The sequence below is a fragment of the Chiloscyllium plagiosum genome, unplaced genomic scaffold, assembly GCF_037043375.1.
Source record: "Chiloscyllium plagiosum isolate Xiang-an unplaced genomic scaffold, Cpla_swu_hap1 HiC_scaffold_31, whole genome shotgun sequence".
Lineage (NCBI taxonomy): Eukaryota > Metazoa > Chordata > Chondrichthyes > Orectolobiformes > Hemiscylliidae > Chiloscyllium > Chiloscyllium plagiosum.
Genome location: NW_028270169.1, coordinates 13,110,603 through 13,182,691, shown reverse-complemented (window position 1 = coordinate 13,182,691; position 72,089 = coordinate 13,110,603). Strand labels below are relative to the sequence as shown.

General features: G+C 46.9%; 1 protein-coding gene across 3 annotated transcripts; it reads right to left on the bottom strand.

Moving 5' to 3' along the window:
- Nucleotides 1-42,393: 42,393 nt before the first annotated feature.
- mrps23 (mitochondrial ribosomal protein S23) lies at nucleotides 42,394-71,099 on the bottom strand. 3 transcript variants are annotated; one of them, XR_015752324.1, is made up of 6 exons: nucleotides 70,927-71,099; nucleotides 66,864-66,941; nucleotides 62,647-62,770; nucleotides 61,041-61,205; nucleotides 46,675-46,821; nucleotides 42,394-42,551 (listed from the first exon to the last, which is right to left on the bottom strand). XR_015752324.1 is itself a non-coding variant. In XM_087977256.1 (5 exons), exons 1-4 carry the CDS (start codon nucleotides 71,073-71,075, stop codon nucleotides 61,044-61,046), a joined length of 513 nt encoding a protein of 170 aa, XP_087833382.1. In that variant the 5' UTR covers nucleotides 71,076-71,099; the 3' UTR covers nucleotides 42,397-42,551; nucleotides 61,041-61,043. The 3 variants fall into 3 exon arrangements, 2 of the variants coding, with proteins under 2 accessions (XP_087833382.1, XP_087833381.1); XM_087977256.1 differs by lacking the exon at nucleotides 46,675-46,821 and having other exon boundaries at nucleotides 42,397-42,551; XM_087977255.1 differs by lacking the exons at nucleotides 42,394-42,551; nucleotides 46,675-46,821 and having other exon boundaries at nucleotides 60,002-61,205.
- Nucleotides 71,100-72,089: the final 990 nt, after the last annotated feature.

Here is a 72,089-nt window from a genome sequence, read left to right as displayed (position 1 = left end):
CTTGATATACCAGGAGTTCAAGAACAGGAAGGACAGAACTTGAGGCGAAAGTGGGGACCGCAGATGCTGGAGGGAGGGCTCTGGCAATCGTTCTGCAGGACCTCCACAGCCGAGGGAGCTAGTCTTGGGTTTCAGGACAGTGCTCTGAGGCACAGCTTGGTGTAGTCAAGCATCCACTCCCTTCACCGCCGACGCTCAGTAGCAGCAGTGTGCACCATTTACAAGATGCACTGCCGAAATTCACCAAAGATCCTCAGACTCCACCTCCTAAACCCATGAGTGCTACTGTAGAATCCCTACAGAGTGGAAGCAGGCCATTCAGTCCATCCAGTCCACACCGACTCTCTGAAGAGCAGCCCATCCAGTCCTAACCCTCCTACCCTATAATCCTGCACTTCCCACGGCCAATCCATCAAACCTGGACACCTTTTGAATGTGGGAGGAAACCGGAGCACCCGGAGAAAACCCAAGCAGACATGGGGAGAATGCACAAACTCTGCACAGACAGTTGCCCGAGGGTGGAATTGAACCCAGGACCTTGGCGTGTCAACTACTAAGCCACCATGCTGCCAGCTGGAAGGACAAGGACAGCAGATACATGGGGAACACCACTACATACAAGTTCCCCTCCCAGCCACACGGCATCCTGACTTGGAAATATATCTTCATTCCATTACTGTCACTGGGTCAAAATCCTGGAATTCCCTCCCTAAGGGTATCATGGGTCACCCGACAGCACATGGACTGCAGTAGTTTAAGAAGGCAGCTCAGCCCCACCTTCTCAAGGGCAATAAGGGATGGGCAAGAAAATGCTGACCCAGCCAGTGACATCACAAGTCATAGAGTCAGAGAGTCATAGAGATGTACAGCATGGAAACAGACCCTTCAGTCCAACTCGTCCATTCTGACCAGGTATCCTAAACTAATCTAGTCCCAATTGGCCCATATTTTTCTAAACCCTTCCTATTCATATACCCATCCAGATGCCTTTTAAATGTTGAAATTGTACCAGCCTTCACCACTTCCTCTGGCAGCTCATTCCATACACGCACCACCCTCTGTGTGAAAAAGTTGCCCCTTAGGTCCCTTTTAAATCTTTCCCCTCTCACCTTAAGCCTATGCTGTCTAGTTTTGGACTCCCCTACCTTGTGGAAAAGACATGGTCTATTAACCCTATCAATACCCCTCATGATTTTATGAACCTTTATGAGGTCACTCTTCTGCTGAATTAATAAAAAACTCAAAAGCAAAAGATTTGAGAACAATATCTGGCCTAATCCTTGCAGTACTGAGGGTGTGCTGTTTCGAAGCCCTGTCAATCATGTCAGGCAGTAATGGACACTTTTGACTGCCCTCGAATGTAAATTAGAGTGGGTGTAACAGGCATCATTTCCGACATGAGCAGGGAAGGGGGTAGCTTTCTCCAATGTCCTGGTCAATACTTAAGGTAAACTGGCCATAGTCCCAAAGAACCATAGGACTGCTCTCTCATTAGAGAGACCAACTGTTGGTGAATTGAACCGTGGGGGTCATCCTGCCTCAGCCGAGGACCTTACGATAATGTCAGCCCATGCTGGAAATAAACCCGATTTTCTGGCATCAGTCTGCCTTGCAAACCAGCTGTCCGACTAACTAACCCCCTCCATCGTCCCAGTATTTACCCCTCAAGCAACAAACAAACTGAGCATTATCTGATTGATGGTTGTGGGACACGGCAGGTGGATTCAGATGTTTGAGAGTTTATTGTGAGTTTTATAAGGTTCTTGATGAACTGAAGCTCGTAGGTGCAATCAGAGTAAGTGTGTAATAAACTCAAGCAGCCGGCACAGACTAGCAAGGAAAAGCAGCTGATTGCTACAAATTATACTTCAAGAGCATCTGCCTTGAGACACAATTTGCTTCAGGGGCCTCGGGTTGGTCAATGTCAGCTTGTCTGGCTTTTTAAAATGTTTATTGTGCACCAGTCATTCTCCGATCACATCGCTCGTGGGTGATCCAAGAGTCTGGAGCACGCTCCGGTGTTTTCACTGCCAGCCTGGCTAGTCTCCTGAAGGCCACTTGCCCAACCACACTGCAGGTCATTGGAGATACTCGTGCACCAGTGAGGGGCAATCAGCAGGCAGTATGTTTCAGGCTCCCGTTCCCAAGGACCCAGTGTGAAATGATTGGTTTCCTCTTCGTTCACACCATTGTATCCCGTAACAAAATGTGAATTCAGGGTTCAAACCAGGAACAAGATTGAAAATGGATATGTTTACAGATCGATAGATAAGATTTGTGGGTGGCACGGTGGCACAGTGGTTAGCACTGCTGCCTCACAGCGCCAGAGACCTGGGTTCAATTCCCGCCTCAGGCGACTGACTGTGTGGAGTTTGCACGTTCTCCCTGTGTCAGCATGGATTTCCTCCGGGTGCTCCGGTTTCCTCCCACAGTCCAAAGATGTGCAGGTTAGGTGAATTGGCCGTGCTAAATTGTCCGTAGTGTTAGGTAAGGGGTAAATGTAGGGTTATGGGTGGGTTGCACTTCGGCGGGGCGGTGTGGACTTGTTGGGCCAAAGGGCCTGTTTCCACACTGTAAGTAATCTAATCTAAAAATTCTAATCTAATTTAGACATGGCAAGATATATGGATGCAATGACTTGGAGGTGCCAGTGTTGGACTAGGGTGGATAAAGTTAAAAATCACACAACAGCAGGTTATAGTCCATCAGGTTTACTTGGAGGCACTAGCTTTCGGAGCGCTGCTCCTTCATCACATGGTTGATGGTTGTGGGAGCAATGATAGAAAAGAGACAGATAAGCTCTAAGTGGATAAAAGATGTAAAGATAATATAGGTATGATGAGCTAGATAGAATTAGGTAAGACGTAAGTAACATAGAGATAGATTGATACAATAAAGGTAGAGTGCATTTTATTTTGGGGTGGCACAGTGGCTCAGTGGTTAGCACTGCTGCCTCACAGCACCAGGGTCCCAGGTTTGATTCCACCCTTGGGTGACTGTCTGTGTGGAGTTTGCACATTCTCCCCATGTCTGTGTGGGTTTCCTCCCACAGTCACAAAGATGTGCAGATCAGGAGAATTGGCCATGCTAAATTGCCTGTAGTGTTAGGTGTGTTAGTCAGAGAGAAATGGGACTGGGTGGGTTGCTCTTCGGAGGGTCAGTGTGAACTTGTTGGGCTGAAGGGCCTGTTTCCATACTGTAGGAAATCTAATTATATCTTTTCAAATATAGTTGGATAGATTGAAAATGTAGAGAAAGAGAGAGATGAATGATAAGATATTGATGGTGATAGGTAAGATATTGATACAAAGACAATTAGATAGATAGATACAAAGCAGAAATTGCTGGAAAAGCTCACCAGGTCTGGCAGCATCTGTGGAGAGAAATCAACGTTAATATTTGGGGTTGAGTGAACCTTCCTCAGAACTCAGACAGATAGATAGACAGATAGATAGATAGATAGATATAGAAAGAGAGAGAGACAAGGAGTGAAGATGTAGATAAATATTTAGATAAGGTAATGAGATCAGATAAACACAAGAAAATACAGCTGGTTTCCTTCAGTTTGAAATGTCAGGCTGAAAGTGCACAGACCTGGATCAGTCAGTAAATCCAGGATTCGTTTAAGGGATGGACTCTTAGATGAAGAGCATTCCAGATCGATGCCATTTTTAATTTGGGAAGAATGAGGAAGAGTGGTTAAAGTTGATCTCAGCTCTCCACTCTGTGGAAGGTAACATGAGACCCTGGCTTCCTCTTTCTAACTGCTGTTGTGAGGAGTATATCAGTGTTTTTACGCAATATCTTTCAAAGGAGAGCTAGCTGATTCCACCCAATGTCTTTGAACAATAGTCCCCCTTTAACCAACATTGATTATTTGGTCATTGTCACATTCCTGATAGCAGCAGCTTGCTGTGTGCAAACTATCTGACATTGTGATGGTGACTATAGACCCCTAGAGGGATAGGCAGCTCATCACCACTTTCTCCAGGGCTGGCAGGGACAGGCAGTGAATGCTGGACTAACTGGTGAACCTCTCATCCATTGAGTGAATAAACAAATATCTGTGCTTTGAAAGCAATAACATAGGGTGGTGTGGTGGTTAGCACTGCTGCCTCACAGCACAAGGGACCTGGGTTCAATTCTTGAGCAACTCTTGGGTGACTGTCTGTGTGGAGTTTGCACGTTCTCCCTGTGTCTGTGTGAGTTTCCTGGATTGGACAGCCTGTCTTACGAGGAAAGGTTGAGTGAGCTAGGGCTTTTCACACTGGAGAGAAGAAGGAAGAGAGGTGATTTGATAGAGATGTACAAGGTAATGAGAGGTGTGGATAGACAGAGACTCTTCACCAGGACAGAAATGCTTGTCATGAGAGGTCATAATTTTGGCGTGATTAGAGGAAGGTATGGGGAGATGGCAGAGGTAGATTCTTTACGGAGAGAGCGGTGGGTGCATTGAATGTACTGCCAGCAGTGGTAGTAAAGTCGGAGACATTAGGGGCATTTAAGTGACTGCTGAACAAACACATGGGCAGCAGTAAATTGAGGGGTGTGTAGCTAAGACTGATCTTAGTTTCAGATAAATGGTCAGCACAATGTCGTGGGCTGAAGGGCCTGTGCTGTTCTATGTTCCATGTTCTGTGTACTCCAGTTTCCTCCCACAAGCCAAAGATGTGCAGGTTAGGTGGATTGGCCACGCTGTCATGCCCAGGGACGTGCAGGCTAGGTGGATTAGACATGAGAAATATGGGATTACAGGGATGGGTTGGGTCTGGGTGGAATGCTCCTTTTCAGAGAGAGTGGATGGGCTGAATGGCCTGCTTCCACACTGTAGGGATTGTATTGGCTGTGAAATAGTTTGGGGCATCCTGAGGATGTAAAAGGCATTATATAAATGCAAGCCTTTTATTTCTCTCCCCCTTTCTTTGTCCATCACCAAAAGCTAAGCCCCAAGGTACCGGTGTCTGGTGAACGGTACTGCTACCAGTGGGCCTTGGGAGTCAAGTCAGCACCTCCTTGTTGGAAGATCAATGTTCACTGACCCGTCCTTTGTGGTAGGTCTCAGCTAGTGAGGAGTGAGCCACTCACAAAGCCTCATAACCACATTCCTAATTAGCAGGTAAACTGTATCAGCCACTTCAGAAAGGAAGGTCAGGGAGGTGCATGAAGAGACAATTAATATTTTGTGGCCCTTCAGACTGCCACAAAACACGGGCAGCTCCGAATTAATATTAATGTCAATATTTCATCATGTGCCTCCAAATCAAGAGATTTCTCTGAGGTGGTGTTTTAAATTCAAAGCTATACATTGTAAGTAGTCAAAATAATGTTTAACAAAAATAATCAGCCCTCATGCATTTAAGAGGGGAGGTGTTGTGGTGCTAATGTTATTAGGTTAGTATTCCGTAAGCAGGTTATCCTCTGGGTTTATGGGCTCAAATCCTGCTGACATGGTGAAATTTAAATTCAGTAAAGTCTGGAATATGAAGCTAGTACAGGCATGATGGGTCGAAGGGTCTTTTTCTGTGTTGAAGACCTCTAAGACTCTGGTCTATTAGTAACATTGATATCATTGCCAATTGTCGATTAAAGATCAACCTGGCTCCCTGATGTCCTTTAGGGAAGGAAATCTGCCATCCTTACCTGGCCTGGCCTACATGTGACTCCAGACCCACGGTAATGTGATAGATTTTTAACTGCCCTCTGAGAGTCTGCCATCTTTTCTGAACCCTTTCTAGTTTCACAACATCATTCCGATAGGAACAGACCAGAATTGCATACAATATTCCAAAAGTGGCCTAACCAATATCCTGTACAGCTGCAACATGACCTCTCAACTCCACTTGATTGTGGAGTAGTTGGGGATGGACAGTAAATGTTGACCTTACCAATGACAGCCACTTCGCATGACAAAGCAAAAATAAAAATCAATGCTTTAAATAGGCCTCCAACAATTGCAACGCATGTATGGACGCAATCACTTATACGACAAAAACATGTGACATCAGGAAAAATTCAACAGCATTAGGTGAGTGTAGAGTAAATGGTTAGATATAACCTTACTCAAAGAAAGGCTTTTTGTGAAAGGAACAACATCAGAGTGACACCAGACTGCATGGAACTGAACCCTGGATCAGTAAAAGGCTACAGCACTATGTCATAGAGTCGTAGGGATGTACAGCACAGAAACAGACCCTTCAGTCCAACTCGTCTATGTCAAGATTCTTAAATAAATCTAGTCCCATTTGTCAGCACTTGGCCCAAATCCCTCTAAACCCTTCCTATTTATATACCCATAAAAATACCTTTTAAATGTTGCAATTGTACCAGCCTCCACCACTTCCTCTGGCAGCTCCTTCCATACACACACCACCCTCTGTGTGAAAATGTTGCCCCTTCGGTCCCTTTTATATTTTTCCCCTCTCACCTTAAGCCTATGCCCTTTAGTTTTGGACTCTCCTACCCTGGGGAAACGATCTTGGCTGCTCATCCTAACCATGTCCCTCATGATTTGTAAACCTCTATAAGGTCACCCCTCAGCCTCCGACACTCCAGGGAAAACAGTCCCAGCCTGTTCAGCCACTCCCTATAGTCAAATCCTCCAACCCTGGCAACATCCTTGTACATCTTTTCTGAACCCGTTCTAGTTTCACAACATCCTTCTGATAGGAAGTAGACCAGAATTGCATACAATATTCCAAAAGTGGCCTACCCGATGTCCTGTACAGCTGCAACATGACCTCTCAACTCTTATACTCAATGCACTGACCTTGTTTGCAATGTCTTGTCAATCACTATCTTAATAATGATTGTTAAAGCTTACTCATAAAGATGTAGATTATACTTTTGTACAGTATTTCTACTTTTCTAATGATTGAAGAGCATAACAGAAGTTTGGGAGCTGCTGAAGATGAGGCAGAGTCTGGGTTCAGAAGGGGGACAGGTAAGCTAAGATGTGGCGGAGAAATTCAGAAGCTGTAAGGGTAAAGTAAGGGTATAAATGGGAACACCATGATCAAGGAGTGATTAGGCAAGGATGCTTACAGCACTTCAGAGTTAGAAAGAGTGTGGGATTTTCAAAAAATGGAAAGCTCATCAGAAGATAAAGGTCTGCTTTTACAAAATCACAATACCAGAATGTAGGAGTCAATGAGATTAGCAAGGGGGTGGGTGAGCAGGATATTATGCCAACCCTTTAGGATCAAGATAAGCAGGAATTTCTTCAGACGGAGGGTGGGGAATCTGTGGAACTCATTGCCGCAGAGGGCTGTGCAGGCCGAGTCATTGAGTGCCTTTAAGGCAGGAATGGATAGGTCCTTGCTCAGTAAGACGTCATGAGAAAAAGGCAAAAGAATGGGTGTGAAAGACACATCAACCAGATTGAATGGTGGAGCAGATCCGATGGGCCAAATGGCCTAATTCTGCTCTTAAACCTTATGGTCTTACTTGGGAAATGGGCAAGATGATGGTGTGGCAGTAAGTAGGGTTGCCAATTTTGATTGGACATATTCCTGGAGATTTATCACATGAGGTACAATCTCCAACCAATCTACACTGTAAACATTGCCCCAATACTTTTATAACTAATAAATAAGTGTTATTAGAAATTGAAAAGAAAGGTCAGTGTCTTTTTTAAAGGTCCTGAGACTGATCTAGGGATTTGAGTTCTCAGTAGTATCCTGGAAATGAATCCCCAGTCCAGGGGATTGCTAAAGGATTGGCAATCTTAGTGGTGAACTAATTACTTGGAGCCATTGATAACAAGGACAGATGAGGCAGAGTCTGGGTTCAGAAGGAGGAGAGGACTGTTAGGAGGCAAACATGTGGCTGAGGAGGTAACCATTGCCTCTCAACCTGCCTCGCCTCCCCAAGCCCAGGACGGTGCTCTGTATACACAAGTTCGAATCCCAACTCGGAAGATGGTGGAACTGAAATTCAATTTTAAAAAAAACTCTGGAACTGAAAGCTAATCTCAGTAATAGAGACCATGAAGCTATCATTTAAGATTCTCTGATGCCCTTAGAGATGAAAATCTGCCATCCCGGTCTGGCCTGCATCACCTCCAGAACTACTCACAAAAGTAGTTGTCTATTAACAGCCCTCTGCAATGGTCTATCAAACAAGGGCAATGTGAGGTAGACTGTGAATGGAAGCATGGCCAGTGGCACCCACATCCCATGAAAGAATATTAAAAAATGTCGGAGTGAGTTGGAGCCTAGTGAAGGTGCAGTTTACGGGCAGCAGGAACGTACTGATGACATGCAGGATGAGGGGCTCAGTCACACCAAAGGCATTTAAAGTTGCGACAATGGCAGATAGGTAGGTTCCAGAAATGAGATTTGAAATATAACCCTCAAGTTAAAAATCACACAATACCAGGTTATAGTCCAACAGCTTTGTTTGGAAGCACTAGCTTTCGGAGCGACACTCCTTGGTTGTGCACACCACCTGATGAAGGAGCGGTGCTCCGAAAGCTAGTGCTTCCAATTAAACCTGTTGGACTCTAAACTGGTGTGGTGTGTTTGTTAACTCTGTCCACCGCAGTCCAACACCGGCTCCTCCAAATCATGACAACCCTCTTAAGACTGCACTGCACAGATAGGGGAGTATATGATGACCTGTAAAGTGTCAAAGTTATTGATTGTTTGTTAGTGTGGTAGCCAAGGTTTATGGGCCTTCCCAAGGGAGAAGGGAACCCTTCCTTCCTGATGAAGGGCTTTTGCCCGAAACGCCGGTTTTCCTGCTCATCAGATGCTGCCTGACCTGCTGTGCTTTTCCAGCACCACTCTAATCTTGACTTCCCAGAGGGGGTTCTAGTTCTGTTACAGCAGATTGTTACCAGGGACTTGAAGGTCAAATTATCAAGAGCAGCTTAGAATTAGGCTTTATTGTCACATGTAGCATCTGTGTCAGGCTGACCACACCAGTACCCAGCTTGCCCAGCCAACCCACTCCACACACCCAGCCAGTCTGGTACCCTGCTCCACCCTGGGCCCACTGACCATCCCACTCTGACCCACTGACCATCCCACTCTGGGCCCACTGACCATCCCACTCTGACCCACTGACTATCCCACTCTGGGCCCACTGACCATCCCACTCTGGGTCCTCTGACCATCCCACTCTGACCCACTGACCATCCCTCTCTGGGCCCACTGACCATCCCACTCTGACCCACTGACCATCCCACTCTGGGCCCACTGACCATCCTGCTCTGACCCACTGACCATCCCACTCTGGGCCCACGACCATCCCACTCTGACCCACTGACTCTCCCACTCTGGGCCAACTGACCATCCCACTCTGACCCACTGACCATTCTGCTCTGACCCTTTGACATCCTGCTCTGGACCCTTTGACCATCCCACTCTGGACCCATTGACCATCCCACTCTGGGCCCACTGACCATCCCACTCTGACCCACTGACCATCCCGCTCTGGACCCACTGAGCATCCTGCTCTGACCCACTGACCATCCCACTCTGGGCCCACTGACCATCCCGCTCTGGACCCACTGACCATTCCACTCTGGGCCCACTGACCATCCCACTCTGACCCACTGACCATCCCACTCTGACCCTTTGACCATCCTGTTCTGGACCCTTTGACCATCCCATGCTGGACCCATTGACCATCCCACTCTGACCCACTGACCATCACGCTCTCTGGACCCACTGACCATCCCACTCTGACCCACTGACAATCCCACTCATGGCCCACTGACCATCCCGCCCTGACCCACTGATAATCCCACTCTGGGCCCACTGACCATCCCGCCCTGACCCACTGACAATCCCACTCATGGCCCACTGACCATCCCGCCCTGACCCACTGACAATCCCACTCTGGGCCCACTGACCATCCCACTCTGACCCACAAACCATCCAACTCTGGGCCTACCGACCATCCCGCTCTGACCCACTGACCATCCTGCTCTGGGCCCACTGACCATCCCACTCTGACCCTCTGACCATCCCACTCTGGGCCCACTGGTCATCGCACTCTGGGCCCACTGACCATACCACTCTGACCCACTGACTATCCCACTCTGGGCCTACTGACTATCCCACTCTGAACTCACTGACCATCCCGCTCTGACCCACTGACCATCCCACTCTGGGCCCAGTGACCATCCCACTCTGGGCCCACTGACCATCCCACTCTGACCCACTGACCATCCCACTCTGGGCCCACTGACCATCCCACTCTGACCCACTGACCATCCTGCTCTGGGCTGACTGACCATCCCTCTGTGACCCACTGATCATCACGCTCTGGGCCCACTGACCATCCCACTCTGGGCCCACTGACCATCCCACTCTGACCCACTGACCATCCCATTCCGCCCTGAGCCCATTGACCATCTCACTCTGACCCACTGACCATTCTGCTATGAGCCCACTGACCATCCCGCTCTGACCCACTAACCATCCCACTCTGGGCCCACTGACCATCCCACTCTGGGCCCACTGACCCTCCTGCTCTGACCAACTGACCAACCCACTCTGGGCCCAGTGACCATCCCACTCTGGGCCCACTGACCATCCCGCTCTGACCCACTGACCATCCCACTCAGGGCCCACTGACCATCCCACTCTGGGCCCACTGACCCTCCTGCTCTGACCAACTGACCAACCCACTCTGGGCCCACTGACCACCCCACTCTGGGCCCACTGACCATCCCGCTCTGACCCACTGATCATCCCGCTCTGACCAACTGACCAGCCCACTCTGGGCCCAGTGACCATCCCACTCTGGGCCCACTGACCATCCCGCTCTGGGCCCACTGACCCCCCTGCTCTGGCCCATTGACGACCCCGCTCTGGACCCACTGACCTCTGGCTGTCCCAGTCTGCTCTTGGCTCCCAGCTGCTGCAATGGCTCCGATGTCGTCACTGCCACTCGCTGCAGAAGGCCAATTGATAAAATATTAAATTAATTCTAAAAATGCAAAAAGCGACGAACGAGAAAAGGGAAAGAAACAGAAGTGGATGGAATGATTGAGCACTGGACTGAGTCTGGATCCATCCTACTTTGCTGCTGTCAGAACGAATCTCACTGACACTAGATTTTAAAGATTTGATGATGGTCTGATTGTATTTCTGTAAAAAGGTAAATATGTTTCAGAAGGTAGACGCAGGGAAACTACCTGAATGACAGGCAGTATTGAGAGAAAGCAGATTTTATCATAAAATGTCAGCTAAGCTGCGTAGTGAAACCAGGAAGCAATTCTTCACATAAACCAAATCTACAAATTTCTCCCACAAGAAGTTACTGAGGCTAGAAGGTAACTCAAAATTCCAACACGGAGAATGATCGACTTTTGATCTGTATCAAAATCGACAGAGATGGAGTTGAGGTATAGATCATAATAAGACCACAACAAATCGGAACAGGAGTAGGCCATTCGGCCCCTCAACCTACTCTGCCGTTCCTTAGGATTGTGTCTGATCCAACACTCCTCGTGTTCACTTCCCTGTGTTATCCCATAACCCTTGATTCTCTGACTGATCAAGAATCTGTCCAGACCATAAAGCCAGAGGAACAGAATCAGTTTGCTTTTTGTCCCAGAGCGTAGAGGCTGAAGGGATGACCTTACTGAGGTTTATAAAATCACAAGGGGTATGCATAGGGTTGATAGTCAAGGTCTTTATCCCAGAGAAGGGGAGTCCAAACCTAGAGGCCATAGGTTTAGGGTGAGAGGGGAAAGATTTAAAAGGGACCTAAGGGGCAACTTTTTCATGCAGAGGGTGGCACGTGTATGGAATGAGCTGCCAGAGGATGTGGTGGAGGCTGGTACAATTACAACAGTTATAAGATATTTGGACAGGTACATGGGTAGGAAAGGTTTCGAGGGATTTGGGCCAAATGCTGACAAACAGGACTGGTTCAGTTTGGGAAACCTGGTCAGCATGAACGAGGTGGGCTGAAGGGTCTGCTTCCGTGCTGTATGACTCAATGACCTTTACCGTCCTTTGACCCCGAATTCTCAGTCGAACCTGATGCCACAGTGAATGCGCGAGATGTCCTTCCCGTGACTTAGTGCTGAAGATTGAAAAACGTTGGATTCACCTCTGCTGCTGGCCAGCTATTCTTGTCTATTCCTCAGCCACTGTTGTTGCTAGGCAGCACCGTTAAAGCTCATGAGCATCGCATGGCACTCTTGAATGTTCCTGTCTTGAAGGGATAACACAGAACCATCAGCAACCTTCTCTCTTTCCCCTCTGCGAATCCTAGTGGGATGAATAGATCTGCTGTAATAATTTGACAGCCGATATGATTGTCAGAGAGAAGGAGATTGAAGCAATTAATGAAGGTGGCTCTGAGTCTCCAGTAATATATACGACACTCAATCTTGCTACAGGTACCCTTGAGCAAGGGAAAAAGCACCCAGTGAATATTGTTGACATGCCTCAGAGGATCTGCAAGGCAGCTTTTATTTCTGTCAGTCTGTGAATGATCATCTGAGCCAGCAGCAGTAGTAGAAAGATCCGGAACACAAGATGGAGCGATTCTTCCATCACTTTACAGCACAATGTCAGGTACCCAATAATTTTTTACAAAAAGCAAATTCTTCTTCTTTGATTCTCCCTGGGTTCACAAGAAAGATGGTAACACTCTATCAGATTGATGCTGGAAACTCGGGAGAGTGTAAGAAATAGGAGTAGGCCATTTGGCCCTTCCTGCTTAACCCTTCAAAAAGAATATGGCTGACGCTCTGCCTCAACACATATCCACACTATTCCCATATCCCTCAGATCCTTTAATGTGCAAAAATCTTTCAGTCTCTCTCTTGAATACACTCCTCAACAGAATAATCACAGCTCTCTGAGAGACAGAAGCTTAAAGTGTGGGCAACGTGGTGGCTCAGTGGTTAGCACCGCTGGCTCAGAGCACCAGGGACCCGGGTTCGATTCCAGCCTTGGGTGACTGTCTGCATGGAGTTTGCACATTCTCCCTGTGTCTGCATGGGTTTCCTAAGGGTGCTCCGGTTTCCGCCCACAGTCCAAAGGTATGCGGGTCAGGTGGATTGGCCACACTAAATGCAGGGCTACAAGAATTGGGTAGGGGATGGGTCTGGACGGGATGCTCTGTGGAGGGTTGGTGTGACCTTGATAGGCCGAAATGTCTGCTTCCATAGTGTCAGGGATTCAATGATCTATAAATTCATAACTCTCCATGTGAACAAATTTCTCCTCATCTCAAACCTAAATAGTGGCCCCCTATTCTAGATTATGACCTTGTGCCCTGGATTCTACAGTTGATGTCCACTGTCAAACTCTTTCTCAGTTAGAGAGAAATATCGTGCTGCTGGGAGGCCTGCGATATGCAGTTCCGGGGGGGGGGGGTGGGCCAAAAAGCCTCCGTGAGCAATTTGAGGTCTGCGTTCTTCCCGTTCAAATGGACTATTGGGTGATACCAAAAAGAAATCGCATTTGGAAAAGATAAGTAAAACCGCCACAATCTGAGTGGACTATCGGGTCACACTCTCTTCAGGGAGAGGTGTGATGGTGGTTTAACCTGAGGCATTGGAGGTAATCCAGAGCAGGTTCACTGGGCTGGTCCTGGATGTGGAGGATCTAAATTATGAGGAGATGTTGAATACATTTGGCTTGTACTCATTGGGTTTTAGAGGAGTGAGATGTAATCTTATTGAAACGTACAAGATTCTTAGGAGGCTTGACATGGTACCTGAAGAAAGCCTGCTTCCCCTTGTGGGAGGGTCTAGGATCAGAAGTCATAATCTCAGAGTAAGGGGGTTGCATATTTCACACAGAGGTGATGAGGAATTCTTTCGACAAGGGGGTAGTGAGTCTATGGAGAGTTGTTAAGGTTGGGTCATTAACTGCAAATAAATGATCTCGTTTAATGACGAAGCAGACTCGATGGGCTGAATGGCCTTATTGCTGTTCCTAAATTTTAGGGTCTTGTGGCCGAAGGTCTCACTGATGAGAATAATATGAGATAACTGTAGCAGAACAAACAGAATGAATTGAGATACAGCCAAAAGGAATCATAACCCCCGTATCAGCGCATCTCTGGCTGCATGAGTTTAAGTTAACCTCAGATTTGCCTCAGACAGATGAAGGGCAATTTGTGTTAATGAGGAGGGAGAATGCCTGTAAATATAAAGTCTTTATCTCCTCAAACCTCCCGAAGTGTTGGGGTTTTAAACAGGATTGCACCTGTTTGTGGAGTCATTTGTGGGAAGACTCAGCTGTGCAGACTGACAAATTGTGATTTTGTTTTGAAAGCGGGGACTCAGCTGTCAGGTGAATTGAGTCCTGTTGTCTTTGTTGCCAATTGGCACACATAATCAGTACAGTTCCAGCCTCCCCTCCTATTGCTTCTCATAACTACTTTGTACAGAACACAATCACTGAAATTGTGTCACCTTCTGATTTTTAAGAGCCTTTTTCCTACCCACTGAGTAACACACATCATTTGAGTTGGTAGGAAAGTAGTAAGGCAAGTGGTTCATTGTCAAGAGTAGTCCCTCTGTCACTCCTGGAAGAATGGGTTCTGCTGTGTATGATCTCACTGGCTAGATGCACCATTGGGTCTGGTTCTGAGTCACATAGCAGTCTGGGAAGATTCAATACCAACTCAGCCTCAACTGGTTCATTGCATCCAACTCTGGGCATCATGCTTTAGGAATGATGTAAATACTTTACAATGGGTGCAGAGAATATCGGCACAAATGGTTCCAGGGATGAAGGGCTCTGATTATGTTACATTTCCACCAACCTTTTTCTGTATTCCAAGGTTCACATGCAGCAATGACTCCCCAAACTGGCCCCATCCAGTCATGAATGCTGGGGGACAATTAAACAACTCACTGGGGAAGGAGGCTCCACAAATATCCCCATCCTCAATGCTGGAAGAGCTCAGCCCATCCGTGCAAAAAGATAAGGCTGAGGTTTTTGCAGCAATCTTCAACCAGAAGTGCTGAGTGGATGATCCATCTCAGCCTCCTCCAGTGGTCTCTGTATTGCAGATACCAGTCTTCAGCCAATTCAAATCACTCCACGTGGTATGAAGGCACTAGATGGAGCCACTAGATACTGCAAAGGCTACAGGCCCTGGAAACATTCCGGCAATAGGACTGAAGACTTGCTTCAAAATCTTGCCACTCCACTTGCCAAGCTCTTCCAGTACAGTTACAACACTGGCATCTACACGTCAATGAGGAAAATTGCCCAAGTATGTCCTGTATATAAAAAGCAGGACAAATCCAACCTGGTCAATTATCACCCCATCAGTCTACTCTCGATCATCAGTAAAATGATGGAAGGTGTCACCAACAGTGCTATCAAGCAGCACCTGCCCAGCAATAACCAGCTCAGTGATGCCCAGTTGGGGCTCTGCCAGGGCCACTCAGCTCCTGACCTCATTACAGCCTTGGTTCAAACATGGACAAAAGATCTGGATTCCAGAGGTTGTGTCAGTAGTTAGGAAGGAAAATACAATGATGGCATTTATTTTGAAAGGACTTGAGTATAACTGGAGGGATATACTTCTGAGGCTCTATAAGGCTCTGGTCAGACCACATTTGGAGTATTGTGGGCAGTTTTGGGCCTCATATCTCAGGAAGGATGCACTGAGCCTGGAGCATGTTCAGAGAAGGTTCACAAGAATAGTTCCAGGAATGAAAAGCTTAACATATGAGGAATGTTTGAGGACCCTGGGTTTATACTTGATAGAGTTTAGAAGGATGAGGTGGGATCTAACTGAAACATACAGAATACTGAATGGCCTGGAAGATGTTACCACTTGTAGGAGAGACTAGGAAACGAGGGCACAGCCTTAGAGTCAAGGGAAGACCTTCTAGAATTGAGATAAGGAGAAACTTCTTCAGCCAGAGAGTGATGAATCGATGGAATTCACTGTCACAGAAGGCTGTGGAGGCCAGGTCATTGAGTATATTTAAGACTGAGATAGATAGGTTCTTCAGTATCAAGGGGATCAAGGGTTATGGGGAGAAAGCAGGAGAATGGGGTTGAGAAACTTATCCGCCATGATTGAATGACGGAGCAGACCTGATGGGCTGAATGGCCTAATCTCTGCTGCAGTGTCTCTGGTTTTAATGTCTTACAGGGGAGGTGAGAGTGATAGCCGTTGACATTAAGGCAGCATTTGATTGAGCAAAGCATCTGGAGCCCTGGAAAAACTGGAATCAACGGGTATCAGGAGCAAACTCTCCGAGGATTACAGTCATACCTGACACAGAGGAAGATGGTCGTGGTTGTTGGAGGTCAGTCATCTCACCTCCAGGACATCTCTGCAGGAGTTCCTCAGGGTAATGTCCTAGGCTCAGCCATCTTCAGTTGCTTCATCAATGTCCTTCCCTCTGTTGTAAGGTCTGAAGTGGGGATGTTCGCTGATGATTGCACAATGTTCAGCACCATTCACTACTCCTCAGATACTGAAGCAGTCCACGTTCAAATACAACAGGATCTGGACAGTATTCAACAACACGTGGCAAGTAACATTCGCACCACACAAACACCAGGCTATGACCATCTCCAATGAGAGACAATTTAGACACTGCCCCTTGACATTCAATGATGTTACCTTCAGTGAATCCCCCACTATCAACATCCTGGAGGTTACCATTGACCAGAATCTCAACTAGACTCACCACATAAACACAGTGGCTACAAGAGCAGGTCAGAGGCTAGGAATCCTGAAGCAAGTAACTCACCTCCTGACTCCCCAAAGCCTATATAACCATCTATAAGGCACAAGTCAAGAGTGTGATGGAATACTCCCCATTTGCCTGGATGGGTGCTGCTCCAACAACATTCAAGAATTCAGGGCAAAGCATCCCACTTGATTGGCACCACATCCACAAACATTCACTCCCTTCAGCACTGGCACTGATTAGCAACAGTGTGTACTATCTACAAGATGCACGGCAGAAATTTGCCAAGGATCCTTAGACAGCATCTTCCAAACCCACAACCACTTCCACCTAGAAGGACAAGGGCAGCAGGTACATGGGAACACCACCACCATCACGTTCCCCTCCAAGCCACTCACCATCTTAACCTGGAAATATATCTATGTTCCTTCACTGTTGCTGGGTCAGAATCCTGGAATTCTATCCCTAAGGGCATTGTGGGTCTATCTACAGCACATGGGCTGCAGCGGTTCAAGAAAGCAGCTCACCCCCACCTTCTCAAGGGCAATAAATGTTGCTGAGTCAATGCAGCCCATGCCCCATGAATGATTAAAAACAACTGGACGTCAGTGTGTGAAATGCAGATTGGAGGTTAAAGAGAATGTTGGGGGGTGGCTGTGGTCTAGTGGTATTATCACTGGACTGTTAATGCAGAGACCCTGGTAATGCTCTAGGAACCTGAGTGCGAATCCTGACATGGCTAATGGCGGAATTTGAATTCAATAAAGATCTGGAATTAAGAGTCTAATGATAACCATGAATCCATTGTCAGGAAAAACCCATCTGGGTCACTAATGTAGGAAACTGCCATCCTTACCTGATCTGGCCTCCATGTGACTCCAGACCCACAGCAACATGGTTGACCTTATGGCTGGGCAATAAATGCTGCCCTCAAGAGTATGGCGCTGGAAAAGTACAGCAGGTCAGGCAGCATCTGAGGAGCAAGGAAAATCAATATTTCGGGCAAAAGCCCTTCATCAGCTCCTGCTCCTTGGATGCTGCCTGACCTGCTGTGCTTTTCCAGCATCACACTCTCGACTCTAATCTCCAGCACCTGCAGTCCTCACATTCGCCTAATAAATGCTGGCTTGGCCAGAGATGCCCTCATCCTGTGAGCAAATTAAACAAAAATGCACCAATTGGAGAAGCCGGGATTGTTGTTTTTCAAGTTGAGTGGAAGTTTGAACGAGGTGAGTGAAGGTACTTCGGACAGTGTAAAATTGAGAAACACTGCTCTCAGTGGTGGGCAGTTAGAGGATTAGGAGATAACCATACGTAAGGTCATTGGCAAAACAATCAAAGACAATGACAAATAAAATGTTTCCAGAGTGAGTGGTAAGGATTTGGAGTGCATTGCTTGAGAGAGTGATGGAATCGGGACTATCTGAAGGGACTTGAGTAAGGATCTGAAGGCAGGAAAAGAAATGGTCAGGGTTGAACTGAAAGAGTGACATATTGCTTTGGCAGAGAGATAGCATGGACTCACAGGGCAGAGCAGCCTCCTTCTATGATCTTACAAATCTATTGTTCTAACCAGCAACTGGTATCAGTGTAGCTCATCTTTGTGAGGGCAGCAGTAAGTAGCCTCAGTATTCTCAGATCCATGTAAAGAATAGCCATCGGGGCAAGCAACCATTTGAAACAAACAAACAAACACAGAAATTGCTGGAGAAACTCAGCAGGTCTGGCAGGATCAGTGCAGAGAGAAAAACACTGTCAGACCTGCTGAGTCTTTCCAGCAATTTCCATTTTTGTGCGCTTCAGATCTTCGCTGTTCTTTATTTTGTTTTGGTGAGCTGCCTTTTGATGTGATTAATGATATACAAACAACAAACAGGAGTCGGCCATTCGGCCCTTCGAACCTGTCCCACCACTCAATAAAATCATGGCTACCTGGCTTTAACCTCAACTCTACATTCCTGCATAATCCCTCAGTAGGTTTCCATCCACTTGGCAATCAAAAATCTATCTGCCCTGGCTTATAAACATTTAAAGATTCTGCATCCATTGCCTTTTTGAGGAAGGGAATTCCAAACAGACTCACAATCTTCTGAGAGGAAGTCAATTCTGCCTTATGTTTGGTTTAAATGGGAGACTCTTTATTTTTCAACTACGGCACCTACTTCGGGATTCTCCCACAAGCGGAAGCATCCCCCTGTTACACACCAGACCAAACACCTTCAGAATATATTCAGAAGATAGTCTAGACCCGAACATTTTCTTGTTTTAAAGGTAAATGCTCAGGTGTTGCCTTCCAGATGCGATTTGATTGGCCAAACTTCCAGATTTGAAGCAATAGACAATAGACAATAGGTGCAGGAGTAGGCCATTCTGCCCTTCGAGCCTGCACCACCATTCAATATGATCATGGCTGATCATCCTTAATCAGTATCCTGTTCCTGCCTTATCTCCATAACCCTTGATCTCACTATCCTTGAGAGCTCTATCCAAATCTTTCTTAAATGAATCCAGAGACTGGGCCTCCACTGCCCTCTGGGGCAGAGCATTCCACACAGCCACCACTCTCTGGGTGAAGAAGTTTCTCCTCATTCCTGTCCTAAATGGTCTACCTCGTATTTTTAAGCTGTGTCCAAAATACATGTTATTCATACACTACAGTTAAAATACAACAAAAGAAAGAATGAATTGTAGTAACTTAACTCTGGAAAAACTTACCAAAAGAACAGATTATTTTACTATTAAACAGTAACTGTTCCAATACACTAACAGCCCATAAACACACCCTTGGCAAAGGCAAATGCAGTAAAATAGATTGTCTCACAGGCAGTAAAGGAGGAAAAGTGTCAACAAAAAAACTCAGAGGGACAGAGTGGCAGGGAGAGATATACTGCAGCTTCAAGACCCGAGCAGCAGCTGTCACTGAAAAGAAATCTGAAAATCCTGGTTCTGTGGGAGCTTGCCCACCCATTCAGGCTGCTTCTATTGGTCCAACTTTTTAAACAAAAACCAAGGCCTCACTGTTTACTTTATGAGTTTTCAATATACAGCTCCACACCTCTGCCTTAAAACCTCTCTTCCAAAAAAAAGCAGGACAAGGTACACTCTTAAAGCCATAGTATCATCACACTTTCAACACTCAACTGGTCAATTCCCTGCAGGGTTTCATATGTTTCAATTATGACATGGAGGAGCTGGTGTTGGACTGAGGTGGACAAAGTTAAAAATCACACAACACCAGGTGATAGAACAACAGGTTTATTTGGAAGCACTAGCTTTTGGAGGCTGTGTGATTTTAACCATGTTTCAATTAAGTCACCTCTAACTCCAGAAGGTGTAGACCTAGCCTGTTTAGACTTTCATCATCTGCATGAGGATTGCTATCGAAAAAGCACAAAGTGAATGGGTGTCATAAGATAGCTCTTTCAAGTCACTAGCACAGGCGCGATGGATTGAATGGCCTTCTTATACCCTGGATGATTCTAACCAAGGTTCAAAGGAGCACACAAAAAAACCACCAGGGAAAATAGCCCCAACAGCATTTCGTTGTTGTAAACTGGACATTTATATCTCAGTCCAAGGTGGAGATATCTCAAAAGCAATCTGTCCTCACTGGTCATGAGCACTTTGTGGCCCATCAGCATATGATATGTGACACAGAGGGAAAGGTGCAACTTCAGAGGTGTCAGCTTGAGATGAGACTTTCTGTTTTATTAAATCACAAGGTCTGACTGTCTCTGGCTGGGCCAACATTTATTACATGTCTCAAATTACCCAGAGGGCTGCTAAGAGTCAACCACGTTGTTGTGAGTCTGGAGCCATATATCGGCCAGACCACAGAAGGATGGAAGATTTCCAGGTGGGAACCGGGTGGGTCTGTATAATGAGCTGCAATTTACGAGGATTGTGCAATGGTACAGGTTCTTTCAGGTTTAAAATCTTCAACCTGATACATTAGGCCAGCTCCTTATTCCAGATGTTAGTGACCATTTGCCATGGCGGAGATGGGGATCCATGGCCCTGGAACATTGGCCTGGGATTCTGGATTACCATAACACAGCCTCCACAGAGCTCCGTGGGTTTGTCCTCCTGCGGTGTGGGCTGCGAGGATCCCACTGGAAAGTTCCAAAAAAAAGGGAAGGGCCATTCTCCTGGTGTCTACGTCAATATTTATCCCCTTCACCAACTCCAGCAATTTGATTGGCTGGTCGTTGTGCCATTGCTGTTTGCAATGCTTTATCTTCTGCAAACTCACTGCTTGTTGATTAGCTGTGAGTTTTATTACTGTCTTTACCCCCCCCCCCCCCCCCCCCCCCCACCCACCCCACCCCTTTTATTACAATCACTGAACCATATTAAATGGATTCCATATAATTTGCGTTGTTTCATTTGTGGAATATATTGCTCACCCCTGCTGGGGGGTTTCAGCATTCTCAGTTTTTCATCCACATTTCCAATCATGCAATGTCTTCTGTTTGTTTAACAGCAATAACCTAGGCTGACACACAACCCTTCCTATCATAAAACATTACAAAATTAGAGCTACGTAATTGATTTGATTTATTGTAGTCACGTGTGCCTAAGTACAGTAAAAAGCTTTGTTTTGCAAGCAATGCAGGCAGACCGTAACAAACAAGGGCCTACAGATCATAGGGTGCTTAGACAGAGAGAGGTATGCAAGTTGCTCTGCACAGGAGAGACATGAAGCAAGATCAACATTATTTGAAGTTGGAGAGGTCCAGTCAGCAGTCTAATAACAGCAGGGAAGAAGCTGTTCCTGAACCTGTTGGCGCGTGTGTTCAAGCTTCTGTATCTTTTGCCTGACAGAAGCGGTTGTGGAAGATCATTACTGGGTTGGAATGGATCTTTGCTATTGGCAGTCTTTCCACAGCAACATGAAGGGTAACTGGAGTCCGTGGATGGGAGGTTGGTGTCTGTGGTGGTCTGGGCTCTCCACATTACTTTCTGTAGTTTCTGACAGAGCAGTTGCCGTACCAGGCCATTACGCACCCAGATAGAATGCTTTCAGTGGTGCATCTGTAAGAGTTGGTGAGGGTCCTTACAGACATGCTGAATTTCCTGAGCTGCTTGAGGAAGGAGAGGTGTTGTTTGTTGTGCCTTCTTTACATGGGAGGTTGAGGACAGAATGTTGGTTATTGATTAGATGACGATTAGGTTTGATGATCAGAAACCTAGTTGAAGATAAGGCATGTCTTAATAGAGGAAAGAGAGGAGGCAGTGAGTTATAGAGAGGGAATTCCTGAACTTGGGACCCTGGCAATTGCAGTCATCATCACCAGTGTTAGAGCAATTAAAACCAGGGACGCTCAAAAAGGCTAGAATTGGTTAAATAGGAATATTTATCTCCACACAAATTACTGGCTCGTGGAACTAATAATTTCTCCAGCCTATTCTAAACCTGCTGGAAATAATTTTAACTCCAATTGCTTATCATTATATTTTCACTTTGGAGCCAATATAATGAGAGCGATCATGGGGTTGTTCGATAAAAGAACGAGTCTTTTAACGATTGTTCCAGGAAAGACTAAATCTTCTCACAGTTGCCATCTGATACAGGAAGTTCTGTTTTATTGTAAATGACTCTCCAGCCACATGTCTTTAAATACAGGAACCTGCAGAGACATGACTAGGTGTTTGACAGCTAGGCATCACTTCAACAAGAGTACACAGCTGCCAGATGTCCTGTTCAAGCAAAGGAAGCACATCAGCTATCAAGGTGCTACTTATGCTTGGCCTAATTAACGCAAAGTCTACTGCTCTAAGATTGTGTCTTGTTAATGAGTGATTAATGGACCAGACTACAGGTGCTTCCAAGTTTAAAACTCCAACCAACACATCGAGTCCTCATTGGCCAAGGAGTGGGGCGCTGGAAAAGCACAGCAGGTCAGGCAATATCCGAGGAGCAGGAGAATCAACATTTGTCTCCTGTGCTACCCTGGACTTTGTTACTGCACTTGTCTCCTGGACCAGCTCCCAAGTCAGCTGACCACGTTCATCCTCTCTTTGTCCCGTTTGTAAAGCCCTATTTATTAACATTTACAGCTTTCTGGTAATTTATAAACTATCTTCACCCACAACTGAAATCTCAAACTTGGTTTCCAAAAAAGGCGTTCTGCCATTTCCAATCTAGGTAACTTCTCCCTGAACCTGGGATCAGCTGCACAAGTCCTGATGAAGGACTTATGCCGGAAATGTCGATTCTCCTGCTCCTCGGATGCTGCCTGACCGGCTGTGCTTTTCCAGCAACACACTCTCGACTCTGATCTCCAGCATCTGCAGTCCTCACTGTCTCCTAGTGTAGACTGGAGTAGGCCCAGCAGTGAAGACTGGAGTAGGCCTAGCGTGAGCTGGAGTAGGCCCAGCAGTGTAGACTGGCGTAGGTCCAGCAGTGTAGACTGGAGTAGTCCCAGCATAGACTGGAGTACGCCCAGCAGCGTAGACTGGAGTAAGCCCAGTGGAGACTGCAGTACACCCAGCGTAGACTGGAATAGGGCCAGCATAGACTGCAGTAGGCCCAGCAGCGTAAACTGGTATAGGCCCAGCCGCATGGTCTGGAGTAGGCCCAGTGTAGACTGGAGTAGACCCAGACGTGTAGATTGGAGTAGGCCTAGTGTGAGCTGGGGTAGGCCCAGCAGTGTAGAATGGAGTAGATCCAGAGTGAGCTGGAGTAGACCCAGCAGTGTAGACTGGAGTAGGTCCAGCAGCATAGACTGGAGTAGGCCCAGCAGTGTAGACTGGAGTAGACCCATCAGTGTAGACTGGAGTAGACCCATCAGTGTAGACGGGAGTAGGCCTTGCGTGAGCTGGGGTAGGCTCAGCAGTGTCGAGTGGAGTATGCCCAGCAGTTTAGACTGGAGTAGGCCCAGCAGTGTAGACTGGAGTAGGCCCAGCAGTGTAGACTGGAGTAGGCCCAGCAGAGTAGACTGGAGTAGGCCCAGCAGCGTAGACGGGAGTAGGTCCAGCAGCATAGACTGGAGTAGTTCCAGCAGCGTAGACTGCAGTAGGCCCAGCAGTGTAGACTGGAGTAGGCCCAGCAGTGTAGACTGGAGTAGGCCCAGCAGCGTAGACTGGAGTAGGCCCAGCAGTGTAGACTGGAGTAGGTCCAGCAGTGTAGACTGGAGTAGGCCCAGTGGAGACGGCAGTAGACGCAGCGTACACTGGAATAGGGCCAGCATAGACTGCAGTAGGCCCAGCAGCGTAAACTGGTATAAGCCCAGCTGCATGGTCTGGAGTAGGCCCATTGTAGACTGGAGTAGGCTTAGCGTGAGCTGGAGAAGGCCCAGCAGTGCAGAGGGGAGTAGATCCAGAGTGAGCTGGAGTCGGCCCAGCAGTGTAGACTGGAGTAGGCCCAGCAGTGAAGACTGGAGTAGGTCTAGCATGAGCTGGAGTAGGCCCAGCAGTGTAGAGTGGAGTAGATCCAGCAGCGTAGACTGCAGTAGGCCCAGCAGTGTAGACTGGAGTAGGCCCAGCAGTGTAGACTGGAGTAGGCCCAGCAGTGTAGACTAGAGTAGGCCCAGCAGCGTAGACTGGAATAGGCCCAGCAGTGTAGACTGGCGTAGGCTCAGCAGTGTAGACTGGAGTAGGCCCAGCAGCATAGACTGGAGTACGCCCAGCAGCGTAGACTGGAGTAAGCCCAGTGGAGACTGCAGTACACCCAGCGTAGACTAGAATAGGGCCAGCATAGACTGCAGTAGGCCCAGCAGCGTAAACTGGTATAGGCCCAGCCGCATGGTCTGGAGTAGGCCCAGTGTAGACTGGAGTAGACCCAGACGTGTAGACTGGAGTAGGCCTAGTGTGAGCTGGGGTAGGCCCAGCAGTGTAGAATGGAGTAGATCCAGAGTGAGCTGGAGTAGACCCAGCAGTGTAGACTGGAGTAGGCCCAGCAGTATAGACTGGAGTAGACCCATTAGTGTAGACGGGAGTAGGCCTTGCGTGAGCTGGGGTAGGCCCAGCAGTGTCGAGTGGAGTAGGTCCAGCAGTTTAGACTGGAGTAGGCCCAGCAGAGTAGACTGGAGTAGGCCCAGCAGCGTAGACGGGAGTAGGTCCAGCAGCATAGACTGGAGTAGTTCCAGCAGCATAGACTGGAGTAGGCCCAGCAGTGTAGACTGGAGTAGGCCCAGCAGTGTAGACTGGAGTAGGCCCAGCAGCGTAGACTGGAGTAGGCCCAGAAGTGTAGACTGGAGTAGGTCCAGCAGTGTAGACTGGAGTAGGCCCAGTGGAGACGACAGTAGACGCAGCGTACACTGGAATAGGGCCAGCATAGACTGCAGTAGGCCCAGCAGCGTAAACTGGTATAAGCCCAGCTGCATGGTCTGGAATAGGCCCATTGTAGACTGGAGTAGGCCTAGCGTGAGCTGGAGAAGGCCCAGCAGTGCAGAGGGGAGTAGATCCAGAGTGAGCTGGAGTCGGCCCAGCAGTGTAGACTGGAGTAGGCCCAGCAGTGAAGACTGGAGTAGGCCTAGCATGAGCTGGAGTAGGCCCAGCAGTGTAGACTGGAGTAGATCCAGAGTGAGCAGAAGTAGGCTCAGCAGTGTAGACTGGAGTAGGCCCAGCAGTGTAGACTGGAGTAGGCCCAGCAGCATGGACTGGAGTAGGTCCAGCAGCATGGACTGGAGTAGGTCCAGCAGCATAGAATGGAGTAGGCCCAGCAGTGTAGACTGGAGTAGGACAAGCAGCATAAATTGGAGTAGGTCCAGCAGCATAAAATGGAGTAGGTCCAGCAGCGTAGACTGGAGTAGGCCCAGCAGTGTAGACTGGAGTAGGCATAGCGTGAGTTGGAGTAGGCCCAGCAGTGTAGAGGGGAGTAGATCCTGAGTGAGCTGGAGTAGGCCCAGCAGTGTAGACTGGAGTAGGTCCAGCAGTGTAGACTGGAGTAGGCCCAGCAGTGTAGACTGGAGTAGGCACAGCAGTGTAGACTGGAGTAGGCCCAGCAGCGTAGAATGGGGTAGGGCCAGCAGTGTAGACTGGAGTAGGCCCAGTGTAGACTGCAGTAGACCCAGTGTACACTGGAATAGGGCCAGCATAGACTGCAGTAGGCCCAGCAGCCTAAACTTGTATAAGCCCAGCTGCATGGTCTGGAGTAGGCCCATTGTAGACTGCAGTAGACACAGACGTGTAGACTGGAGTAGGCCTAGCGTGAGCTGGAGTAGGCCCAGCAGTGTAGAGGGGAGTAGATCCAGAGTGAGCTGGAGTCGGCCCAGCAGTGAAGACTGGAGTAGGCCCAGCAGCGTAGACTGGTGTAGGTCCAGCAGCGTAGACTGGAGTCGGCCCAGCAGTGTAGACTGGAGTAGGACCTGCAGTGTAGAGTGGAGTAGGCCCAGCAGCATAGACTGGAGTAGGCCCAGCAGTGTAGACTGGAGTAGGCACAGCAGTGTAGACTGGAGTAGGCCAAGCAGCGTAGACTGGAGTAGGTCCAGCAGTGTAGACTGGAGTAGGCCCAGTGGAGACTGCAGTAGACCCAGCGTACACTGGAATAGGGCCAGCATAGACTGTAGTAGGCCCAGCAGCCAAAACTGGTATAAGCCCAGCTGCATGGTCTGGAGTAGGCCCATTGTAGACTGCAGTGGACACAGACGTGTAGACTGGAGTAGACCTAGTGTGAGCTGGAGTAGGCCCAGCAGTGTAGAGTGGAGTAGATCCAGAGTGAGCTGGAGTAGGCCCAGCAGCATAGACTGGAGTCGGCGCAGCAGTATAGACTGGAGTAAGCCCAGCAGTGTAGACTGGAGTAGGTCCAGCAGTGTAGAGTGGAGTAGATCCAGAGTGAGCTGGAGTAGGCCCAGCAGTGTAGACTGGAGTAGGTGCAGCAGCATAGACTGGAGTCGGCCCAGCAGTATAGACTGGAGTAGGCCCAGCAGTGTAGACTGGAGTAGGCCCAGCAGCGTAGGCCGGAGTAGGCCCAGCAATGTAGCCTGGAGTAGGCCCAGCAGTGTAGCCTGAAGTAGGCCCAGCAGTGTAGACTGGAGTAGCTCCAGCAGTGTGGACTGGGTTAGGCCCAGAAGCGTAGGCTGGAGTATGCCCAGCGTGAGGTGGAGTAGGCCGAGCAGTGTAGACTGGAGTAGGCCCGATATTGACTGGAGAAGGCCCAGTGCGGTCTGGAGTCGGCCCTGTCTAGACTGGAATAGACCCAGCATGGGTTGGATTAGGCCCAGGCGCATAGACTGGAGTAGGCCCAGCAGTGTAGGCCGGAGTAGGCCCAGCAGTGTAGCCTGGAGTAGGCCCAGCAGTGTAGCCTGGAGTAGGCCCAGCAGTGTAGACTGGAGTAGCTCCAGCAGTGTAGACTGGGTTAGGCCCAGAAGCGTAGGCTGGAGTATGCCCAGCGTGAGGTGGAGTAGGCCGAGCAGTGTAGACTGGAGTAGGCCCGATATAGACTGGAGAAGGCCCAGTGCGGTCTGGAGTCGGCCCTGTCTAGACTGGAATAGACCCAGCATGGGTTGGAGTAGGCCCAGGCGCATAGACTGGAGTAGGCCAAGCAGCGTAGACTGGAGTAAGCCCAGCCTGAGCTGGAGCAGGCCGAGCAGTGTAGACTGGAGTAGGCCCAGCGTGAGCTGGAGTAGGCCCAGCAGTGTAGACTGGAGTAGGCCCAGCAGTGTAGACTGTAGTAGGCCCTGCGTGAGCTGGAGTGGGCCCAGCAGTGTAGACTGGAGTAGGCCCAGCAGTGTAGACTAGAGTACGCCCAGCAGCATAGACTGGAGTAGGCCCAGCGTGAGCTGGAGTGGGCCCAGCAGTGTAGACTGGAGTAGGGCCAGCGTGAGCTGAAGTGGGCCCAACAGTGTAGGCTGGAATAGGCCCAGCAGCGTAGACTGGAGTAGGCCCAGCATGAGCTGGAGTAGGCCAAGCAGTGCATCGATGAGGCGGTCCAAGCTCTGACTTCATGGCTTCTGCTGCGGTGGTGTTTGTGGGTTAGGGTTTCTGGCAGCATCTCCGTCCAGTGCAGATGTATAGAGGCGGTGTAGGAGGTGAGTTTGTGTGTAGTACGAGTCCGGGTGGCATCAGACTGGATTGGCAAGGTGGGCCCGAAGCAGACTCATGGTGGCGGTGGATTCAGGTAGTTTGGGGTACACAGCACCATCGGTGACATCTGCTTTGATGAGGTCCAGCACGTCCTCTTGGTGGTGAGGGCTGGAGGTGGAGGTGTGATGGCAATGAAGAATGGGCAACTTTCATTCCTGTAGCAGCAGCAGCAGCAGCATGGCAAGGGGAACTCACGCCAGGCCCATGGTGGAGCATTTAACAAGCTGCACTGTAATGTCGGACACTTCCCTTTATTTCTTTAATTTTCTGCCTTTACATTGTTTGTTTTGGTTTATTTTTCTGGGTTTTAAAATGGTGCCGGACACTATACCACAATTTTCATTGTCATTTGTAACAAAATACACATGACAATAAATAAATCAAATAACATCTCTTGAGTGGATTAATTGAAGTAACAAAAAATGATCTGCAGCCTCTGTTGGGTGGGACAGCTAATTACTCCCTGGTCAGCAGGATCATACACATGTCTTTGGTTGTAGGTTTGTTCCCTGAGCTGGAAGGTTCATTTTCAGACGTTTCGTCACCATACTAGGTAACATCATCAGTGAGCCTCCGAACAAAGCCGGGCTTCATCTGGAGCCTCACTGATGATGTTACCTTGTATGGTGACGAAATGTCTGAAAATGAACCTTCCAGCTCTCGGAGGCTCACTGATGATGTTACCTAGTATGGTGACGAAACATCTGAAAAATAACCTTCCAGCTCAATGAGCAAACCTACACCCAGAACCTCAACCTGAGCTACACATCTTCTCAAAACTCACTAACATGTCTTTGATGAAAGTTACCATCCCTACTCAATTAGCACAACACCTCCTTGTTACTCCCTTTTCAATTTGGCTGATTCACTCCGCGTGTGTAGTTCGGACTGGAACCTAGACGTCTTGATCCCAAGGTAGGGACACTACCGCTGCCCCTCAAGGTACCTGGAAGGTTCAGCCTGTGCTTTCAGAAGGGAGTTGGATTGTTTACTGAGCTGAACTGCACCTAGCAGGGATGTGAGGTTAGTGGAATTGCTCCGGCAGAGAGCGAGAATGGACAGGATGGGCTGAATGGGCTCCTTCGGTAACCATTCCATTACGCTGTGGTACTGACACTCTTATACTTCACTCAATGCCACTCCCTGTGTCATTAAAAGCAGGAACTAATAGGCCAAGCAAAAGAAACGTGCCTCACGTGTATCCCTGGAGATGATCCGGGATGGAGCAGCGGCTGAGCTGGGGGGAGAGGGGTACATTAAATGGGTACAATAACCGGGGACTCCACGTGGTTATGGGTGGGGCTGTTGTGCTCTGATTGGAGGTTGGGGGGGGGGGTAGATGCCTGTGTGAGGAACAGCACCAAGGCCCCCCCTGCCAATGATTTTTGGTCTTCCCCGGACACATAGAATCCTTACAGTGTGGAAACAGGCCATTCAGCCCATTGAGTCCATACTGACCCTCTGAAGAGCACTAATGTAAATGTCATATTCTTTTGCTATTCCCTAAACAAAGAACTACAAATCTCATATGCCAGTATATTGTGTTGGTTGCATTTAACCTCAAAACGGGTTCACTTGACGGAGTACAGGATTTGGGAGGTCATGTTTGACTGTATAAGACATTGGTTCGGCCACCTTTGGAATACTGTGTGCAATTCTGGTCTCCCTGCTAGAGGAGGGTTGCTGTGAAACTTGAAAGGGTTCAGAAAAGATTTACGAGGATGTTGCCAGGGTTGGAGTTTTTGAGCTATAGGGAGAGGCTGAATAGGCTGGGGCTGTTTTCCCTGGAGCGTCAGAGGCTGAGGGATGGCCTTGTAGAGGTTTATAAAATCATGAGGGGCACGCAAAGTTAAAAGTCACCCAACACCTGGTTATAGTCCAACAGGTTTATTTGGAAGCACTAGCTTTCGGAGCGCTGCTCCTTTGTCAGATGGTTGATGAAGGAGCCTGATGAAGGAGCGGCGCTCCGAAAACTTGTGCTTCCAAATAAACCTGTTGGACTATAACCTGGTGTTGGGTGACTTTTAACTTGGTCCACCCCAGTCCAACACCAGCTCCTCCACATATTGAGGGGCATGGATAGGGTGAAGAGCCAAGGTCTTTTCCCTGGGGTGGGAGAGTCCAGAACTAGAGGGCATAGGTTATGGGGAGAGGGGAAAGTTTTAAAATGGACCTAAAGGGCAACTTTTTCACAAAGAGGGTGGCGTGTGTATGGAATGAGCTGCCAGAGGAATTGGTGGAGGCTGGTACAATTGCAGCAAATAAAAGGCATCTGGATGGGTATATGGATAGGAAGGGTTTAGAGGGATATGGGTCAAATGGTGGCAAATGGGACTAGATTAGGTTAGATATCTGACCGGCATGGGTGGGTTGGAATGAAGGGCCTGTACTGTTCTATAATTCTATGACTGACAAACTGATAACTTGCATTTACAGAGCAACCTTCTCCCACGGTCCAGCATGCTCTTGCTCGGTCATAAGCCATGTGATGTTATCCTGATCCTTGACTGATTTGCATACACAGCTCTTAACGCAGTTACAAAAAAAATTCCCGTTCTTCCAAGTTACAATCACAAGCATTAAATGTGAAAATATGTATACATTAGGTAGTTGCAAAACTACTTACATGGAAACAAAAGTTGAACGAAAAACATCTTTAAGAGTATGTGGCATTCAAGTTTTTGACAGTTCTTCTGGATTTCATGACAGTGTAGCCTGTGTAGATTGAAAATTCACACTTGATAGTTCTCGATTTGTGAGTGTGTTGCTAGAGTGTGGGTTGTTATCGATTTGAACTCAGGCGTCCTGACTCAGTGGTAGAGACAGTACCAATGAGGGTCTCCATTGTCTGAGAGTCCCTCTGTGTGTGTTCTAGTGGCAGTGCTGTACAGTGACCCAGACTGGGCTCCTGTTGCTCCTCACTGTCACTCCATTAGGTTCACTAGACATTTTAGATAGCTCTGCAGCTGAGTAAGTTCCCTGGGTAGGAATATATATGGCTCTGACCTATGCATATATTAGACAGTGACTTGTTGGTTATGCATCATCTTCATTTTCTATATTCCTGAGAACTGATTGGTGAGAGTTTTGTAGGGTTGTCCTAACTTGCCTTCCGAACATGATCTCTGCTGGTGACAGTGAGCTCGTGTCCAGAGGCGTAGTCTTAGGTGTACCATAGTTATATGAAAATCCTGCCTTGTCATTCTGCAGTTCATGATAACTACTTTAATGGGCGTGACAGCATTGGAACTGGCACACTGTGGTGAAGCTGTCACATGGGCTATGGCTCATTTAGCACACATGTCCCTCAGTGCTCTGCCTGTTTACTGTGGCTCATCGTCAGACACACTACCTTCAAGAGAAATTGAATAGATTGAACATTGAACTCATTGTGTCTCCCACAAACACATCTGAAGGACTTTTAACTCTCGGATAACTGGAAATTTGGGAAAATAGCGACTGGGAGAAACCCATGGCCACATACAGCGAATACGTCAGTAGTGGTTTTGGACCAAGGGGACCTTGTGAGGCTATGGAGGTTCTTTGTGTTGTTATGGTTTGTGACTCCACTGTACTCCACACCTCCTTCTCAATGTCACTGTGGATCCCTGGCCAATACATGTAGTTCCCTGGCAAGTACCCTGTTCGCTCCGTGCCTATATCTCCCTGAGGTGGCTAAAGTTGTGATGAAAAGCTACAGGAACGAGCACTTTTTTCCCTTAAAAATTAACGCCTCTTGAGAAACCTCGACCAACGCTGTCTGATCAAAAGCGTCTGAGAGTGTCTGGCTTCTCTTGTATTGTGCCAGGCCACCCTTTGATACTTTCACATCAACCTGCTGAGGGACATTCTGACACAGCTCTGAGGCAGATGGGATTAGAACACAGGCCTCCTGCCTCAGCGGTACAGACAGTACCAGGCCATGCTTTGACAATAATTCCCAATGTGGCTTCAGTTGTGCGTGACTTGCTGATTTCTTCCTGATGGCAATCCCATTGGTCCTGACCAAAATCCACCAATTCAATCTTAAGCACACTTCCCACCTCAAAGTGTATATTGTAAAACTAGTGGAACTTTTCCATTCATATCCAGATTTGGTAATCTGTTCAATGTATCCTGCTGTATAAGGTTTTGAAGGGGTTAAGGTTCTTGGTATATCTATTCTCTGGATGTCTCACAGTCCATAGGTAGAGACAAGGAACTCTACTCTAGCTTTCAGAGAGAGCAAATTTATCGATACCAATTCCCAAAGATTTGAGACAGTATGCCTGACCAAATGTAGTTATACTTACTGCAATTTTACAACCAACCTTCTTGTTATTTAAGAACAATGCCTCATGTAGATACTCTGCGGTGGTGCATCCTTTACCACTCATCACTAGATAGGCCCAAGGCAATTAATCCTGAAGAAGGGCTTATGCCCGAAACGTTGATTCTCCTGCTCCTTGGATGCTGCCTGACCTGCTGCGCTTTTCCAGCAACACATTTTCAGCCCCAAGGCAATTAAAAACAGAGACAGAGGAACTTCATTAGACAACCCTTACCACTTATTGAGAAAGGTGGAAAGACCACACGGTAATAGGATTTGCCATCTGGAAAAAGTACCTCATTCCGTGGTACAGGCCAGTTAGTCTTACTTCGGTGGTAGGCAAAGTAATGGAAAGGAGGGATAGGATTTATGAGTATCTGGAAAGAACTGCTTGATTAGGGACAGCCAGCACGGATTTGTGAGGGATAGGTCTTGCCTTACAAGTCTTATTGAATTCTTTGAGGAGGTGACCAAGCATGTGGATGAGGGTAGAGCAGTGGATGTAGTGTACATGGATTTTAGTAAGGCATTTGATAAGGTTCCCCATGGTAGGCTTATGCGGAAAGTCAGGAGGCATGGGATAGAGGGAAATTTGGCCAGGTGGATAGAACACTGGCTAATCGGTTGAAGTCAGAGAGTAGTGGTAGATGGTAAATATTCAGCCTGGAGCCCAGTTACAAGTGGAGTTCCGCAGGGATCAGTTCTGGGTCCTCTGCTGTTTGTAATTTTTATTAATGACTTGGAAGAGGGAGTCGAAGGGTGGGTCAGTAAATTTGCAGATGACACGAAGATTGGTGGAGTTGTGGATAGTGAGGATGGCTGTTGTCGGCTGCAAAGGGACTTAGATATGATGCAGAGCTGGGCTGAGGAGTGGCAGATGGAGTTCAACCCTGTCAAGTGTGAGGGTGTCCATTTTGGAAGGACAAATAAGAATGCGGAATACAGGGTTAACGGTAGGGTTCTTAGTAAGGTGGAGGAGCAGAGGGATCTTGGGGTCTATGTTCATAGATCTTTGAAAGTTGCCACTCAGGTGGATAGAGCTTGTAAGAAGGCCTATGGCATATTAGCGTTCATTAGCAGAGGGATTGAATTCAAGAGTCGTGAAGTGATGTTGCAGCTGAACAGGACCTTGGTTAGGTCACATTTGGAGTACTGTGTGCAGTTCTGGTTGCCTCACTTTAGGAAAGATGTGGAAGCTTTGGAGAGGGTGCAGAGAAGATTTACCAGGATGTTGCCTGGAATGGAGAATAGGTTGTACGAGGATAGGTTGAGAGTGCTAGGCCTTTTCTCATTGGAACGGCGAAGGATGAGGGGTGACTTGATAGAGGTTTATAAGATGATCAGAGGAATAGATAGAGTAGGCAGTCAGAGACTTTTTCCCCGGGTACAACACAGTGTTACAAGGGGACACAAATTTAAGGTGAAGGGTGGAAGGTATAGGGGGGATATCAGGGGTGGGTTCTTTACCCAGAGAGTGGTGGGGGCATGGAATGCGCTGCCTGTGGGAGTGGCAGAGTCAGAATCATTGGCGACCATTAAGCGGCAATTGGATAGGTACATGGATGGGTGCTTAAGCTAGGACAAATGTTCGGCTCAACATCATGGGCCGAAGGGCCTGTTCTGTGCTGTATTGTTCTATGTTCTATGTTCTATGTTCTATGTTTAACCTTTTTGGTATCAGGTTTGTAACAAATACTGGAGATGTACCCTTGGACTTTTACTGGAAGTCATCGCACGTGTCAGTGATTTGTGCCAAATTATTTCCCTTGGGTTTCACAATAAATTGCTCATTGAGCAGGTATGTATGAAACTCTGTGATGCTGGATAGCAGAGCAAGTGATTCACACTTCATGTTCAAAATAATTCAATAATAATTAAAAATAATCCACATAACTGGATTGTGGACAGATAGACATTTGCATTCAAATCCAATTGGTTGGACACTTTGGGTTTTTCTGAGATGAGTTGACTTCCAAGATTGTCTTCTTCCTTGGGTCATGGTGCTGTAGAATGCAGGTTTGTACTGACAATACTTGCTTGAGTGATTGATGATCCTCCTGTCATAAACACAGGATGTCTTTCTCTCAGAGTTTTGTTGGAAACGTTTGGTATGCATATTGCTCTGAAGGTCAAACATCTGAGATAGGTCTTAGAACATAGAAAAATACAGCGCAGTACAGGCCCTTTGGCCCTCGATGTTGCGCCGATCCAAGCCCACCTAACCTACACTAGCCCACTATCCTCCATATGCCTATCCAATGCCCGTTTAAATGCCCATAAAGAGGGAGAGTCCACCACTGCTACTGGCAGGGCATTCCATGAACTCACGACTCGCTGAGTAAAGAATCTACCCCTAACATCTGTCCTATACCTACCACCCCTTAATTTAAAGCTATGCCCCCTCGTATTAGCTGACTCCATACGTGGAAAAAGGTTCTCATGGTCAACTCTATCTAACCCCTAATCATCTTGTATACCTCTATCAAGTCACCCCTAAACCTTCTTTTCTCCAATGAAAGCAGCCCCAAGTGCCTCAGCCTTTCCTCATACGATCTTCCTACCATACCAGGCAACATCCTGGTAAACCTCCTCTGCACCCGTTCCAGTGCCTCCACATCCTTCCTATAGTATGGCGACCAAAACTGCACACAATACTCCAGATGCGGCCGCACCAGAGTCTTATACAACTGCAACATGACCTCAGGACTCCGGAACTCAATTCCTCTACCAATAAAAGCCAGTACGCCATATGCCTTCTTCACCGCACTATTTACTTGGGTGGCAACTTTCAGAGATCTGTGTACATGGACACCAAGATCCCTCTGCTCATCCACACTACCAAGTGTCCGACCATTAGCCCAGTACCCCATCTTTTTGTTACTCCTACCAAAGTGAATCACCTCAACTTACCTACATTGAACTCCATTTGCCACCTTTCTGCCCAGCTCTGCAGCTTATCTATATCCCGCTGTAACCTGACACATCCTTCCTCACTATCAACAACTCCACCGACTTTCGTATCATCCGCAAACTTGCTCACCCAACCTTCTAGCCCCTCCTCCAGGTCATTTATAAAAATGACAAACAGTAATGGTCCCAAAACAGATCCTTGCGGAACACCGCTAGTAACTGCACTCCAAGATGAACCTTTACCATCAACTACTACCCTCTGTCTTCTTTCAGCCAGCCAATTCCTAATCCAAACCTCCAACTCGCCCTCAATGCCATACCTCCGTATTTTTTGCAGTAGCCTACCATGGGGAACCTTATCAAACACCTTACTAAAATCCATATACACCACAAAGTCTTCTTTGTCTTGAGGAATAGGCATGGATTATAAATCTTTGTCTTTGTTTGGATGAGGACAGAACCCATAACCTGAATAGGCAGAGCCATAAGTATTGACCTGACATATATCTTTCTGATTGAAAATGAGTCCTTCACGTTAAACTACTGCCGTTGGTGAGTGTGGATCTTGGACGTGCTACTCATTGGTTTAACCGCCGCGACAACATCTTCAGCAATGCACAGGTCCAGATATTCATCCTGCTGCTCTGTAAACTGTAGGGACTGATGCTGACTGACAGAGAGAGACTGAAAGGTCATCTCAGGAAGCAATCTCCTCCAAATGGTGTTTGAAAATAGTGACGTCTTGAGATTCCAGAACTAATATCCAAACTTGGCATCCAGTTTGCAAAAAAATAATTTCGCTTCTGAGAATTTGGGATTTAATTTTTCTAACATTGGGATTTTGTGTGAACATCTCTTTTGATATGTCTTTGGGTCCAAACGTGCTCTGCTTGTGCTGTCTGCCTTTAGCACACACATAACTGAAGAGTACCAATCTGTGTGCTGATGTCCGACAATAACATTATTATGTTCCATATCATCCAGCTTGCTCTTCAGTGTCGCTTGCATGTGTACACCCCACTCTCTGGGATGGTTGATTCATCTTTTCTGTGGTACATTACAGTATCCTGGGCATTCTCAGTGGCTTCTTCCACTTCAAGTTTATTGACTGTGTTTGTGAATGTGTTCACAATGTCGAGTTCCTCACCCACTGATTGACCTGCCACTACTGATCCAGGTAAAATACTTGCCTCACCCCATGCAAGTTTGCCCTGACTGTATCTTATTGTCAACTCAGTTCTGAGGAAGTATCACCCGACCCGCCTCTGACTTCTCTCCACCGATGCTGACAGACCTGCTGAGTTTTTCCAGCAATTTCTAGTTTTGTCGCTGTACGAATGCTTCGTCACTCAGCACCCTGCAATCTAAGGCGTTGGGCAAAGTCTGTTCAGAAGGAAAGGTCGGTGGAGAAACAGAAAGCAGTTTGCTGGACTGGAAAGGAGCTCTCTCTGAAGTCAAAGAATATTTATTGGAAGTAGCCTAGTTTGATAAACAAAAGCTGTCACTAATTCTGTTTGCTGAGGAAACTGCAATTAGATTATGTAGCAATACCTGCTGACACTAACTCAGAATTAAATTGGCTGTCAGCTCTACAATATGGTTTTAATATCTTCATGTTCTCAACAAACACAACAGATGCAGGACTATTGCAATCCCTTGAAGATGATTACCAAGCCTTTCAGCAGTGAGTGGTGCTGCACCATGTGCTGAGGAGAACATCATTTATATATTCATTTACATAGCACCTTCACAGCCTCAGGATGCACCACAGAACTTTTTCGCCAATTAAGTACATTTAAAGTTTACTGTAACAAAGAAATCGGACGCTGATTTGCACACAGCTAGCAATATAAATGACCAGATCATCATGTGTTTGCTTTATTGTTGGGTTGGTACAGTGGCTCAGTGGTTAGCACTGCTACCTCACAGTGCCAGGAACCCGGGTTCGATTCTACCCTTGGGTGACTGTCTGTGTGGAGTTTGCACAGTCTTCCAGTATCTGTGTGGGTTTCCTCCAGGTGCTTTGATTTCCTCCCACAGTCCAAAGATGTGCAGTTTAGATGTATTGGTTGTGCTAAACTGTCCCATAGCATCCATGGATTAGTCACAGGGGATATAGGCTTACAGAGATGTGTGGGATGCTCTTCAGACGGACAGTGTGGATTTGATGGGCTGAATGGCCTGCTCCAACACTGTAGGGATTCTAGGACTGAGAGCTCTCAGTACTGCATTGAAGTGTCAGCATTGATGTTTGTGCTCAGGACTCCAGGGTGGGACTTGAACACACAACTTCTGACTCAGAGTGAAGAACACTGCCAATGGAGCTAAAGTTCTTAACACTAGTCTCTTGTATTATTGTGCTGATCAACAAAAGAAATGACCCTAAGGTGTGCAGTGCTTGAATTGAAATGCTGGGACATTCCGAGATTCATAGGTATTGATATCGACGTTTTGGGCAAGAGCCCTTCATTAGGATCTTGCCTGGAACGTTGATTCTCCTGCTCCTCGGATGCTGCCTGACCTGCTGTGCTTTTCCAGCACCACACTCTTTGACTCTGATCTCCAGCATCTGCAGTCTTCACTGTCTCCTAGGTATTAATATGTTATGGTATTGAGACTTAGGAGATGACTCCTGAGCTGGGGTAGGTCTAATTGCAGGGAATGTAGGTAGCGGCGCATGGCTGTAAGCGTGGAGCGAAGGATCCGGAGGGAGGTCTGTTGCTGGAGACTTAGAGCAACAGTGTGATGGCGTCATGGAGCTGCACATCACTGGGTATAAATAACACAATATGGGTGGAGTTAGTTGGATTTCAACTGGTGAGATTGGGACCAACATGGAGTTAGATCAACTAAAAGCATATGCAGAGAATAGTTGTAACTAATGTAACTATAAACCTGGTGTATCTATGGTTACCATGTACAGCAGTGCCCAGTGTTAATGTATAATAAATAATGTTACCTGGAAGTTGAAACATGAAGACCGTTTTTTTTTAACCTTGTCTCCTCCTTGACCAGTAAACCAGTTGTAAAGAACTAAAACTCACAGTGTAGCACAACAAAGCAGCTATAGTGCAGGGGGGCTGCAAGGATCATAGTAAGAGTATTATTGCATTGTAATATTTTGTTTGACTTCTGTGGAATATGAGCACCCGTCAGAAAGATTGGGAAATGTAAGAGTACTGCTACTGTGTGTAATATAATGCTATATTTTCAGCGGTGTGTAAGCAGGAGACTAATCCTGTAAAAGCTCTCTTGTAAACTTTAAACAGTCAATAAAACAGAACAACAGGAAACAAATCAAATAAACAACTCTGTGAGGGAGGAAATTGATAAAGGAAACTATTTGTGAACATCTCTTCTATCAGTTCACAATAGCAGAGCAGGAATGAAACCCAATATAAAGACAGCGTGGAGCTGAACCAAACAGTTGTTTTATATTCATTTTTGGGAATTGGACATCATCTGGGTGGGCCAATGTTGTTGCCCATCCTTGAGATGGTAGTGGCAAGCTGCTTCTTGAACTACCACAGTCCATTTGGTGTGGGGACACCCACAGTGTGGTTAGAGAGAGAGAGTTCCAGGACTTTGACCCTGAAGAAACAGCAGTGTATTTCCAAATCAGGATGGTTGTGGCTTGGAGGGGAACTTGCAAGTGGTGATGTTCCATGAGTGTGCTGCCCTTATCTTAATAAGAGGTTGTGGGTTTGGAAGGTGCTGTCACAAAAGCTTTGCTAAGGGACTGCTGTGTATCTTACAAATGGTGAAAACTGCTATCGGTGCATATTAGTGGTGAAGAAAATGAATGTTAAAGGGCTGATGGAGTTTAATTCAGATAAATGCAAGGTGCTACATTTTGGGAAAGCAAATCTTAGCAGGACTTCCACACTTAATGATAAGGTCCTGGGGAGTGTTGCTGAACGAAGAGTCCTCGGAGTTCAAGTTCATAGCTCCTTGAAAGTGGAGTCGCAGGTAGATAGGATAGAGTCATAGAGTCATAGAGATGTACAGCATGGAAACAGACCCTTCGGTCCAACCTGTCCATGCCGATCACCACCTGCCAGCACCCGGCCCATATCCCTCCAAACCCTTCCTATTCATATACCCATCCAAATGCCTCTTAAATGTTGCAATTGTACAAGTCTCCACCACATCCTCTGGCAGTTCATTTCATGCACATACCACCCTCTGCATAAATTTGCAGCCACAACATAGTGAAGATGTTCGGTATGCTTTTCATTATTGGTCAGAGTATTGAGTACAGGAGTTGGGAGGTCATGTTGCGGCTGTACAGGACATTGGTTAGGCCACTGTTGGAATATTGCATGTAATTCTGGTCTCCTTCCTATTGGAAAGATGTTGTGAAACTTGAAAGGGTTCAGAAAAGATTTACAAGGATGTTGCCAGGGTTGGAGGATTTGAGCTATAGGGAGAGTCTGAACAGGCTGGGGCTGTTTTCCCTGGAGTGTCAGAGGCTGAGGGGTGACCTTATAGGGGTTTACAAAATTATAAGGGGCATGGATAGGATAAATAGACAAAGTATTTTCCCTGGGGTGGGTGAGTCCAGAATTAGAGGGCATGGGTTTAGGGTGAGAGGGGAAAGATATAAAAGGGACCTAAGGGACAACCTTTTCACACAGATGATGTTATGTGCATAGAATGAGCTGCCAGAGTAAGCGGTGGAGGCTAGTATAATTGCAATATTTTAAAGGCATCTGGATGGGTATATGAATAGGAAGGGTTTGGAGGGATATGGGCTGGGTGCTGGCAGGTGGTGCTCGGCATGGACAGGTTGGACTGAAGGATCCATTCCCATGCTGTACATCTCTATGACTCTATGGCTGATTTGCCTCGATTATCTTGAACATTTTGAGTGTTGTTGGAGTTCCCTCACCCAGGTAAATGGACGGTGTGCCAACATCCTCTTGACCCATATCTTGTAGATGGTGGACAGGCTCTGCGGAGCTCCTCGGATGCTGCCTGATCGGCTGTGCTTTTCCAGCACCGCACCTTTTGATTGATCTCCAGCAGGTGCAGTTCTCACTTTCTCCCAGGCTTTGGGGAGCCAGAGGCAAGTTATTCGCCACCGGATTCCAGCCTCTGATTTGCTCTGTGGTCAGATAACACAAATAAGTAGGAAGGCAAGTAGTGAGATTTAGAAGGCACAAAGAAGATTTAGAGGGATATAGAATGGTTGAAAGAGTGGGAAAAATACTTGGCAGATAGAATTTAATTTGAAAAAATGTGAGGTTATATGCTTTGGCAGGAAGTATAGAGGAGCTGAATATTATATAAATGGGGAAGGACTGCAGAAAGCTACAGAACACCGGGATTTGAGAGTCTTTACACATGAATCATAAGAAATTAACTTCCACATTCAGCCCATAATAAAATGTTGGCCTTTATTTAAAAAAGAATGATGTGTAAAAGTGAAGAGGTCTTTCTAAAACTGAAAATCACACAACACCAGGTTACGGTCCAACAGGTTTATTTGAAAGCACTAGCTTTCGGAACGCCACTCCTTCACCAGGTAGCTGTGCTCCAATAGCTAATGCTTCCAAATAATCCTGTTGGACTATAACCTGGTGTTGTGTGATTTTTAACTTTGTCCACCCCAGTCCAACGCCGGCACCTGCCAACATTTCTAAAATTATACAAGGCACTAATCAGGCCACAGCTGGAATATTGTGAACAGTTTTGGTCCCCTTCTCTATAATAGACTGACATTGGAGACATCCCTGAGAGGTTTTACCAGATTGATCTGGTGTTTTGTTGGATTTTTCCGATGTGAAGAGGTGGAGTAGGTTGGGTCTGTACTTGTTGGAATTTTGGATAATGAGAGGAAATTTTACTGAAACATATTAGACACTTGGGGGTCTTGACAAGGTGGTTGCGTTTCCCCTGGTGGGACAGTCTGACCAGAGGGAATAATCTCAGAACAGGAAGTCTTCCATTTCAAACAGAAATGACGAGGAATCTCTTTGCAAAGGTGGTTGTGAGCCTGTGAAATTCATTCCCTGGGTCTGGGTCATTAAGTATAATCGAATCTCAGACAGACAAATTATTAAATAGTGAGGGAATCAAGGTTTATGGGGGTGAGGCAGAAACAGGGAGTTGAGAACTATCTGATTATTGAATGGCGAAGCAGACTTTAATGGGCTGAATGGCCTGTTTGTGCTCTTGCGTCCTTATAGGATGGAAGGATATTCTAGCACTGACTATAGCAACATCAGGATGCACGCTATAGCAGGGGTGATTTATCTGATAGAGATGTTGAAAATCATGAAGGGTTTTGACGCAGTAAGCAGGGAAGAACTGTTTACAGTGATTAAAGGCTCAGTCACCAAAGGTCACTGATTTAAGGTCATCAATGAAAGAACCAAGAGTCAAAATTAGACTCTTCTACACAGCAAGTTGTGAAAATACAGTGAAGGCAGCTTCAATAGTAATTTGCAAAAGGGAGTTGGATTTATGATGAACATGGAAATTGCAGGCAATGGTGGTGCTGGATTTTGTGGATGGTTGGGAAATAGATGATGCAGCCCTCCAGCCTGATCCACCATTGAGCAGCTGGTGGAATTTAAATTCAGTCAATGAATCTGCAACTGAAAGCTAGCCTCAGTAATGACGACCAGTTTTGATGATGGTTTAGAAACCCATCTGGTTGACCGATGCCTTTTTGGTGAAGGAAATCCACCGTCCTTACCCGATCTGGCCTGCATGGGACTCAGGCCCACAGCATTGTGGGTGACACTTTAACATCCCTCGGAAATGGTCTGGTATGTCACTCAGTTCAAGGGCAATTAGGGATGGGACAACAAATGAAGACTTGACTAATGATGCCCACATCCTGTGGCTCAGTGGTTAACACCGCTGCCTCACAGTGCCAGTCCCAGGTTCGATCCCACCCTCGGGCGACTGTCTGTGTGGAGTTTGCACATTCTCCCTGTGTCTGCGTGGGTTTCCTCTGGGTGCTCCTGTTTCCTTGCACAATCCAAAGATGTGCAGGTCAGGTGAATTGGCTATGCTAAATTGCCCATACTGTTCAGGGATGTGATGATTAGGGTGGATTGGCTATGCTAAATTGTCCCATAGTGTACAGGGATGTGTGGGTTAGGTGTATTACTCAGGGGTAAAATGTAGAGTAATAGAGTAGAGGAATGGGTCTTGGTGGGATACCCTTCAGAGGGTTGGTGTGGACCTGCTGGGCCGAAAGGCCTATTTCCACACTGGGATTCTATGAACAACATCCTCAAAGACGGCACATTTTTCAAGTTTCTCAATTCAGCTGGTTCTCCAAATGTTGGAGAGTCACGGACACTGTGTGCGGCTGACAGAACCACCTTTGGAACCTTCTCATATAAATCAAGAAGCACCTTTAATTCCTCAAACTGACAGTGCAGTTTAAATAGCAGGAGCTCTGTTCTCTGCTTTGTGTTAAAAGCAGGAGTCTCGCCATCTGTTCCCAGTTTGGAAAATAAACAGGTAACACAAATTATGATAAACTTCAGCAGGCTTTCATTTTTCATCTTTAATTCTGTTGCTTAAATAGTAATTCCCACGGGAAAGTTGAATGTTGCTGTTTAATAAAGCCTTAAATCAGGCCCGTGCAATCTTCCTTTGTCTTCAGACAAATCTAATGCAAGTTCATATCGATAACAAAGCCTGGAATGATAATAAACAGATATAATGTACAGCTGTAGCTGAAACCTGGCATTTAGAAATGCTAATGACTTGTATCTGCTTTAGCCCTGCCTGTGACTAATCTCTAATTACTGACTGCCAATTTCTGAACAGCGCCCTGTCACTTATTCATTTTGATTGACAAAATACACAGAGCAGCTGAATCTGTCTCTGCCCTCACACTGAATTGCTCAGTCTGGCACATTGCACTGATGTATTAAACACCACACAGAGATGTGCAAATGATTGCAATATTCTCCGTACATGCAAGGATAATGGATACTTGGGAACCATTTCAAAGCAGTCATCTAATTCCTAGGTTTAAATTACATTATAAAGCACAAACTGGAAGCTGAGGGGAAAAAAAACTTGACTGAACTGTCATCTGAACCCTGAGATTACATTCTTGCTTTGAAATCACACCACAGTAATCTATTATTCCTTATAATAACAGATACTGTTAATAGCTTGCAAATTTGTTCAGTGGGCTAATGCACTGCCTGACGTGAAACTGAACTTTGGAGATCAGCTGTGAGCTGAGAGAGGGGGTGGGTGCTGGGATGGCAAAGTGGGGGAGAATTATGGGTCTCTGAGCTTGGTGTCAAGAGTCAGGAGACCAGGAGCTCAAGCCCCAGCATCAGATTGAGCACATAATCTTCAGTGCAGTACTGAGGGAGTGCGACATGCTCTGAGGAGCCTGGCTTTGGGCGAGATGTTAATCTGAAGCCCTGCCTGCCCTCCCGCAGTTAGGGGACTCCTCTCAAGGTCCTGGCTGAGCTTTATTCTTCAACCAGCACACTCCACTCGCTAAACCACAGCCATAAGAAATGGCAACAGGAGTAGGCCATTCAATGCCTCCAGCCAATTCTGACAAGAAATAGGATCATAGCCAATCCGACATTCCTCACATCCACTTTCCTGCCCTTTCCCCTTGATCCGACTGATCGAGGGTCTATCACAGCCTTAGATACACACATGGACTCTGCCCCAACAGCTCTCTGTGGCAAAGAGTTCCAAAGACTCCCTACGCTCTGAGAGAGGGAATTCCTCCTCACCTCAGTCTTAAATTGTCACCCCTTTATTTTGAGACAGTACCCTCTGGTCCTAAACTCTCCCAAGAGGTGGAAACCTTTACCCTGTCAATGATCACCTCTCAGTCTTCTAAACTCCAGTGAGTAGAGTCCCAACCTGTTTAGCCCCAGCTCATAAGACAATCCCTCCATTCCGGGGATCACCCTCGTGAACCCTCTCTGAACCTCCTCCAATGAAATACCTTTTCTTAAATAAAGGGATCAAAACTGCTCACAGTACTCAATAGATTACGAGTACTGCTGTCAGTGGACCTTCAACCTCTGCAAATTAGTTGCTACATTAGCTCACAGTACAATACCACACTTACATACATTGCACCAGCAGCACAGAAACAAACCTTTCCCCTCAGCCAATCCCTGCTAGCATTTATGTTCACCTGAGCCTCCCTCATTTAAATCCATCCTGTAAATCCTACTCCCTTCTCCATTGCAAGCTTAGCTGACCTCCTCTTAATTGCGCCTATGCTAGACACTCCACATGAGCTCCATATTCTCACCATTCTTTGGGAGAAGATGTTTCTTTCAAACTTCTCACTGTTTTTCTTGCTGAATATCTCGTACTTGTAGTAACGAGGTCAGCCAGGTGGACCTCATAGAAGTTCCCTGATTGGTCCAATCAGGGAGCCTCGGCTGACAGACAGAAACAGGAGTAAGGAAAGGCTATGGGAACAGACTCATCCCAGAAATCACAATACAACTATGGAGTGGAGGCAATACCCTCGTGGTTAGGCTATTAGTCTAAAAACCAAGGTCATGTTCTGGATACTTGGGTTCAAATCCTATCATGAGGTGGAATTTAAATTCAGTAATTTAAAAATAATTATGGAGTTAAGAGTCTAATGATGACCATGAAACCATTGTTGGTAAAATCCCATCTGGTTCATTAATACCCTTTAGAGAAGGTAACTGCTGTCCTTACCTGGTCTGACCTATTTGTGACCCCAGACCCAAAGCAGTTGATTCTTAATTACCCACTGGGGCAAATACTGGCCTGGACTGTAGCACCACATCTTGTGAATGGATTTATAAAAGAGTAACTGAAAAGGCTTTATTAGTTATAAAGAGTTGGCATGCAATAAGATAAAGAACATTGAGGAATAATCTGTTCAGTGGGGAGAAGCAGGATTGTTTTTGCTGCTGAAGTTGTGTTCTCACAGTCAGGGACTAATACACTGGGATCCACTCAATTCCTGAATCTGCTTTCTCCTTGTGTGGCAGAAGGCCCATCTGTCTCAGCGGCAACCTGACGCACCCCCACCCTTTGGGATTCTCTGCCTCCTCTTTTGTAGTTTTCCAGGCCAGAAAGTATAATTGAGTTTGGGAACTGACCCTGAGGGAGATCAGGAACTCAAAAAAACCCCCCAAAAAACAGGAGTGTCCGAGGTTCTGTTCACTCTGAGAGCTTGCTCTGAGGGAGCTGGATCAGTGTTAAGGGCTCTCCATGTGTAAATAAAGGGGGACTTGGTGACGGGGTACTGGCTTCTGTGGAGTTACTTTAGGACTAATGGCTTCTAGTCAAGCTCTTTCCTACAACAGATGGAGTTTAATTCAGATAAATACAAGATGCTTCATTTTGGAAAAGCAAATTATAGCAGGGCATATACACTTAATGGTAAGGTCCGAGAAAGTGTTGCTGAACAAAGAGACCTTGGAGTGCAGGTTCATAGCTCCTTGAAGGTGGAGTTGCAGGTAGATAGGATAGTGACAAAGACGTTTGGTATGTTTTCCTTTATTGATCAGAGTATTGAGTACAGGAGTTGGGAGGTCACGTTGCGGCTGTACAGGACATTGGTTAGGCCAGTGTTGGAATATTGTGTGCAATTCTGGTCTCCTTCCTATTGGAAAGATGTTGTGAAACTGGAAAAGGTTCAGAAAAGATTTACAAGGATGTTGCCAGGGAGTGGCTGAATAGGCTGGGGCTGTTTTCCCTGAAGTATCGAAAGCTGAGGGGTGACCTTATAGAGGTTTAAAAAATCATGAGGGGCATGGATAGGATAAATAGACTTTTCCCTGGGGTGGGGGAGTCCAGAACTAGAGGGCATAGGTTTAGGGTGAGAGGGGAAAGATATAAAATGGACTTAAGGGGCAACGTTTTCACGCAGAGGGTGGTACGTGTATGGAATGAGCTGCCAGAGGAAGTGGTGGAGGCTGGTACAATTACAACATTTAAGAGGCATGTGAATAGGTATATGAATAGGAAGAATTTGAAGGGATATGGGCCAAGTGCTGGCAAATGGGACTAGATTGAGTTGGGATATCTGGTCAGCATGGACGAGTTGGACCAAAGGGTCTGTTTCCATGATGTACACCTCTATGACTCTATAACAGGAAACATTCTGTCTGTATCTACTCCCATTAAATCCTTCCTTAATTTTAAAGATCTCGTTAGGCTATCCCTCAGCTATCTATTTTCAAAGGAAAGAGACCATTTGTCAAGTCCTTTACTGATGTGTACATAAACACATACAATCAAAATCAATTCATTGGCTGCAATGTTTTTCTGGGACACTCTATCAAGTAGATGGATTTTATGTAAATGCAGGTTCTTTCTTGGATATGGAATAAAGTTGGTTAGGATTCCCAATCCTAACCATGGGAGTGGAAAATGCACTTGTGGATACGAGCCAGAGGTCATACAGCCCCTTAAGGATCTTTTGACATTGACACCTTAACTCTATTTTCTCATGTTGGTTTCCTATCTCTATGAATGTCTTCTGCTACGTAAGGTTTGTGCTGTTTTTCATTCATTCCAGGCATCACTGGCTGGGCCAGCATTTATTGCTCATCCTTAATTACTCAGAGGCCAGTGAATAGTCAACCCCATTGCTGTGGGTCTGGAGTCACAAGTAGGCCAGACCAGATAACAGTGGCAGTTTCCTTCCCTAAAGGACATTAGTGACCCAGATGGGTTTTTCCAACAATCTGCTCCTAATTCCAGACATTTTTAAAAATTGAATTCACAGCTCACCATCTGCTAATGGCTGGGTTTGGAACCCAGGTCCCCAGAACATTACCTTGGTCTCTGGATTCAGAGTCTGGCAATAATACCATCATCTCCCCATTGTGAAGCCCATTGTAACTTGGTCCGTCAATGAAGAATAGTCACTTCTGTGTGGAACAGGAGGGTGGCTGGTGCCTCTGAAGATTTATCTCATGATGACCTGTCATTGGTGGGACAGGAGGAAAATATTAAGAAAATAACCACTCTCATCTTCCTTTAGCTGTTAAAAAAAATTAGATTAAGGCCTTGAGAATTTGTTTTTCCCAACCTTAATGGTGAAGAAACAACCTGAGGCTGAAGGAAGCTGCACATAATTTAAATTTTCACTTTCGTTTCAAGTATTACTGAGATTATTTCTTTTTTTTAAAAAAAAATCAATAGTAATGAGTTTATCCAATTTCAAATATGACTTTAGGGAAATTGTGTTCAGAAATCAGCAAAGTTGCCACCATTGTGACAAGAGAGATGTAATATCCATTTTATTCTGGTCCTTTGTTTAAAGTGAGTTGGGAGGATAATCTCAAACCAATTGAGCACTGCACGTACTGGAAAACTCAAACAAACACAGAGATTGCTGGAGAAACTCAGCAGGTCTGGCAGCATCTGTGGAGAGAGAAAGCAGAGTTAACGCTTTGAGCCCAGTGACCCTCCACCAGAACAGAAGATAGTATGTGGAGAAAAAAACGAGAGGGGGAGTGAGAAAAGAGAAAGAGGCATAGAGAGAGAGGAGAGAAAAGAGAAATAAAATTAGAGAAAAATTAAATAAAAATAGAGAGAGAGAAAAGAGAAATAAAAAGAGTAAAGAAATAAAGAGAGAGAGAGAAAAGGGAAATAAAAACAGAGAAAAGAGAATAAAAACAGAGAGAGAAAAGAGAAATAAAAAGAGAGAAAAAATAAAAGTAGATACAGAGAGAGAAATAAAATAAAGAGAAAACAAGTAAAAGTAGATAGAGAGAAATAAATAGAGAGAGAGAGGAAGAGAGAGAGAAAGAAACAGAACGAGATAGAGATGCCATCCCATCATCAATATACATCTCACCCTTCCCCAGCAATCTTCTGTCCTTTTGAAGGGTCACTGGACCCAAAACATTGTTGCTTTCTCTGTACAGATGTCAAGTTTCTCTGGCACACACTTTTGCTGGCATTAATCTTGAGCTTGCTTCAGTATTAACATGTGTGTGAATTCAGTTGCCTCTCAATCACTTGGACATTAAAATTGCCAAAGTGGTGCTCCATCTCAAAATCCCAATACCAGTGCTTAATGTGCAAAGGCATGACAGTTTGACAGAAAACAAAACAGATAATAATGGCTTTTGATTTTTGTTTTAAAAAGGACACCGATGGTGAAGACAGTCTCTTTAATATATAGAATAAGTTACTTAATAAAGTATTTTGTTTTAGTGTACACTCTGCATATTTCAGCCTCAGGGGATTTAGGTAAAGAGTGATGTTTAGTTAAGCTCTTCCTGTTGGAGATATACGATGCAGTTTATTTTCCTGAAACCTGTCACACCTGGTGAGTTTTAAAGAATAGGAATTTCACAAAAGGATTATCTGATCAGTATGATTTGCGGAAATATTCTGATGAATGGGACTATTTGTCCCTACTGAAGATTCAAAACGGTTTTGCCACCTTTGTTCTCAAGTGACCACCAGAACAGAATAAGATCAGGGGAAAGAGGAACAGGAAGCAGCCGTTCAGCCCCGCAGGTCCATTCTGCCACCCGGAGCATGGCTGATCTTCCCCCCTCCCCACCAATACCACTTTCCCACATTATCTCCAATCATGCATTATCTTTCAGGTCTAGAGATCTACATCACTCTGTCTTGAACATTTTCATTGACTGAATCTCTGCAGAACATTACAAAAGAATGTCTTGGAAGGAGACCATTTGGCCCATTAAGATGGTGCTAGCTCTATTCAAAAAGCAATCCATTTCGTTCCACTCCTGACTTTTCCCTTACTATTAATCATAGAATCCTTACAGTGTGGAAACAGGCCCTTTGGCCCAACCGGTCCACACTGACCCTCCGAAGAGTGACCAGATCCATTCCCCTACCCTATTACTTTACATTTACCCCCGAGTAAAGCACCAAATCCACACATCCCTGAACACAATGGGTCATTTCCCATGGCCAATTCACCTAACCTGCACATCTTTGGACTATGGGTGGAAACTGGAGGAAATCCACACCAACACAGGAGAATGTGCAAACTCCACAAAGACAATTGCCCGAGGCTGGAATCGAACCCGGGTCCCTGGTGCCGTGAGGCAGCAGTGCTAACCACTGAGTCACCGTGCCACCCTATTATCTCTGATTGTCCCCCTCCCTGAGCTTTCTCTTCACTTGATGAAGGAGCAGCGCTCTGAAAGCTTGTGATTCCAAATAAATGTGTTGAAGTATAACCTGGTGTCATGTGATTTCTGACTTTAACCACCCCAGTCCAACACTGACCGCTCCAGTTCAGTTTTTTTTAAATTCTCTATTCCTTTCTGAAGGTCTGTATATGCCACCACATCAGGCAGTGTTTACCAAATCCTAATCACTGTGTAAGAAACAGAAAATGCTGGGGAAAAACTCCCTGTTCCTCAGAAACCATGGGCTAACATCCCATATCTGTGGATGTTAACTCCACTTCTCTCTCCAACGATATGCCCGAGCTGCTGGCGGTTTCCATTTATTCCAACTTTACTGCTGATGCTGGAAGTCTGAAATATTTCATTTTTTATGTAAAGAAGATTTTTTCATCACAAAGTCACTAGTTCTTTGCTCCCCAGGATCTTTGATATTGTCCTTACAGTGATCAACTTGTGTCTGAACTCTACCCGATTTTAAACACCTCTCTGTTCTCACTGTAGTGAAGTCTAGAACATCTTCTCAAGTCTGTGCACATTTCTATAGGCCTCTTATCCATGTTGATGGCTTTTTGCACCCTCTCCAAAGCAGGACACCCAGACTTGAACAGAATCCTGCAGCAGAGTGCAGGTGTGTGTGTTTTATACAGCTTTAGCATGATCAATTAAAAGGTGCCTCGTCACCTAGGACCAGAAACTTGGGGCACGTGATGCTGGTTCTACTATGCAGGACTTTGCAGTCAAGCCAAATCTCTCTCACACACACACACACCCCCCGCAGTCAATCCTCCGAACACACCAACTCTTATAAACTCCACAGATGTTCACACAAACACCACCCGCCAAACACACACACACACTCCCCTGATACACAGACAGCTTCACAGGATTATCTTGGAGTTATAATCACGATGCAATTTTCACAATCGTTGCTCCCCAACACCTTTTGATGTTACTCATTCAAGAGATATGGGCATCACTGGTTAAGGCCAGCATTTAGTACCCATTAAATACCCAGAGGGCAGATTCATCCAACCACATTGCTGTGGAACTGGAGTCACATGTAGACCAGACCAGGTTAGGATGGCAGTTTCCTTCCCCAAAGGACATTAGTGAACCAGATGGGTTTTTCCAACAATGGATTCATGGTCATCGTGAGACTTTTAATTTCAGATTTCTTTCCCATCCCCAATTGAATCCAAATTCCACCAATTGCCATGGCGGGATTCAAACCTAGGTCCCATCACATTATCAGAGTGTCTGGACTAATAGTCCAGTGATAATACCACGAGACCAACACCTTCCCTGCAAGTAATCCTGAGGTTGGGGGGGGGGGGGGGGGGGGGGGGGGAGAGAGGGGTTGTGATAATTACACTGCACTAATCATCCCAATCCAGTATTCTGAGGACATGGGTTCAAACCCCACTTCATTAGCTGGTGGAATTCATATTCAATCAATAAATATGGAATTGACAGCTATTCTCAGTGATCGTGATCACAGAGACTGTCAATCAAAGGTCAACTGGTTCACTCAGGTATTAACTTTGCTGCCCTTACCCAGTTTGGCCCATGTGTGACTCCAGACCCACAGCAATGTGGCTGACTCTTAACCACCCTCTGAAATGTCCCTCATTCAGTCACCCAGTGCAAGAGCAGTCAGGGATGAGCAACAGAGTCTGACCTTACTGCATCTCATGAAAGAATAAAGAACAAAAAATGACAACTTCTTGGTATCTTGGCTCCAATCCATTAACTCGGTGCAGACTGGAGAATTATCATGTCAGATGTCTTAAAGCAGACAATAAGTACTGACAGTATTACTGGGGGAAGCTGGCTGAAAGAGGTCCAGCTATTGGATGTAGTTGATTTGACAGCAGTGATAATAGTTTACAAATGCAAGAGGTATCAATGCAGGGTGTCAGAAAGTCAAACGAAGAGTTACATTATTCCAGGTGTTGTCAGATTCTCACGGCACTCTGTCAGGCCGAAGAGCTGCTGGTTGTAAGTGGACAAGGCATAGACACAATGTTCAGAATTGTCACTCCCTTCCCAGCGAGGTCGCTTTCCATTTCACTGGCGGGTTCTCATGAGTGGAAAGCAGCAGGCTCGAAAGCTTGAAGTGGATCTCGCAGGTCCCACCCGCCATTGACAGCACTCACACAGGGACGGTCTGTGTGGGAGCTGGAACGTACAATTCCGAGACCCAGGAGCAGACACATCACTGAAGCTCCTGTGGGATTAAAGTTGTTTTACTTGAGTTTTCTTTTGGGGAGATGGACACTGTTGCTTACCATATGAAGAGTGGTTGAGGACGTTGGGTCTGTACTCAATTGAGTTTAGAAGGGCTGGGGAGGGTTGCGCAGGTGATCAGAATACAGAGATGCCTGGATAAAGTGGATGTGGAAATGTTGCCACAGGTAGGAGAGACCGGGACCTGAGGGCACAGCCTCAGAGTGAAGGGACAACACTTTAGAACTGAGAGGAGGGGGAATTTCTTCAGCCAGAGGGTGGAACTCATTGCCACGGAAGGCTGTGGAGGCCAAGTCATTGGCTGTTTTTAAGACAGAGATAGATGGGTTCTCAATTAGGAAGGGGATCAAGGGCTCCAGGGAGAAGGCAAGAGAATGGGTTTGAGCAGCACAGCCATGTTTGAATGGTGGAGCAGACTCATTTTATTGTGGGTCTGGAATCACACCGACAGCAAAGTTTCTAAACTAGATAATAGGAAGGCACCTTCATTATCACAGTCACTGTCACTGAGAATAACTTCAACTGAATTTAAATCCTGCCAGCTTTCATTAGTGCGATTTGAAACCAGGGTCCGAAAGCATTAGCCACGAGTTCAGATCCAGTGACATTCCCACTGCATCACCATCTTTCCATTGACAAGGAAGGGCTGCTGCAGGGAAGCTGGGAACGGCAACAGCAGATACAAGGTGCCTAGGTTCTGCTGGTCAGTGGGGAGCGGTTTCGCTCAGTTGGCTGGATTGCTGGTTTGCAGAGCAGTGTGATGCCAACAGCACGGGTTCACAATTCCCATCATCGGTTTGAGGTTATTATGAAGGACTCTCCTTCTCAACCTCTTCCCTCACCTGAGGTCTGGTGGCCCTCAGGTTAAATCACCACCAGTCGCTTCTCTCTAATGAGAGAGCAGCCCCTATGGTCTGGTAAGACTATGGCGACACAATAAGAATGGTCATCAGTGCAAACAACTCTCACTCAACAAAACCAAAGAGTTACCTTCCAAAAGCTTGTCTCCTCCACTACTCCCCAATCCAACCTATCACGCCTGGACACCCAGTCTTGATATGCTCAAACACAGCATTGACACCTAAAACAGGAAGACAGATAGGGTCTGGGGTTTCATTAATGATCCAGGACGAGATGAGATGAACTCTCTCCTGTGCAGTCATCCAGGCTGGTCTTGTGTTCAACTCTTCAGTCAGATACTGATGATATAAAATCATGTGCAGCTTACACATACTCAGATAACAAACAAACAGTCTATCACTGCCACTCAGCATTAGTCTGCTCACTGACACTCAGTTTGGATTCAAACAGGGCCACTCAGCTCCTGACCTCATGGACAAAAGAGCTGAATGCGGGGCAAAGTGAGAGTGATAGCCCTTGACATCAAGGCAGCGTTTGACTTTGTGTGGTAAAACAGTGAGCCCGGGCAAAACCACAGTCAATGGGAACCGGGGGGAAGCTCTCCACTGCTTGGAGTCATACCTGGCACACAGGAAGATGGCTGTGGTTGCTAGCTGTCAGTCATCTCTGCAGCAGGCGAGACTTAAACCCAGACCTCCTGGCTTAGAGATAGTGACAATACCACTGCACCAAAAGAAAAAAATCAGGGTGAGTTGTATATATTTTCCTAACTATGCAGTTCCATGCAGGTGTGACTTGAACCTGAGCCTCCTGGCTCAGAGAAAGGGACGGGACCACTGCACCACAAAAACCAAACATCTTCAGCTGCTTCACCAATCACTCTTACTCCATCTTAAGGTCAGAAGTGGGGATGTTCGATGATTGCTCGATGTTCAGAGCAGTTTGTGACTCCTCAGAGGCAACAAAAGTCCACGTCCAAATATAGGGGAAAAAACCCTAGACAATATCCAGGTTTGGGTGAATAAGGGGCAGGTAGACAGACCAACATGCCAGGCAATGACCATCTCCAACAAGGACATTCAATGCATTGGAATCGCTGAATACTCCATTACCAACATCCTTAGGGTTACCATTGACCAGAAACTCAACTGGACCACACAGATCAAATATTGTCGAGAGTGTGGTGCTGGAAAAGCACATCAGGTCAGGCAGCATCCGAGGAGCAGAAGAATTGACGTTTTGGGCTCCAGCCCTTCAGCTTGTGCCTGAAATGTTGAGTTTCCTGCTCCTCGGATGCTGCCTGACCTGCTGCGCTTTTCCAGCACCACACTCACGACTCCAGTCTCCAGCATCTGCAGTCCTCACTTTCTCCTAGATAAAATACTTTGGGTACATGGCCAAATCAGCAGCTGGGACCCTGTGATGAGGAACTCACTCGCATCTCTCCAAAGTCTGCCCACTACCTACAATATATGAGTGATGGAATACTCCCTCTTGTCTGAATGAGTGAATCTCAGCACAAAGTCTTTTCCCTGGGGTGGGGGAGTCCAGAACCAGAGGGCATAGGTTTAGGGTGACAGGATTAAGATATAAGAGAGACCTAAGGGGCAACCTTTTCACTTAGAGGGTGGTGCGTGTATGGAATGAGCTGCCAGAGGAAGTGGTGGAAGCTGGTACAATTGCAACATTTAAGAGGCATTTGGATGGGTATATGAATAGGAAGGGTTTGGAGGGATATGGGCCAGTGCTGGCGGGTGGGACTAGATTGGGTTGGGATATCTAGTCGGCATGGATGGGTTGGACCGAAGGGTCTGTTTCCATGCTGAACATCTCTATGACTGTATGACCATCCAGAATAATACAGCTGGTTTGATTGTTGGTGGATGAGATGCCAACGCTCAGTAGCATCAAGATGCACTGCAGAAATTCACCAACACTCCTCTGACAACACCTTCCAAACACTTGACCATTTCCATCTAGAAGGACAAGGACAGCAGGTGCATGGGAACACCACTAGCTGCAAGCTCCCCTCCAAGCTTCACACCTGACTTGGAAATATATCAATATTCCTTCAACCTTGCTGGGTGAAAATCCTCCCTGACTACACTGTGGGACCCCTACAGCAAAGGGACTGCAGCAGTTCAAGATGGCAGCTCCCCTTCACCTTCTCGAGGGCAATTAGGCATGGGCAATAAACTCTGCCTCATCCAGCCACATGCACACCCCTGAAGACCCAAAGAGAGCAGCAGGGTAACGGTGAGTTGATTTAAGCTGTGCCTTCAGGAGATGGGAAGGAATTGGAGCAGCGATGGGTGACAATGAACACCATCTCTACTTAGCGGGTCACACTAAAAGTGAGACAATTTGTCTGTGTTCCCTTAATAACTAGACAGCAGTCTCAAACATTTCAATCTGAGCGTGACTGTACCTTGGCTCTTTCAATGCTGGGATAAAAAGAATGGATATTGACACAGTGTAGTTTGGCTTCATGCATTAAATCAACTTGGCCAGAGAAAGTTATGCGTTACTGCTACCTAGTGGACAACATGAGAACAGCATCACAAAAAGAAACAGCAAAGGAGATCTGCATCTCTGAACATTGATTTTCACAGGAGATTTTCTCAAGATTAAACCTTTGTGTCACTTCATTAAAACTACTCTTCAATCTCTATGCTTGAAATGTTAAAACCTCTCATGCCTGACCTCTACCCAAATGAAAAAGTCTCAGAGGAAATTTAAGTAAAAATGCACTTCCACAAATGCAGTGTGATTTACTGGGTCATTTGTTTTTTTTTTGGGACCGGAATGAAATATAAAAACTTATCCCTCTGGCTTTTTGTAACTGAAGCAAAGAAGGGTACGGTATAAATAGATCAGGCAGGTGAAAGGTGCTGCAAGAATCAATGAGCTGTCGGAAAGTGGCAGCATCTGTGTCTGCACTGACCATTCCCCCAGTGTGAAAAATTCCTGAGCTCAGGCAGACCACTGGGGATACTGGAAGTCAAGCATTTTCCTGAAAAGGGAGAATAAATCTGGAGATGAATCAACCACCTGCACAATGGGACATGGAGAGTTGAGAAGAGAATGAGGGGGACTGGAGCAGGACAGGGTTGCAGACAGTAGGCTGACAGGGTGATTAAACACGCTGAGGCTTTGGTCAATTCTGTGAACCGTGCACTATGAATGCAGAACTGTGCCACTGCGGAATAAAAGGTGGGCGACAGAGTTCACTGTGCAGATCGATAGAATAAAAAGTTACCAACGTGCATTTCCGATCTCCCTGCTGTAGGAAGAGATTGTGAAACTCGAGAGGGTGCAGAAAAGATTTACAAGGATGCTGCCAGGGTTGGAGGGTTTGAGCTATAGGGAGAGGCTGAAAAGGCTGGGGCTGTTTTCCCTGGGGCATCTGAGGGGTGACCTTATAGAGATTTATAAAATCACGAGGGGCATGGATAGGGTGAATAATCAAGGTATTTTCCCTGGGATGGGGGAGTCCAGAAGCAGAGGCCATAAATTTAGGGTGAGGGGGGGAAGATATAAAAGAGAGACCTTAGGGGCAACTTTTTCCACGTGTATGGAATGAGCTGCCAGAGGAAGTGGTGGAGGCTGGTACAATTGCAACATTTAAAAGGCATCTGGATGGGTGGATGAATAGGAAGGGTTTGGAGGGACATGGGCCAGGTGCTGGCAAGTGGGACTAGATTAATGTAGTATATCTGCTCGGCGTGGAGGAGTTGCACCGAAGTTCTGAGCTATACAGCTCTGCGACTCTAAACTAGGAGAAGTCGACAATTTGGCTGCTCAAGCCTGCTCATTAATTCAGTATGATCACAGGTGATCTGTCGCTGTTCTGAATTCCACATTCCCTTCAAGCCCCAGTAACCCTCAATTCCTATTACTTTAAAAATATTCAGTGATTTCATCTCCACCGCTCTGAGGCACAGTGTTCCAATGTTGCAACACCCTCAGGAATAAAATTTCTCCCTGTATCTTTCTTAAAAGGGCAACCCCTAATTTTAAGTGACCCCCTACTCCTGGATTCACCCCACAAAAGTAAACATCCCTGCTACTTGTCAAGGCCACTCAGGACTTTACACTTCACCTTTCACTCCTCTCAACTTTCTGGTGGAGGGAAGCGCTGTCCGTCCAATCTTTCCTCATGAGGCAACCCACATATTCCAGGTATTATCCTAGTCATGATGCTCTGAACCACCTCTAATGTATTTACAACTTTCATTAAATGAACAAGACCAAAACAGAATACTCAAAATGTGAACTCATCAGTCCCTCTCTAACATCATTAGTTTTACAGTCCAATCCTCTCATAACGAAGGATAGCATTCTTACTGACCTGCTGCAACTGCATACTAACTTATGTGATTCATGTAACAGAACACAGATCCCTCTGCATCAGAATTCCCAGAAGAAGGGGACACAATTTAAAATTAAGGAATCATCCAGAGAAGATGGAGATGAGAGAAGTGCTTTCTCTCGGCAGAGGGGTAGGGCCTTAATTTATCTCAAGAGGGTTGGAATGTAAAAGCAGTGATGTGCTACTGAAACTTTATAAAGCTCTGGTTAGGTCCCATTTAGAGTACTGTGGGCCCCACACCTCAGGAAGGACATACTGGCATTGGAGTGTGTCCAGCGGAGATTCACATGGATGATACCTGGAATGGTAGGCCTAACTTGCGCTGAATGGCTGAAGATACTGGGATTGTATTCATTAGAGTTTAGAAGGTTGAGGGGAGATCTAACCAAAACTTACAAGATAATGCATGGCTTAGAAAGGGTGGAAGCTGGGAAATTGCTTCTATCAGGCAGGGATACTAGGACTTGTGGGCATAGCCTTGGAATTAGAAGGGGTCAATTTAGAACGGAAATGAGGAGATATTTCTTCAGCCAGAGAGTGGTGGGCCTGTGGAATTCATTGCCACAGAGCGCAGCAGAGGCCGGGATGTTAAATGTCTTCAGAGCAGAGATTGATAAATTCTTAATCTCGCAAGGAATTAAGGTATACGGGGAGAGTTCGGTTAAGTGGTATTGAAATGCCCATCAGCCACGATTGAAGGGTGGAGTGAACTCGATGGGCCGAATGGCCTTACTTCCACTCATTTTCCTTATGGCTGCAAATCTGTGGGATTCTCTTACTAGGAGAGTGATGGGGGGGGGAGGGCCATTAAAGGTGGAGATAGACAGATATAAAAACAGAAAGTGCTGCCGGTCTGGCAGCATCTGGGGACAGAGAAACAGATGTTTTGAGTACAATTATTTTTCTTTCGAAACTAAATTCCTGATGAACAAAGGGTTGAAAGCTTTACTGGGGGTAGGCAGGGAAGGGGTGCTGAGGCCAACATCAGATCACTCAGCAAAGCAGGTTTAAGGGCCCAAATGGCCAACAACTGCAGCTAACGTGTCTATCCACGTGAAACACAGCACTTAGGCCTGCTCCACCAAACAACATACAACTGGCATCCGAACGCAAGTGCCCAATTACCTTGACTTTCCCAAAAAAAAAATCTCCCCCTACTTTGTATATTTTCTCACCAGCTGAGTATCCCTAGCCTCTGAGGCAGAGAAACCTTATGATTTTACAGCCAATAGTCACAGTCACACTCTTCCCCTTGGACAGCAGCCCTCCCATTACTAATCATAATCAAGCTAACTCTGGCCTGCCCAGGTCTGTGGGACTTTTTCTACTCTACAGAGCAAGGTCACATGGAGATAATTAGATTCCTTTATATTAAAAAAAAAATAAGGCCAGAAAATATTACTCCGTGAATTAATTCCACTTCAGTAATTATTTAATTAGTTAGTGCAGCCAGTCTGAAGGGAATAAGAGTTTTAAGCAAAAAATAAGTTGCAGCAAATTCACCGAAAGAAGTTCACTTCTTACTAAATTCAGGAAGGCAGCTCCTCATCACCTTCTCAAGGGCAGCTAGGGACGGGCACTAAATGCTGCTCTGCACAAGAGGATTTTTAACAGGTTCCTTAGATCTTATGGTCAGATATGTTCAGCGGCAGTGCTGCTAACCTGGTCTGAGCTAATCTTGTTAGAGAGTCATACAGCACGGAAACAGACCCTTCGGTCAAGCCAGTGCTGAACTTAATCCCAAACTAAACTTGGCCCACCTGCCTGCTCGTGGTCCATATCCCTCCAAACATTTCCTATTCATGTACTTTTCTAAGTGTCTCTTAAACGTTGCGTGACGGTGCCACACCTACCACTGCTTTAGGAAATTCATTTCACGTGAACCACTATGTAAAAAATGTATCCCTCATGTCTTTTTTAAATCTCTCTCCCCTCACCTTAAAAATTAGATTAGATTACTTACAGTGTGGAAACAGGCCCTTCGGCCCAACAAGTCCACACCGACCCGCCAAAGCGTATACCACCCAGACCCATACTCCTACATTTACCCCTTCACCTAACACTATGGACAATTTAGCATGGCCAATTCACCTAACCTGCACATTTTTGGATTGTGGGAGGAAACCGGAGCACCCGGAGGAAACCCACGCAGACACGGGGAGAATGTGCAAACTCCACACAGAGTTGCCTGAGGCGGGAATTGAACCTGGGTCACTGGCGCTGTGAGGCAGAAATCCCTTAGACTTGAAATCCCCCATCCTAGGGAAAAACAAATACCTACCATTAACCCTACCCATCCCCCTCTTGATTTTATACATGTCTCTTCAGGCCACCTCTGAATCTCCTACACTCCAATGAAAAACGTCCAACACTAACTCTAACCTTGAACTCCAAGCAACAACCTGGCCAATCTGTTCTGAACCCTCTCTATCTTAATAATGTCCTTCCTATAACTGAGTGACCAGAACAGTACTCCGGAAGAGGCCTCACCAATGGGTTAAACAGTATCTTGTGCGCTCTAGACACTAGCTAACATGGACCCAATCCTGTCATGAACAATTTGCATTTATATAGTACATCCACTGTAGTCACAAACATCACAACGCATTTCACAGAAGCACAAGCAAATGAAATCTCATGTCAAATCACTCGGGAACACTAAAGTAGCTGGTTAAAAGCTTGGCCAGAGACAGAGACTGAGGGAGACAGAAAGACAAAGAGATTTAGCGAGGGAATTGAAAAGCTTCAGGATTAGCTGAAGACACAGCCGCCAACGGAGTGGGATTCAAAATCAGGAGCGGGCACGAGGTGATAGAGGGATTTGAAAACAAGGGTGAGAATTTTAATGAGCGTGGGCTATTGAGCACAGAGGTTATAGGCAAACAGGTCTTGTGCCCAGTAAGGATGTGGTCAGCAGAGTTTTGGATGAGCTCAAGGTTACAAAGAGCAGTAGATGGGGTGTTGTGGACTGCAATAGTGAAGTGTGGACTGCAATAGTGAAGTGTGGAAGTAACATGGACATTGATGGAAGCAGGTGGATGAATAAAGCAACAAGCATGGCAAAAGGACGTAGAAATAAAAAACCTTAAAGAGTGACTGGACAGGGAAAAGAAAAGACCCTCTTTAATATTTGAAATAGCCAAAGGAAGTGTTTGCAATCTATGGTCAGACTGCTTCAGATTTCAAGGTACTTGGGCAGCGACAATGTAAGACAAGTTTCTCAAACTTTAATCTGCTGTAACTCCATCTTAAGGCTTCCCACTCAGTGCAGCCCCAGAGTGAAAATTGGGGACACAGTCACAAAATCCATCTAGCTAACTACCATTATAGAGATTGCACAAACGTAAACCCTCAGTCAATCTCAGGGTTATCGAATCCAAGTCTCTGCTCCACAGCCAGTAGTGCTCCCTCAGAACTTGCAAATCTAACTGCTGCTCAATATGCAACCCCACAGGTGGATCATGATGGACAGTGTGGTCTAAAACAGTAACCTCACACAATTATACTGTAACAAAGAATTTAATTAAATAGTCAGTACCACCTTCATAACTCTACCAGTGCGGTACTCAGGCAGTGACAGCACTGGAAAGCCCCATTTCTCACAATATACCAACATGCAGGATTTGTTTTAATTTGCACACTGTGCTTGAGAAACCTCTGACACCAAGCGTCTCAGTTCCCAAATGAAAAGTGATCATTTGGTCAAATTGCTGGTGCGTGTGTGGAATTGTAACTCAGGTACCAAACAGTGACCCAGAGAAGCAAAGGGAAAAGAAAGGATATTAATTTCAAAAAAATATATTTACAACTGGCTGCACGAATATGTAGTTGCAGTCTGGCAGTGGGTTTGGGGGAACTTTGTCCCATGTCAAAATGTTTGATTAGCACTAGATTTTAGATTAGATTCTAATCTACAGGCCCTTCGGCCCAACCAGTCCACACCGACCCTCCAAAGAGTAACCCACCCCAACTCATTTGGTCTAATGCACCTAACACTATGGGCAATTTAACGTGGCCAATTCACCTGACCAGCACATCTTTGGACTGTGGGAGGAAACCCACGCAGACACGGGGACAATGTGCAAACTCCACACAGATAGTCGCCCGAGGCTGGAATCGAACCTGGGACCCCGGCGCTGTGAGGCAGCAGTGCTAACCACTGAGCCACCGTGCCGCCCTTAGCACAAGGCATTGGCAGCTACCAAGGCTCATTTTCCTTTCAGTAAGTTATTTGGAAAAATAAACTGCCAGGAGCACGCCAATCAACCTGTACACAGAACTGGGATTGTTAAAATCTAAGTAACAGGTTGTATTTAACTAGATCATGATTTAATGTAGGTGCTGGACCTGACAGTTATTACAAATCAGTCTGTTGAAGAATATCGATTGCCAGATTTTCTGATTTAAGTAGACTACAACATTCAGGAATAATGCATAACACTTCGGGGCAAGCCTTGGGATTTGGAGGTGGGGGGGGGGGGGGTTGCTGTTCATTTCCACTTGTACAAAACAGTTTGTAAGCGTGTGGCGAGCAGACACCTGTCAGTGCGACTGTGTCTCTTGTTGTGCCTGGAGCTGCCTCTCCTCCTGAGTTTGTTCTTGCTGCTCCTCCTGCATCCCTTTCAGCAGGTCCTGCAGCTTCATGTCCAACACTGGGTTCCGTGTCTTGGAGTCCTGGGGATCGTCACTCGCAAAGCCTGATATCTGAAAATCACAACAAGTTATTTGGGGAGGGTTAGACAGTGATGGATACTTGCCCGAGTTTGACTTGCACCACCTTGCTCACAGCTGGCTCTCACAAACAGCAATGAAGCCAACAGCCCAGTGTCGATTGAGGGATCAACATTGATCAACAAAACTAGGCAGATCTACCCTGCTCTTCCTCCAGCCAGACCATGAGATCCCTTGCAATCCCTAAGCAGCCTTGCTTTAAAGTTACATCCAGAAGTCATCACTAACGTGTATATGCAGTCTCACTGGAATATGCCTATTGTGATTCAAAGCAGCTGGTACTAATTGGGGAAAGATCAGGGCATGCTTATAAGAGCCAGCCTTTTGGGCCCTTCTGTGGAGTGGTAGTATCCCTACCTCTGGGTCAGAAGGCGCAGACCCAAGTCCCATGGTCCAGATGAGTATAGTACCAGCTCTGAACAGGTTGACTAGAAATATCCACAAGAACCAGACCTTGTATTTTACAGATAAACAGTATTAAGAAACAAGCCTGGTTGAGATGGCCGTAAACAAGTCCATGCCCTGGGCAGCTGAGCTGGTCATTCAGCCTGATGGCCTGCCTCTCTTCTCGAGCTCCTTTCGTACCTGGGTGACCCCAGGAGGATGAGGAGGACATGGGCTTCATTGGTGCACCAGGTCTCCTGTGACTGGTGGGCAGTGCTGGGCACGCCGTGCACCCCACAACCAAACTTCAGTTTAAATTTTACCAAGTTCATTTGGAGATTTGATTTTTGTTAAAGTGCATGCTTAAGAGGTCCCCACAGGCTCATTTGGTTAATTCAGTTCAACTGCTTGAAACTAACTAATTTCCGTGTAGCAGGGAGCTGGTCTGTAGAAGGGGACATTACTCTGCACTTATACAGCACTGCGTAAAGTGAATAAACCAATGTGGAAGAGGGGCCAGTTCTGCCAGAGAGATGCTTCGCAGATTAACTCAGCAGCTCCAACATAGCAGCATTCCTGCCGCCTTAGACTTTTTTTTCTGGGAGTGGGGAGGTGGGGTAGGGGTCTGGATTACAGCTCAAGACAGTGGAGTGAAGCTTGATTCCCAAATCTTTGGTCAAGACGACTGGATAGAATCACGGAAATCCCTACAATGTGGAAACAAGCCATTTGGCCCAACAGGTTCACACCGACCTTCCAATGAGTATCCCACCCAGACCCATTCTCCCACCCTGTTACTTTTACAATTACCTCTGACTAATGCACCAAACCTACACATCCCTGAACACTATGGGCAATTTCCCCAGGCCAATTCACCAAACCTGCACACTTTTGGATTGAGAGGGGAAACCCACGCAGACACGGGGAGGATGTGCAAACTCCTCACAGATAGATAGTATCTCTCCTTTCCAAGCTACCACACCCAACCACCAACACACTCAGGGTGGAAACAAATTTGGGTGATACTCACTCCGGCTCGGCCTCTCCTTCGCAACACAACTCCGTCCATGAGCAGTGCCCGGCTGGTCGCCTCAAATAACTTCTCTTCGTCCACTTCACCTTGTGCCTCGAGCTCCTGGTACTTTTCCACAAACCTAGGAGAGAGAAGGTCAGACAGGGTGTGGAGCTCCCGACCTCAGGCAGGGATCCAACAAAAACAGAAGGGAAAAAATACCCTGGGACACTTGTACAGCTGAGAGAAAGTGAAGACTGCAGATGCTGGAGATCAGAGTCGAGAGTGTGGTGCTGGAAAAGCACAGCCGGTCAGGCAGCATCCGAGGAGCAGGAGAATCGACGTTTCAGGCATAAGCCCTTCATCAGGATTTGTGCAGCTGATCCCGGGTTCAGGCAGAATTTACCTAGATTGGAAATGGCTGAACACCTTTTTTGGAAACCAAGTTTGATATTTCAGTTGTGGGTGAAGATAGTTTATAAATTACCAGAAAGCTGAAAATGTTAATAAACTAGGGCTTTACAAATGGGACAAAGAGAGGATGAACGTGGTCAGCTGACTTGGGAGCTGGTCCAGGAGACAAGTGCAGTAACAAAGACCAGGGCAGCACAGGAGACAACCATTCAGCCCATCAGCTCTGTGATGGCTCTTTTGAAGAGTAATCCATTAGTCCCACTCTTAATTCTTGTGTTGCAATACCATGTATATGTTCCTTTAAGAAGCGTAACTACACATACCTTGGCACACTTATTTGCTGCTGGGGTGGGGGAGTGTCTACACCAGAGTCTTCCTCCTTCCCATCGGGGATCTGGGGTGGAGGGTGTTGCATACAGCAGTCCCTTAACCACAGATTGCAGCGGTTCATAGGCTCCTAGCCTGACCGTTTGTTTTGTGGTACTGTGGTGCCCGTGGACCATATGCATATTGGCTGTGGGCGTTTGCATTCCCTTGTCAGTTATGAGAGAAACCTTTTGTTGTGCTTTTGGTTGCACCTTAGCCCATGCTCCTGGTCTTAGGACACCCGGTGCCGAGGGGCGCAGGCAGGTCGGAGAATCTCCTCGTTGGCCCGGCCAGTTTGGCTATAAATAGGTCCAGGCAGCGGGTGGAGGGGGTCATCTCTGACGACTGCCTGCTCCTCTTCTGTGGTCACGTTCGAGCCCGGATGTCACTGCAGAGGGAACAGGCAGTGTCCATCAGTGCTCTCGATGCCTTGAGAGAGAGATTGGCACTGCAGGAGATTCAGTGCTTTATTTCCCCACCCCACCCGATCCCCTCGCTCTCTCCTTACCTAACCCCCCCCCCCTTCATTTTTTTGATGTTAGCTTTGCCCTGAACAGGCTGTATGTGTAAATATTCAATTGTGTAATAAAGTCTATTCACAACAGTGTCTTTTGTTTGGTTTCACTATACGTGTGATTTTTTGAAATAGTAATGAAAAGGATTGATGAGGGCAGAGCAGTGAACATGATCTATATGGACTTCAGTAAGGCGCTCAACAGGTTCCCCATGGGAGACTGATTAGCAAGGTTAGATCTCTCAGAATATAGAGAGAACAAGCCATTTGGATACATAACTGGCTCAAAGATAGAAGACAGAGGGTGGTGGTGGAGGGTTGTTTTTCAGACTGGAGGCCTGTGACCAGTGGAGTGCCACAAGGATCAGTGCGAAGTCCACTGCTTTTCGTCATTTACATAAATGATTTGGATGAGAACATAAGAGGTAAATATAGTAAGTTTGCAAATGACACCAAAATTGGAGGTTAGTGGACAGCAAAGAGGGTTACTTCAGATTACAACGAGATCTTGATCAGATGAGTCAATGGGCTGAGGAGTGGCAGATGGAATTTAATTTAGATAAATGCAAAGTGCTGCATTTTGGGAAAGCAAACCTTAGCAGGACCTATACACTTATTGGTAGTTGTTGAACAAAGAGACCTTGGAGTGCAGGTTCATAGCTCCTTGAAAGTGGAGTCACAGGTAGTTAGGAAGAAGGCGTTTGGTATACTTTCCTTTATTGGTCAGAGTATTGAGTACAAGAGTTGGGAGGTCATGTTGGACATTGGCTAGGCCACTGTTGGAATATTGCGTGCAAGTCTGGTCTCCTTCCTATCGGAAAGATGTTGCGAAACTTGAAAGGGGTCAGAAAAGATTTATAAGGATGTTGCCAGGGTTAGAGGATTCGAGCTACAGGGAGAGGCTAAATAGGCTGGGGCTGTTTTCCCTGGAGCGTCGGAGGCTGAGGGGGGACCTTATAGAGGTTTATAAAATCATGAAGGGCATGGATAGGGTAAATAGACAAGGTCTTTTCCCTGGGGTGGGGGGAGTCCAGAACTAGAGGCCATAGGTTTCGGCTGAGAGGGGATAGATATAATAGAGACCTAAGGGGCAACTTTTCCACAAAGAGGGTGATACATGTATGGAATGAGCTGCCAGAGGGAGTGGAGGAGGCGGGTACATTTAAGAGGCATCTGGATGGGTATATGAATAGGAAGGATTTGGAGGGATATGGGCCGTGTGCTGGCAGGTGGGACTAGATTGGGTTGGGATATCTGGTTGGCATGGACAAGTTGGACCGAAGGGTCTGTTTCCGTGCTGCACATCTCTATGACTCTTAAGTGGGGGAAAATATCGGAAAAACAGTAAGGGCTTCAGTACAGGTGTGCTAGGAGCCGGCTCTTGCAGCACAGTGCTAGGCCTGGGGTCAAGTCCCACCTTCTGCAGGAGTGTTTAATAACAGAACAAAAAGGTGTAACTATAACTACTCACAATCATTACAATCCTGACACAGAATGCAATGTAATAATCCCATGCCTGCACAGTCTACAATCAGCAGCACTAGAAGTCAGATGTACAAAATAGGTCTTCCAGTTAACACTATCCGATTATATCTGCAAATGAAAAGCAACCCCCCCCCCCCACTACATCCTCGAATTTATTTTAAACTACCCAATGGGCAAATGGTTGGGGCACTGAACTTATTTAGTTATTTATGTAGCTGGACTCGGTTAATTTGGTAACTAGTTTTATTTTTAAAGATTCAGGGGATCAGAAACAGCCTTTACTAGAGTAATCTAGGGGTGGGCTGAGAGATAAATGGGGGGGGTGGGGCTGGGGGGGGGAAGGTAGCCCCTTCCATTTATCTCTCAGCCCCCCCCGGCCCACAAGCCTCACTCCTGACAAAGGACTTATGCTCGAAATGTCGATTCTCCTGCTCCTCGGATGCTGCCTGGCTGGCTATGCTTTTTCAGCACCACACTTTATGACTCTGATCTCCAGCGTCTGCAGTCCTCACTTTCTCCTAATCTGGGGGTGTGCTGGAGACAAAGGTTAGAGACTAGACCATCCACCCTGTGTCAATCTCAGGCCAGAGGACAAGAGACAGTAAACGGTGATCACGCTAGAGAAACAAAGTCCTCACGGCAAAGTCTCCAACCGAGATCATCATGTGCAGCAAAGCAGCCAATATGGACAGTGTGAACCTACAATCCACAGCTAATGTGTAAGCAGCAGTCACCCATTGGTTAATCTACAGATTGCATCAACATCCTGAGGGAGTGACCATTAACCAGAAAATGAACTGAACCAGCCATATCCCCACTGTAGCTAGGTTAGAGACTGGGGATTCACCTCCTGACTCCCCAAAGCCTGTCCACAAGGCACAAGTTAGGAGTGATATGGAATACTCCCCACTCGCCTGGATGGGTACAGTTCCAACAACACTCATGAAGCTGGACACTATCCAGATCAAAGCAGCCTGCTTGACTGGCACCCAATCTGCCAACCTCAACATTCATTGCCTCCACCAGTGGTATATAGAAAATATAGAATCCCTACAGTGTGGGAACAGGCCCTTCAGCCCAATAATGCACAGTTGCACTATGTGTGCACCATATACAAGATGCACTGTAACAAATCATCAAGGCTACTAAGACAGCACTTCCCAAACTAATTGCCCCTTCCACCTTGAACAACAAAGGCAGCAGATCCATGGGAACGCCTCCACCTGCCAGCTCCCCGCTACGTCACTGACCACCCTGACTCGGAAATATATTACTGTTCCATTATGTCATCCTTATAGCATAGTGCATCCCCCTATATGGTATGGATTGCAGCAAGTCACCAAGGGCAATTAGGGATGGGTAATAAATGCCCACATCCAATTAATAAATGACAATAATCAACTGCTGGGTCTGGGCCAAGGAGAAAGCTAGGAATACAAATAAGGATCTTCCTTACCTTTGACAAGTGGAAACAAAATTGGATCGTGTGAGGTCAAATGGTCTTGGGCCATTCCCATACACCTCATAGAATTTCCTGCAATTAAAATGCAGAATGAAGCAAGTTTATGTGTATCAAATAGTAGGAAGAGGGCATTCAGCCCCTCAAACCTTGTCCATCATTCAATGAGACCTAGGACGACCTGGTTTTACATCATGACATTTGCACAAACCCAGACTTGTACCATCAGGAAAACCAGCGAGGTTCACTTCAGTAACATCATTCGATTTCACTCCCTCTTGACTTGTCAGCTTTTAGAAGCCCTCACTCGTACCTTGGATATTTCTGGACCTGACAACCATTGTGTATTCCTGGCTGATCTTGCACACATTCCATCGCCCAGAAACTTGGAAGTCATCCAAAAATCTGCTACCTTTGTCTTAACTTGCAGCAAATGCCTTTTATTTATTACCCTGCGGTCACTGACCTACAAAGGATCCCGGTGAAGCAGCATCTTTAGTTCTAATATTTAATTTGGGATTCTAATATTTTCAAATTCCTCCCTGGTCTTTCATCTCCTCATCTCTGCAATCTCCTTCAGCCCAAGGAAGCATCTCCAGGATCTCTGTGCTCCTTGAACTCTGGCCTCTTCAGAAGCTCCAATTTTAATTGCCCTTCCCAATTGTGACCACAGCTTTGGTTTGTGCCTGGGCTAACAGCTTTGCACTCCCCTCCCTACACCTCTCTGCCTCTTTCTTAAAGCCTCACTCCCTGAGTAAGCTTTTTGGTCATCTGACCAGTACTCTCAAGCAGCTCGGTGCCATGCTTTGTTTTAGAATGTTTCTGTGAAGTGCTTTGAGATGTTTTATTAATGAAAAGGTGCTATACAATTACAAGTTGTTTTTGTAGTGCTTGGCTCCAGCCAACTCCCAGTTTTCAGAGGGACCTTGTGCAGCAAGGTGTTTGCTTCAGCCATTACCGTAGTTTTGATCTTCCCCCCTGCTCTGCTGTGATCGCCCTATATCCCAGCCTCAGGGACAGGGAGATACTGAAGACTGCCTTTTCTGAGGGGAGCTGGGGCAGAAAGGAACACAGATCTGAACACGCCCACAGCCACAGCGTGTTCTTAGACCATCTGCTGGGGGAGAACCTTCAGTGAAAGTGCAGACTTGTAGAAATTTAAAGGAAGGAAGGAGGTGGTTTGGTGTCTGTGCTGACCAATAAACAGCTGTCCAGTCTAATCCCACATTCCACCTCAAGTCTATAGCCTTTTAAATTGCAGTATTTTGCAATATACAGCCAAATATTTCTTAAATATGATGAGAATTTTCACTTCTACCACACATTCAGACAGTAGGCCAAAACCCACCTTCCTTCCACTTTGCTTTGGGCGAAGACACTTCCCCACAAACCCTTTCCCTCCTGTTATAAATCTAAACCCCTGTAATGGACTCCTCAACCCAGGGGAACAGGGTCATCCTCACACACTATTTAAACGCCTCCATTTCTTTACAAATCAGTTACTTTTCTTTTCAGCTTCCCCTGTTCTGCAGACCCTGGCCCTGCCAGATCAGTTGGTGATTAAAGAACACTTTGGAACTTTCATGGGAATCAGAAAGATTAACACTCTGAACATATTGGGTTGATGAGAGCACAGCTAAACTTTATTAAACCGGATCCAGCTATACAATGTGATTAGAGATTTTTTTTCCCCTCTGTTTGCACTGGTGAACTAAGCTGGACTTATCTTTATCTGCACTCCTCTCAGATGTTGGTTGCTTCCTTCAGGGAGCAACCGTTGTTTAACTTGTCTCTTATAGTCAAGACCACTGCTCCCGTATCTGCAGTTAGCAGCTGCCGGGAATGGAGGGGCCATGGTCAACATCACGTGTAGATGACATTGAGCTATGTGCTGGGGACGGTGAACACACAGGAGAAAGGCAGGACTCCAAAGATTCACAACATGGACTGTCAGCTGGAGCCTACCATCGGCAGAGAGACAGGGTAAATATTACTGAAGACAACCTGGAGGAAGTGAGCACATTTAAGTATCTGGGATCAGTTGTGGGAGAGGTAGGAGTTTGGTATGGAAACATAAGCTCTAGTTAGAAATAAATGGGAGCATGTAGGACCAAAAGGGCACGGCCTCACAATGAAGGGTGGAAATTTAACACCGAGATGAGGAAGAGTTTCTTCCCAAAGAGGACAGACTCAGATGTACAGAACAGAAACAGACCCTTTGGTCCAACCCGTCCATGCTGACCAGATATCCTAAATTAATCTAGTCCCACCTGCCAGCATTTCGCCCATATCCCTCCAAACCCTTCCTATTCACATACCCATCCAGGTGGCTTTTAAATGCTATAATTGCACAAGCCTCCACCACTTACTCTGGCAGCTCGTTCCATACACACACTACCCTCTGCGTGAAAATGTTACCTCTTAGGTCTCCCTTTTAAATCTTTCCCCTCTCACCTTAAACCGATGCCCTCTAGTTCTGGACTCCCGACCTTGGGGAAAAGACCTTGTCTGTTTATCCTATCCATGCCCCTCATGATTTTGTAAACCTCTATAAGGTCGCCCCTCAGCCTCCGACGCTCCAGGGAAAACAGCCCCAGCCTGTTCAGCCTCTCCCGATAGCTCAAACCCTCCAATCCTGGCAACATCCTTGTAAGTCTTTTCTGAGCCCTTTCAAGTTTCACAACATCTTCCCGATAGGAAGGAGACCAGAACTGAATGCAGATTCCAAAAGTAGTCCAAACAATGTCCTGTACAGCCACAACACGACATCCCAACTCCTATACTCAATGCACCGACCCTTTGGAATTCCTTGCCACAGAGAGCTGTGGAGGCAGAGACCTTATGTATATTTCAGGCTGAGATTAGATTCCCTACAGTGTGGAAACAGGCCCTTTGGCCCAACAAGTCCACACCGACCCTCTGAAGAGTAACCCACCCTGACCCATTCCCCTACCCTATATTTTACCCCTGACTAATGCACCCAACTCTATGGGCCATTTAGCATAGCCAATTCACCCTGACCTGCGTAACTTTGGACTGCAGGAGGAAACACACACAGACACCAGGAGATGGTGCAAACTCCACACAGACAGTCACTCGAGGTGGGAATCAAACCTGGGTCCCTGGCGCTGTGAGGCAGCAGTGCCAACCACTGAACCACCGTGCCACCAAATAAATGAGATAAATAGACTAATGATCCATTGGGGAATGAAGGGTTATGGGGAAGAACTGGGGAGCAGGCTCAAGGGGCTGAATGGCCTACTCCCGTTCCTATTGCTTATGGTCTCAGTACAGTAGGGTGGTATTCTAACCCAGCATCATTACATTGTACTTCGGGAGCACTGAAATACCAAGGTGGAGATTGAATGGTGTCAGAGAGAGTGAGACAGTGAGAGACTGAAGGGGAGGAGGATGACCAAAAATAGATGGAAGGATGTGCCGGCAATTATATTAATGCAGCAGGGTTGGATGAGAAATGAGTAATTGACAGTGGGAAACGGAGAACAGTGATCAACCAGCAACCCCAAGTGAAATGAGAGAAGGTGAAAGCAGAACTGAGATGCTGGAAATGGCTCAGCTGTCACCAAGCATGGCTTCTCTCAGCCCCATCGTTAGATCCTTTATTTGGCCTAATACCATCTCCTTTCATCTTTTATTTTTGCAGAAAACCAATGGATTATGTAGTCACTTCAGGTATCAGCCCCAAATACCAAATTAGTGAATTCAGTTTCACAATCTGTCAGTCCATGTAGGTGTTGGATGGTCAGCACCTGAAAGAACTCCTGCTACTACCATCCCTTTGATCACTTGATCACTTTTATCTTCTACTCCATCACATAGTGCTTTCTTTTCTGTATCTCCTGCCTGAGCTTTTCCCTGCCTCATTGTTCAATTAAACTTATTACAGCTCTAATCTTTTCTGGTTCAGACAAAAAAAACCACAGACCAAAACATTTACAGCTTCTTTCTGCAATGCTGAATCCTGACGGGCACAGTGTTTCTGGCATTTTAAACACCTGCAACCCCCTCAGCTGTTAAACAAAATGCAAGCAGAACGTACGCTCGAATCGTGTCCTCCTGGTAGAAAATCTCCTGAACCGGGTCCTGCACTTTACCAAATCTCTCCTTCGGTTGCGCGTAGACTGGCTCATACTTTGGAGGGAAAGCAGCGCAAACATCGTACCAGCAAGGTTTCTCTGACTCCTTCATGACACCAGCTCGCAACAAGTCCCGCACCCTACAGTATAAAACAAAGGCAACGGGTTGGTGGATTTCCTCACCTTTATTTACAACAAACCTAGCTGAATGTAAAGGCTGGATTTGCCAGAAACTACAAAGGGGGGGGGAGGGGCGCGTGGGGGGGGGGGGAGGGGCGCGTGGGGGGGGGGGGGGAGGGGCGCGTGGGGAGGGGCGCGTGGGGGGGGAGGGGCGCGTGGGGGGGGGAGGGGCGCGTGGGGGGGGAGGGGCGCGTGGGGGGGGGGAGGGGCGCGTGGGGGGGGGAGGGCGCGTGGGGGGGGAGGAGGGCGGTGGGGGGGGGGAGGAGGGCGGTGGGGGGGGGAGGAGGGCGGTGGGGGGGGGGGGAGGGCGGTGGGGGGGGGGGGGGGGGAGGGCGGTGGGGGGGGGGGGGGGGGGGAGGGCGGTGGGGGGGGGGGGGGGGGGAGGGCGGTGGGGGGGGGGGGGGGGGAGGGCGGTGGGGGGGGGGGGGGGGGAGGGCGGTGGGGGGGGGGGGGGAGGGCGGTGGGGGGGGGGGGAGGGCGGTGGGGGGGGGGGGGGGGAGGGCGGTGGGGGGGGGGGGGAGGGCGGTGGGGGGGGGGGGGGAGGGCGGTGGGGGGGGGGGAGGGCGGTGGGGGGGGGGGGGAGGGCGGTGGGGGGGAGGGCGGTGGGGGGGAGGGCGGTGGGGGGGAGGGCGGTGGGGGGGGAGGGCGGTGGGGGGGAGGAGGGTGGGGGGGAGGGGGGTGGGGGGGAGGGGGGTGGGGGGGGAGGGGGGTGGGGGGGGAGGGGGGTGGGGGGAGGGGGGGGGTGGGGGGAGGGCGGGGGGGGTGGGGGGAGGCGGGGGGGGGTGGGGGGGGGTGGGGGGAGGGCGGGGGGGGTGGGGGGGGGTGGGGGGGGAGGGGGTGGGGGGGGAGGGGGTGGGGGGGGAGGGGGAGGGGGTGGGGGGGGGAGGGGGTGGGGGGGAGGGGGTGGGCGTTGGGGGGGTGTGGGGGGTGTGGGGGGTGGGGGGGG

What these genes read in the sequence shown, in the direction of transcription:
- mrps23 (XM_087977256.1), bottom strand. Translation starts at nt 71,075, where the DNA reads ATGAAGGAGTCAGAGAAACCTTGCTGGTACGATGTTTGCGCTGCTTTC. An exon ending in CAGGAGGACACGATTCGAGC is followed by an intron (nt 66,942 to 70,926) that starts GTACGTTCTGCT and finishes TTTTAATTGCAG; the next exon opens with GAAATTCTATGAGGTGTATG. An exon ending in TTTGTTTCCACTTGTCAAAG is followed by an intron (nt 62,771 to 66,863) that starts GTAAGGAAGATC and finishes TCTCTCTCCTAG; the next exon opens with GTTTGTGGAAAAGTACCAGG.